The 72,089-nt window shown below is 48.9% G+C and overlaps 1 protein-coding gene across 1 annotated transcript; it reads right to left on the reverse strand.

Annotated features, from left to right (window-relative positions):
• Positions 1 to 8,349: 8,349 nt before the first annotated feature.
• Positions 8,350 to 17,469, reverse strand: hspb1 (heat shock protein, alpha-crystallin-related, 1). The gene is made up of 3 exons (XM_060847820.1): positions 16,994 to 17,469; positions 10,219 to 10,282; positions 8,350 to 8,816 (listed from the first exon to the last, which is right to left on the reverse strand). The coding sequence occupies exons 1-3, from the start codon at positions 17,391 to 17,393 to the stop codon at positions 8,627 to 8,629; spliced, it is 654 nt and encodes a 217-aa protein (XP_060703803.1). The 5' UTR covers positions 17,394 to 17,469; the 3' UTR covers positions 8,350 to 8,626.
• Positions 17,470 to 72,089: the final 54,620 nt, after the last annotated feature.

Below are 72,089 nucleotides of genomic sequence, written 5' to 3' on the forward strand. Positions count from 1 at the left end.
ACTCGCCACCATACTGGGGCGTAATCTCCAACCTCCTGGCTCAGAGGCAAGAGCGCTATGCTGACTCTTGAACCACAAGAACTCCTTGTGACATAGCATAAAGTTTCTGCAAAAGTTCACTTTATCTGGGCGTCACTGACATTTATTGTCCATTCCCAGTTGCCTTGGAGAAGATCATGGTGAACTTTGACCATCCTGTGAGGGATAGTGATCCAGGGGCTGTCTGATTTTTTTGACTCAGCGACAATGAATTAATAAATAAAATAACATGCATTATTGCGGGAATCGAGGCATTGCGAGGTTTTCTCTGGATGGTAATTGCTTCTTATTATTTTAACAATATTAAAACAAGGAAGATCATTTTATCTGAGGTGAGGAACAAGGAGAGATATCAGCTGAACACGTGGCTGCAGGGATGGTGCAGGAGGGAGGATTTCAGGTACATGGCTAATTGGGGGCTCATTCTGGGGAAGGTGGGACCTCTACAAACAGGACGGTCTTCACCAATATCCTGGGTGGGAAATTTGTTAGTCCTATTCAGATGGGTTTACACTAGCTCAGCAGGGGAGTAGAGTGGTGCTGGAAAAGCACAGCAGTTCAGGCAGCATCCAAGGAGCAGTGAAATCGACGTTTCGGGCAAAAGCCCTTCATCAGGAATATAGCCTCAGCAGGGGTATGGGAGCCTGCGGTGTAGTTCCAGTGCACAGGAGGATGAGCGTAGGAAGGACATGAACAGGATTTCACAGTCGCAGGAATGTGCTGGCAGACAGCAAGCTGGTTTGAAGTGTGTCTACTTCAACACCAGGAGTATCCGAAATAAGGTAGGGGAGCTTGCAGCATGGATAGGTACCTGGGACTTCGATGCTGTGGCCATTTCGGAGACATGGATAGTGCAGTGTCAGGAATGGATGTTGCAGGTTCCGGGGTTTAGATCTTTCATTAAGATCAGGGAAGGAGATAAAAGAGGGGGAGGTGTGCTTTGTTAGTCAAGGACAGTGTAACGGTGACTGGAAGAAATTTTGACCAAGATTCGTCTACTGAGGTGGTATGGACTGATGTCAGAAACCTCAGGAGAGGAGAGGTCACACTGCTGGGAGGTTTTTATAGGCCTTCACAAAGTTCCAGGGATGTGGAGGAGAGGATTGGCAAAACGATTCTGTGCAGGAGTGAAGGGAATTGCATGGTCATTATGGGGGACTTTAACTTCCCCAACATTGACTGGGAATGCTATAACTCTAGTATGTTGCATGGATCAGTTTTTGTCCAATGTATACAGGAGGGTTTCCTGACACAGTATGTCAAAGGGCCAACAAGAGGGGAGGCCACACTGGATCTGGTGCTTGATAATGAACCAGGCCAGGTGTTTGATTTAGTGGTAGGTGTGCACTTTGGAGAGAGTGACCATAATTTGGTTATGTTTAGTTTAGCGATGGAAAGGGATAGGTACATGCATAAGTCTTGATGGGGGAAGGGCAATTATAATGCGATTAGGCAAGATTTAGGAGGCATAGAATGGGATAGCAAAATGCAGGGGATGGGGACAATTGAAAGGTGGAGCTGGTTTAAGAAACAGATATTGCGTGTCCTTGATAGGTATGTCCCTGTCAGGCAGGGAGGATGTGATAAAGTAACAGAACCATGGTTTACGAAAAAAATTGTATCACTTGTTTAGTGGAAAAGAGAGACTTCTGTTATGTTGAGACAAGATGGTTCAAATGAGGTGATGGAGCGTTACAGATTAGCTAGGAAGGATTTAAAAAGAGAGTTAAGAAGAGCAAGGAGGGGACATGAACAGTCTTTAGCAAATAGAATAAAGGAGAACCCTAAAGCTTTCTATAGGTATGTAAGGAATAATAGGATGACTAGGGTAGGAATAATGCCAGTCAAAGACAGAAGTGGGAAGTTGTGTGTGGATCCTGTGGAGATCGGAGAGGTGCTAAACAAATATTTCTCATCTGTTTTCACTCAGGAAAAGGAGAATATTGTAGAGGAGAAGACTGAGATACGGGCTGTTAAACTAGGACAGATTGAGGTTAGGAAGGAGAAGGTATTATCAATTCTAGAGAGTGTGAAAGTAGATACGTCTCCTGGGCTGGATGAGATTTATCCGAGGATTCTCTGGAAAGCTAGGGAGGAGATGGTGGAGCCTTTGGCCTTGATCTTTGAGTCATCATTGTCTACTGGTTTAGTACCAGAGGACTGGAGGATTGCAAATGTTGTGCCCTTGTTCAAGAAGGGCAGTAGAGATGACCTAGATAATTGTAGACCAGTGAGCTTTACATCTGTTGTACAAAAAGTTTTGGAAAGGATTATAAGAGATAGGATTTATAATCAACTAGCAAGTAACAATTTGATTGGAGATAGTCAACATGGATTCATCAACTGAGTTTTTTGAGAAGCATGTAGGTGAGGGTAGGGCAGTTGACGTGGTATACATGGACTTCAGTAAAGACTTTGATAAGGTTCCACATGGTAGGCTGTTGGAGAAAATGCAGAGGCATGGGATTGAGGGTGATCTTGCAGTTTGGATTGGAAACTGGCTTTCTGAAAGAAGGCAGTGAGTGGTGGTTGATGAAAAATATACAGCCTGGAGTCCTGTTACTAGTGGTGTGCCACAAGGATCTGTTTTGGGACCACTGCTGTTAGTCATTTTTATGCAGGCATAGGTGGTTGGGTTAGTAAGTTTGCAAATGACACTAAAGTCGGTGGAGTAGTGAACAGTGTGGAAGAATGTTGCAGGTTGCAGGGGGACTTGAATAAACTGCAGAATTGGGCAGAGAGGTGGCAAATGAAGTTCAATACAGATAAGTGTGAGGTGATTCACTTTGGGAAGGATAACAGGAAGGCAGAATATTGGATCAATGGAAAAATTCTTGGTAGCGTGGATGTGCAGAGGGATCTTGGTGTCCATGTACATAGACCCCTGAAAGTTGCCACCCAGGTTGATAGTGCTGTTATGAAGGCATACGGTGTGTTAGGTTTCTTAGGTAGAAGGATTGAGTTCTGGAGCTGCAACTGTACAAATGCTAGTGCGGCCTCACTTGGAATATTGTGTACAGTTTTGGCCACCCCATTACAGGAAGGATGTGGAAGCATTGGAAAAGGTGCAGAGGACATTTACCAGGATGTTGCCTGGTCTAAAGGGAAGCTCTTATGAGGAAAGGCTGAGGGACTTGGGTCTGTTCTCATTGCAGCGAAGAAGACTAAGAAGGGATTTAGAACATAGAACATAGAAAAGTACAACACAGAACAGGCCTTTTGGCCCATGATGTTGCGCCGAGGTTTAATCCTAATGTAAAATATAATAACTTAACCTACACGCCCCTCAACTCACTGCTCTTCATGTGCCTATCCAGCAGTCGCTAATGACTCTGCTTCCACCACCATTGCTGGCAACGCATTCCATGCATTCACAACTCTGTGCAAAGAACCTACTCGGACGTCTTCTCTATAACTTTCCCCTAATATCTTAAAACTAGGACCCCTCGTACCAGTCAATCCTGCCCTGGGGAAGAGTCTCTGGCTATTGACTCTATCTATTCCTCTCATTATCTTGTACATCTCGATCAGATCATAGATTTAATAGAAACATACAAGGTGATCAGAGGATTAGATAAGGTGGACAGTGAGAGTCCTCCTCCTAGGACGATGACGTCAGCTTGTATGATTGGGCAAATTGAGGGGTGATAGATTTAAGACAGATGTCAGAGGCAGGTGCCTCACAGCGCCAGGGACTTGGGTTCGATTCCAGCCTCGGGCGACTGTCTGTGTGGAGTTTGCACATTCTCCCCATGTCTGTGTGAGTTTCCTCCTGGTGCTCCAGTTTCCTGCCACAGTCCAAAGATGTGCAGGTCAGGTGAATTGGCCATAGTGTTTAGGGACGTATAGATTACGTACGTTAGTCAGGGGAAGCGTAGAGTAATGGGGAAAGGGTATGGTTGGGTTACTCTTTGAAGGGTCGGTATGGACCTGTTGGGCCAAATGGCCTATTTCCACATATGGATTGTATGTTCTATGATGAGGCCCCAGAACACTGGATTGTGCAAATCTACACCCTTCCCACCCTGACTTTGCACTCCCTCCCTGATCCTCATGATTGGCCTGGATCACATTTCGGAATGTAGTTGGATCTCTGGAATGCGTGAGAAACCCTGGTGATAAATTGTCTCACAGCCACTGATCATCTGATTGGATAATGGCTCTCGACTTAGGAAGGCAGCATGTGGGAAGGATGGTCGTGTGGCCAATGACTGGCTGGACCCTGGGCCAATAAATGTACCCCTGGTTGTTAAGGGTGGACTCCCCAGCCATACTGTGTCTTTCTCAACCCCACTCTGTACCTGTTCCCTCACAATGCAGTCTCCTCCCCCACAATGCACTCCCCCACACAACTGTGTTTCCCCGACCCATTCTCTACCCTCCCCCCAGCCTCTTCTACTGTAAATTCCCTGCACCCACTGTGACATAAGGAACTTTCTTTTGTTGCCGTCCAATATTTTATCTTGTAGTAGAAAACAAGTAACTTATTCCCATCCAAGGTCACGTCTTGTCAACAGAAAGCCATCAGCTCTGAGCTGTCTGGAAAAGGCTTGACAGATTATTAATGGTCAGCCCACACATTGACTTTCTCAGTGTGGGTAACCAGCCTGATGGGCAATGAGTGCACCTTCTCACACTCGTGTCAAAGTTCTCACGCTGACATTCCTCAGTTGTACTTTGAGAGATCTTCATGACTGAACCGGTCAGGTCCAGAAAACAGTTTTGGGCACCTCACATGGCCGGGGGACGTCAAACGCCAGGCTGAGATTCAGGAGAAGTTCTCAGCCATAGATTCCCGATTCCATGGCATCTAGCCAACAATAATAGGTTTAAGAGAACTGTAGATTCTTACTGAGGGAGAGAGGTTAAATGTCAAAGGGATCTGATTGCTTTTTCATCATGTACCAGATGCCATTAGCACTGACTTCCCTGAAGTACATTGACCCTGATCCTGCAGTTAGTCAAACATAAAATTCTCACGCTGATGCTTAAATTCCTGATAAACTTGTGTACCCAGCCCACCCTGATTGCTATTACTGCTGGCATCTTGTGGATTATGCCACCTCTGCCCATATATTGTTCAGGGTTGTTTGAGGTAGTTCACTGCCACCAATCCTCCTTTGTGTATACTTTAGTCAGAGCCAGTCTAATAATCAGTTATGGAGGATATATCATTGTACAACAGGCACTAACTTTACTTATATTGTTTATTGCATTATATTGATACATACAACTGCATTGCTAGTCAAGCATCATTACTAGAACTCTCAGGCGCTGTTCAAAATACATCTGCAAGGGCTCATGTGGAACTTTCTGTCTATGCCCAAAGACTGTAATGACAGCCCCAGGAGTGAATGTAACTTCACTAGTAACTCTTACAGAACCGCTACCTTATAGATCATCTCGAATTGACCTATTTAGAGATGTTATTACACAGCTCTGGAGCAGATGGAGCAGAAACCCTGTTATCTTGGTCACCAAGAGTTCAGCAGCAAGCAGAGGTTAAAGGGCAATCAATTGTAGGCTTGTTCTAAATTGAGCTAAGTTAGTTTCATCTCTGCTTCTTTGTCTCTTTTTGAGAAGATGACACGCTGGTTTGGTAATATAAGTTGAAAGGTGGTGGGACATTCTTGGCGGACCACTTAGTCTACTCTTGCTCTCTATTTCCAAGTGATTAGGTACTGCCTGCTGTGCAGTCCGTCTAGTCATCAGATGTCCCTGATCCCAGTTAAGAACATGACCCACAACACTTGTGGCTTTAACCAATGACTGTGAGTGCCAAGAGGCTGCTGAGATCAAAATCTTGTGTGTTGGTATCTGTCCCTTGCAACAGGAAGTAGGACGTACATCAATCTCATGGAAGGTTCAAGGATCTTATCAAAAGAGAATAGATTTTGAATATGAGAGAGATGTATAGGTTTGTTTCAAATGGACCACTTCATTTAAAGGAACTATCGTCTCCAGGAGATTTGCTTTGTTGCTAAGAGATCTGGAGGGTAACACTTTCAGGCATTTTCTCAGACATTGGCTTTTCTTTTTCTCTCGGTGTTGTCATGGTTACCACGCAAGATGAATTATGTACAGAATTTCCACCTTTCGTTTTGTTGGCGCATCTTCTTTCAAATCCAGCTGTTGCCATCTCCTTCCTCATCAACCTTTAGATCGGATCAAACAGCTCGGGATAGTTCCTGAGCAATAAATGTAGAAGCATGTAGGAGTTGCAAAACCCGGAATGGAACTAGCATGCAAGTGATGGTGGAACAGCAGTGGGAGCGAGAATAATGGTGGGACTGTTGGTAGGAATGTGAGTAAATGTAGGGTTCAAAGCAGAGTGATGGTAGGAATGGGAATGGAGGTAGGTGAGAGTGATGGTGGCAATGGGAATGGAGGTAGGATTAGGAGTGATGGTGGGAATGAGAATGGGAGTAGGATTAGAATTGATGATGGGAATGAAGGTAGGATTGGAAATGATAGTAGGAATGAGAATAAAGGTAGGATTAGGAGTGATGATGGGAATGGGAATTCGGGTAGGATTAGCAGTAATGATGGGAACGGGAATTGGGGTAGGATTAGGAATGATGATGGAAATGGAGGCAAGATTAGGAGTGATAGTAGGAATGAGAATGAAGGTAGGAATAGGATTGATGATGGGAATGGGAATTGGGGTAGGATTAAGAGTGATGATGGGAATGGAGTGATGGTGGGAATGGGAATGAAGGTAGAATTGGAAGTGATGATGGGAATTGAGGTAGATTGTAAGTAATGATGGGAATGGAAGTGGAGATGGATTAGGAGTGATAGTGGAAATGGAGATGGGATTGGGAGTGAAGATGGGAATGGGAAGAGAGGTAGGATTAGGAGTGATGGTGGGAATAGCGGTAGGATTAGGAGTGATGGTGGGAATGGGATTGGAGGTAGGTTTAGGAGTGATGGTGGGAATGGGAATAGAAGTAGGATTGGGTGTGGTGTGATAGTGGGAATAGGAATATGTGTAGGATTGGAAGTGATAGTAGGAATAAGAATGTAGGTAGGAGTGGGAGTGATGGTAACAATGGGAATGGGGGTAAGATTGGGAGTTATGTGGGGAATAGGAATGTACGTAGAAGTGGGGGTGATGGTAAGAATGGGAATGGAGGTAGGATTTGGGAATGATGATAGAAATAGAAATATGGGTAGGATTGGGCGTGCAGATGGGAATGGGAATCAGGGTAGTAGTGGGAGTGATGGTGGAATTGCATTGGCTGTGCAAGTGATAGTGGAATTCCAAATGATTGGTGAGACGGGAATGATAGGACTGTGAAGTACAGTCACAATGGAACTAAAAGTGGATTTGAAAGTTATGGGGCAGATGTTGCCTGGGTGATGGAGGAGATGTCAGTAATGATGTAAATGGTTCAGAGGATAAGTTAAGTTTCATTTGGCAATAATGCAAATGATATTGATGGAAGAAAGATAATGAGAATAATGTTGATCATTGGAATGTTCAATGAGAATTTTCATGCAAGGAACGGGATTGCTGATGATGAGCATGTTATTGATGGGAATACTTGTGGTGTTGGGAATGTTGAAGATGGGAATGTTGAGTAGGGACTGTTAATACTGGGAATGTTTTCAACTGAAACATTGGTGATAATAGAAATATTGATAATGAGAATGTTGATGGGACAGTTTTGGTGATGTCGGCAATGTGGGTGATGATCATGTTGATGATGGGAATACAAATGTTGATTAAATCCTGATGGTGAATGGGAGTATTGGTGATGCTGGTCTTACATTTCAGGGGAGTAATTTGCGATTCAGTGCAAGAACAGAATTCAGCTTAGAAAAAGTGACTCCAAAACTGGTGACCTTACAGAAACCTATAATGTCACAGGAGATTTAGGTAGGGTTAATGGTTGTTGTCTTTTCCCTAGAATAGGGTATTCCAAGACTAGGGGGCACATTTTTAAGTGATAGGAGAGAGATTTAAAAAAGACATGGGGGCAGTTTTTCTTTTAACAGAGTGTGGTTCACATTTGGAATGAACTTCCTGAGGAAATGGTGGATTTAGGCACAATTCCAACATTTAAAAGACATTTTAATAACTACATGAATAGGAAAGGTTTGGAGGGATACGGAGCAGGAGCAGGCAAGTGGGACGAGTTTAGTTTGGGATTACGTTTGGCATGGACTGGTTGTTTGTTTCTGTGATGTCCGACCCTATGAATCAAGTGGATGGTCGCTCGGTCTCTGAATGATTGCATCAGCCTTTAGCTTCTTGGCGTCTTATTCTGATAGAGGGTCACACTGAAACATTAACCACACTGGATGTTGCGCTCATGGGATAAAAAGCATTTATTCATTCCAATCATTTGTTTTTCTTTCATAAAGTTCCATGTTGATTAAACAAGCACTTTTACGAAAATCTGGAAAAGTCTCTGCAAACGTACTGAAAATATTTAACAGCCTCAAGACACATTGTGGAAATTAATTCATAATTAATTCATGATAGAAGGATAAATTCTTTAACTACCAAGCCAGGCTGCCTTGGTATTATTCTGGCCTGCCTATGCTATGCTAGATACAATTTTCTTTTTTGTAGTTCAAATCACTTCTTTGTTGCTTCAGTTGCTTTCTTGGAATCCTGCACTCCTATTTGGGCTTTAGACTCATAGGTGACTGGGATGGTGATCTCAGAGGACTGCAGGGCTGGCTTCTTCATTGGGGTTTCCACTGTTAGTATGCCACTGGGCGACAATGTTGAAGTAACTATAGCTGGGTCCGTATCTGGCGGCAAGCTGTGAGAAAGGGAGAGGGAAATGAGATTTCACAGGCAAAACAACATCTGCATTACCCGAAACTCCAATCAACAAGCGGAACTCGATTTGAAGCTGTGATTTGGAGTTGGACTGGGGTGGACAAAGTTAAAAAATCAAACAACACCAGGTTATCGTCCAACCAGTTTATTTGAAAGCTAGTGCTTCCGGAGTGCTGCTCCTTCATCAGGTGGTTGTGGAGTATAACTCCACCTCCAAATCATGCCTTTTATTAAAGCATGGTATAATAAGTCATATTTATCTGCAATCCAGTCACTTGTTTACGTTTTAGGGTTGATGCGATTCCAAAACTTTTTTAATGTAGAAGTTGCTAACGATGACACCAACTTACTCAGAGCAATTTAGCTTGGGCACAGTTCAGGATTAGGACATCATGTTAAATACACACTGCAGTAAATCCCACTGGATATGAACTGTTCACTTGAATGCAGAGCAGCAACTAGACAGCCTGATTTCCAGCAGGGTCCCTCAAGGTGAAATCTCAGTTGGATTGCTGAATTTCTTCCTCTTGACCCTCTTGATTCCTTGGTGAGGCTTGTGCTCCTATTCTGTGAGCCCTCCTGATCCTGAGTTTGGGACCTGGTTATAAGTCTCAAACATGGCACACAGGACAGTGTGCAGCCAATAGGCTGGGAGCAGTTTTGGAAGTTTCTGACCATTCACGAAAGCACAGAGGACATATTCCTGGTATGGAATATTGCTCAAAAGGAGTGCCACTTCTCGGTTTTCTCTCATTTCCAAATAACAACATGAATGACAGCAACATCAGGGAGAGCTGGGATCAGTAGCACTAATCTCTCTGCTCAACTCTCTAATCTGCAGCTCATGAAGTCAGACCTGGGATAAATTCCAGGGAATTGGATATCCACTGAATACACACTTGCTGGGCTATATGGAGAATCATTGAATCCCTACAGTGCGGAAACAGGCCATTTGGCCCAACAAGTCCACGTCGACCCTCCCAGACCCATTCCCCTTCCCTGTTACCCTACATTTATCCCTGACTAATGCACCAAACCTACACATCCCTGAACACTCTGGGCAATTTAGCATGATCGATTCACCTAACTTGACATCTTTTGGATTGTGGAAGGAAATCAGAGCACCCAGAGTAAACCTATGCAGACACGGGGAGAATGTGCAAACTCCACACAGTTGCCTGAGGGTGGAATCGAACCTGGGTCCCTGGCACTGTGAGGCAACATTGCTGGAAAGACGAACCAATTGAAAACTCTGCATACGCATAATGGACTGAATGGTCTTCTGTGTCAGTTCAGATCCTTGATTCTACAATGCAACTCAAAATGAAAGAATGAGAGCATTTTGTTAAACTGCAAAACAAAGTCTGAAAGAATTTACTCACAGATATTTCCGAGTAAAGCATCTTGAAATGAAACCGTGTTCATCCTGTCGCTCTTCGTGCTTTCCTTCAGGACAGAATAATTGAAGATTTCAATAAAGGCTGTTAAATTATAAACTGTGGCCTTATTTTCACCAAGTAGGAGAAACGACCACAATTCACAGTTAAATAGGAGATGCTTTTTGTTGGCTTTTTTTATGTAAAGCAGTTACATAACTGAGCAACTTGTTCCTTAGCAAGCCGCTGAAAATCAGATTTCTCTCACGGAACAATGCAATCAACCAATTTAAAATTTATCCATCACTTCTTGAAATGGCAATAAAATATTTCAACTTCTGGGAACATGTGGCCTCATTTATTTTTTTTAGACGTCAGATTCCGTAGCAATGGTATGGTTGGCTTTGTATTCAGGGAGTTGTTGCAGATGTGCTTTAGGTGTGGTGTTTGTCACATTAGGGTATGAGCAGTGTGGGCGCCTAGTATGACTATTTTTCAGTTGTTTTGTTTGCACAGTTGACCGCAGTGTTGAGTCCAGCTACTGAGGCTCCACCCCAGGAATACATATTCCCAACATGAGCTCACTGGTGCCCTGCTGTGACAAATAGGAGGGTTTTTGTTACAGTGTCTGCAACTGTAATTAAGGTACAGTCTGCTCTTGTATCTGTTAGGATGAGATATTCCAAGCACATTTAGGGTGGGGATGTTTCCTTCCCAGCTGTGAGCAGGGTAGAGATATTCCATTTACCTCTAACTCCACCTCTGTCTCCAGAAAGGCTAATAACATTTAAAAGCTTTTTTACATAAAATGATTTCTGTATTCACTTTAAACTGATTCAAATGTCTGAGAATGCAGAATAAAATTATTAAGACCGCCCACCGATTAAAATTTACCTCCTTTAAAACAAGCTTCTAAAAAAAGTACAACATCTATTTGCATACCAATTTTCACATTGTCTCAAATTAGTCAACAAATTACTTTGGCAGTGTTGTAGGAAATATAGCATTCAATTTGCACACAGGAATTCCTTCAAACAGCTTTATGGTAATGAGCTGGTGAGCTGATTGACTCATGTTGTTTGAAGGATAAATATTGGCCAGGTGCCTCTGCTCTACTTTGAAGTTGGGTCATGGGATCTTTTAATGTCCATCTGAGTCTGGGTGCCAGGGTGAAGCTGAATCCAATATCTCATTGGTGAGACAACAGCAGAAACAGGGCTGGACTCCCTCAGTATGTGGTTTGCTGGTGGGGAATATGTAAACAGGCATCAGGGCGTTGTGTGAGATGGTCCTCCAGCTGTGTTTGTTTGCAGGCTAGGACAGCAGGGAGGTTTCCCTCACCCAAACCTGCTGATTGCGACACACAGCCCTGGGAAGGGAAAGGGCTCATTGAAAGATGTATCCCTTGTCCTTGTAGCCAAACCCATATCTGCCCAGCCCCCCACTCTTCCGCCATCACTCACCACGACTGATTTTTCTCCAAAGATGCTGCACAGGCCTGCCAAATTTCCCTAGCAATTTCAGTTTTTGTGTGTGAATAACCTGACACTTGTCCCCATTATATCCCAACTTGTTACCCGTTCATTTACTCTGTCTGTATCTCATTGAAGCCTCATTGTTGCCTTCCACTTATATTCCTGCCCAATTTTGTATTGCCAGCAAATTTAGATTCATTAATCTCAGCCTCTTCATCGAGTAACCAATTTAGATTGAAAATAGCTAAGGCTCCAACAGTGAATAATATTCCACGAGTCTAAATTAGAGTGGTGTTGGAAAAGCACAGAAGGTCAGGCAGCATCCGAAGAGCAGGAAAATCGATGTTTCGGTCCATGAGTCCTAGCTTGACAGCTTGAAAATGTCTCATTTATGTCTGATGTGGCGGAGCCAGTGTTGGACTGGGGTGGACCAAGTTAAAAATCACACAACACCAGGTTATAGTCCAACAGGTTTATTTGGAAGCACTAGCTTTCAGAGCACTGCTCCTTCATCAGGTGGTTATGGAGTATAGGATCATAAGATACAGAATTTATAACATACGATTACAGCTGAAATGATATACAGTGTTGAACAAACCTGGATTATTAAGTCTTTCACTTTTTACAATGGGTTGCAAGTTTCAGTCCATTAATCTGTAAATCCCAAAAGTCACCTTCTCGAGACTACTTAAGGTTTCATAGCAAAAAGTGACAGCTCAGCTCAGACAATGCATTAAAGGTGTGAAGTCAGAGTCTGTCTGTACCCCAACCTTGAGGGAGACTGGTTCTATTTCCAAAGTGGAATTTACTAAATATTACATAGACTGCCTGCAGATTGTGCATTTTTTGAGCAAAATAGAATGTATCTGCAAATGTAATTCTGCAAATACAAACGCCTCCCATAAACTTGTGTGCTTGCATAAGAGAGAGAGAGAGTTTAAGTGCGTTCATGTGAGTGTGTAGGGGCGAGTGCACGTGAGAGTATGTGTATGCTTGATAGAGTGTGTGTGGGGGTATGATGGAGTATAAGCCTGTGAGAGGGTGTGTGTGTGGGTGTGAGTGTGGGGGGTGTATGTGTGTTTACATATGTGAGAGAGTGTATGTATGAGAGAGGCTCTGTGTGAATGTGTGAGTATGTAAGATTGTGTGTGTATGTGTGCTTGTGTGTGTGAGAGAGTGTATAGTGCAGTGGGGTCACCTGTAGCGTGACATGAACCCAAAGTCCCGGTTGAAGCCATCTCCATGGCTATCAGCTTCTGCTCGGCCACTTTGCATTGTTGCCTATTCCGAAGTCCGCCTTGAAGGACAGTCACCTGAAGATCTGAGGCCGAATGCCCCGGACTGCTGAAGTGTTCCCCAACTGGGAGGGAACATTCGTTTCTGTTGGTTGTTGGGCAGTGTGCATTCATCCATTGTCTGCTTGGTCTCACTAATGTACAATGATCAACAGACAAGAGTTGATCTCTGACCTGAGATGTCAGCTTTTATTATAAAATCTCGAGAAGGTGACTTAAAAGATTTACATAATAATGAACCGAAACCTGCATTCCATTCTAAAAGATGAAAGACTTAACAATCCAGGTTTGTTCAACATATCATTTCAGTTGTAATCTTTTACTATAAATTCTGTGTCTTATGATCCTATACTCCACAACCACCTGATGAAGGAGCAGCGCTCCGAAAGCTAGTGCTTCCAAATAAACCTATAATAACCTGGTGTTGTGCAAATTTCAGTTTCATTTATCTCTGTTTCCTGTCTGTTAAGCAATCCTTTGTCCTGGTTATTAGTCCCACAAATCCAATTAGAGACAGAAGGTCTGTTTCCAACGCTGACTTTCCACTTCTGCCTTGGAGATTCCTCCTGTCCAAGGAAACTTCAAATCCAGCAGTGCAAAAGGTCTTTGTTTACATGGCACCTTTTGCAGCACTTAGTGCCTTGTACTGAAGGTACAATGGTCAGCAGGCACTTTGAAACCTACTGTGACAGGCAAGCATGTACTTGTAGGGGATAAGGCAGTGCAGGGCATTGGGGGCGGGGGCGTGAAAGAGTCCCAAGTGGGTGAGGGGCAGTGTTTCAGATTTAAGCAGGGAGAGTGTCAGGTGGATGAGAAGTTAGTGTTTCATGTGGAGGGTGGTGATGCTGGTGGGGGTGGGAGTGTGGTCAGTGTGCCAGGTGGGTAAGGGGAAAGAGATCCAGATGGGTGAGGGGAAAAGAGTCCCAGCTAGGTGAGGAGGTGGTGTGCCAGCTGGGTAAAGAGGGAGAGTTCCAGATGGGTGAGGGGCTACTGTGTCAGGTGAGTGAGTGGGAGAAAGTCCCAGATTGGTTAGAGTCAGGTGGGTATAGTACCAGGGGAGGATGAAATGGGTAAAATGCCAAAGATGTGAGCTAAAAAAGGAGCCAGGTAGAGAGGGTTCCAGGGTGGTAAATAATGAGTACTTAAGGGAGATTGTGATTTCAGTTCAGGTTGGGGCCGGGCTGGGGAACAGATTGGGAGATTGCGTTGAGTGAGGTTGGGAGGGGAGGCATTGACTTGAAACTTTGGGAGTAGGTGGAGAAGCGCTTGTGTTGGGAAGGGGCATTTGCATCTGGTCTCTCTAGGTATGTTGTGGCACTAGGTATGGGTGGCATCTGGGTAAAAACAATGACTGCAGATGCTGGAAACCAGAGTTTAGATTAGAGTGGTGCTGGAAAAGCACAGCAGTTCAGGCAGCATCCTAGGAGCAGTAAAATCGACGTTTCAGGCAAAAGCCCTTCATCAGGAATACAGGGCACACCGGAAGGCGTGTCATACAGTTGGGTCTGATGTGGGTGTCAGAGTTGTGTTAGGGAGCCTTGTTGGATCAGTTTATTTTAGACTAGATTAGATTACTTACAGTGTGGAAACAGGCCCTTCAGCCCAACAAGACCATCCAGAGAGCAACACACCCAGACCCATTCCACTATATTTACCCATTCACCTAACACTACAGGCAATTCAGCATGGCCAATTCACCTAACCTGCACATTTTTGGACTGTGGGAGGAAACCGAAGCACCCAGAGGAAACCCACGCAGACACGGGGAGAATGTGCAAACTCCACACAGACAGTCACCTGAGGCTGGAATTGAACCTGGGTCTCTGGTGCTGTGAGGCAGCAGTGCTAACCACCGTGCTGCCTGTGAAATTGGTGATAGGGTGGGTGTTGGGTCAGGAACTGAAGAGAGAATGTTGGGTTCTGGTGGGTATCATCAGGAAGTTCAGTTTAATATTACCCAGAACACGTTTTACTCCTCTAACCTTCCAGCCAACAGAGTTGGAACCCTTTGAATTCTCAAAGATAAGGGACTTTTTCAGAATTGTCTTGATACAGGGAATTTAATTCCAAGTTCCAGTGCAATTCCCTTGGAGTCGGCTACCTCAGGAATTCTGCATTGTTCTGAATTCCAACTCCCATTTCTACTTCAGAAAGGACGATCTGACCATTGGAATATCTATTGCTCCCAACTCCGTAAGCCCTTCACCTATGTATTAGCACCATATGCATGGCACCTCATTGAATACTCACATCCCAGTACACCACATCTACTGATTCCCCCTTACCAGTTAGATGGGCAAAATATCCAATTAATTGTCAAACATGCTTCCCCTTGTGTAAAACTATGTTTATTTTGTGTCTGAGCAATGATTTTTCCAAGTGCATTGTTAAATTTCCGTTAATAACAGATTCCAACACTTTCAAAAGTCAGGCAGACTGGCCTATTGTCCCCGGTTTATTCCCTTTCGGAATGGGAACTAGGTACAAGCAATAAAAGCTGGCTCAGCCAGTGATGGCCTACATCCCATGAGTCAATAAAAAAAGTCTATTTCCATGAGTGTTCCTTTCCTGGAAGTTGTCACCAGACTGACTCCAGAGGCAATGTGAGCGATGCCCTTCTGAACCGGGCATGGCAGACATCGAAAGGATGTAAAAGGTTGAAGATCAACTTGCTTGGCATTGTGAGTGCACCTTCCTCGGCCATCAAGCGACTCCTCCATCTCTCAACTCATTGTCACCAATCTTCCTTCCCCAGCTCCCCTCCCGTAAAACCTTTACGTTCACCCTAAAGTGCGGCCAACAGATTTGGACAAAAGACAGAAGAGCAGAGTAGACTATTTGGCCCCATCGAGCGTGCTCTGCCATTCAATACAATCACAATCCACATTCCCACCCACTCCCCTCATCCCGGGATTCCCTGAGAGAAGCCTTGAATCAATTGAACCCCCCCAGGAACACAGAACCAAAGATTCACAAGGAGCCGTGTGAGGAGGGAGACAGCGAAGACTACAGTTCAAAGTTTGGGAGAAGATTTGAAGCTCGGGTGCTCGTTGTTGTGGTTCTGTTTACCGAGCTGGGAATTTGTGTTGCAAACATTTCGTCCCCTGTCTAGGTGACATCCTCAGTGCTTGGGAGCCTCCTGTGAAGCACTTCTGTGATCTTTCCTCCGGCATTTGTCGTGGTTTGAATCTGCTGCTTCCGGTTATCAATCCCAGCAGTCCACTGCAGTGGCCAGTATATAGGGTCTAGGTCGACGTGTTTGTTGATAGAATCTGTGGACCCAATATACCGGCCACTGCAGCGGACAGCTGGAACTGACAACTGGAAGTGACAGAGACAAACCACTATAAATGCCGGAGGAAACACCACAGAAGCGCCTCACAGGAGGCTCCCAAGCACTGAGGATGTCACCTAGACAGGGGACGAAATGTTTGCAACACAAACTCCCAGCTCGGCGAACAGAACCGCAACAGACTACAGTTGCTGGAGGTCGGAGTTGAGAGCGTGTTGCTGGAAAAGCACAGCAGGTCAGGCATGAAGTAATTTCTGGGAGGGAGACAGTGAGGACTGCAGATGCTGGAGATCAGAGTTGAGTGTGTGTTGCTGGAAAAGCACAGAAAGTAATTTCTCCCCCAACTCTGGTTAATCAGGTTTGCTGACGGCCTGGACCCCATTCCTTTCACATCTCTGATGATCTCTAGAGCAAGCAGGCTGAACAATACACAATTTGAAAAATAATTAAATCTGGGCATTACACTTCCTTCAGTCTAACAGGGAAAGGACAGAGGGGTGGGTTCAAAACTCTTGGGGAATAGGCCACTGAGGTTCCAAGACGACAATTGAAGATTTGGAGATGCCAGTGTTGGACTGGGGTGTACAAAGTTAAAAATCACACAACACCAGGTTGTTGTCCAACAGCTAAGTGTGTTTCTAATTAAACCTGCTGGACTATAACCTGGTGTTGTGTGATTTGTAACTTTTCACAAATGAAGAGGTTTGGAGGGGACTCACCGGTGATTTCCACGTAGCCATCCTTGGTCTTGACGGTGATTTCTTCAGGGGCGAAGTGGTTCACATCCAGGTTGACCTTCCACTTGTCTGAGGTGACCTTGATCTCGGACACCCCGGTGCTCTGCTGCCGGCTCAGGCCGCTGTCCTGCCCGCTGGTCGCCGCCACCGCCCCCGCTGTTTCCCCGCTCGGAGCCGGGGCCGGAGCCGGGGCCAGCGCTGCGGTCAGAGGGGGCCGAATGTAGCCCGGCCACATGCCGTGCCAGTCGCTGAGTGACCAGTCGTGCGGGAAGGCTGGCATCCCGAAGAACTGGTCAAAGATCCGGCCGGGGTAGTGCCAGTCCCGGAACGGTTCCCAGCTGGGGCTCCGCATGAAGCTGAAGGGGATGCGGCGCTCGGACATCAGGGCAGCGAGGGCTGGGGGAGGGCGAGAGAGAGAGAGAGGGGCCAAAGTGTGGCCGAGCCCAGCACGGCGCTGCCTTTATATCCTGGGCTATATTTACATCAGATTCCAGCCGTGTCTGATTGTAGGGGCTGCCCTCATTGGTGAGGAATGCGATCCCTACAGCATTCCCGAGTGGTCTCTCTAATTGTCTGGAGCAGAGTTTGGAAATAGAGCTGGTTGTTGTTCACAATATTCCCCATGCACCCCCCCCCCCCCCCTCACTGCGCACACAGGCTCGGACAACTGCCACTGACTCCACTGCAGAGGGCCAGCGCACAGATAGGATGGGCCAAACGGCCTGTGCTGGGTGGGAAGTTAGTGTTTGTGCTTCACCTCTCTCTCTCTGGGTGAGAGTAAAAGCTGGGAGAAAGTGAGGAGTGCAGAGGCTGGGAGGTTCAGAGTGGGGAGTGTGATGCTGGAAAAACACAGCCGGTCAGGCGGCCAGGGTTTATGCCTGAAACATCGATTTTCCTGCTCCTTGGAATGCTGCCTGACCTGCTGTGTGTTTTTTTCCAGCACCACACTCTGGACTGCAGGAACACCTGGTCCATTCCCAAACCGTGCTGTACACGGACTGCAGCGCCCAATGTTGGCTTCTCCAGGATTTCAAAGGAAACGAATTAAAAGAAAACTTATTTCCTGCAGGAGAAAATGCGTAAAATACAGATTACATTTCCAACTCATATTACACACGTAACACATACTACACCCCTACCTCACAGAACAGAGAATCCCTAGTATGGGTGCAAGCCATTCGGCCCATCGAGTCCACACCGACCGTCCAATGAGTATCCCACACCCAGAGCCACCGCTCCCCCAATCACTGTAACCCTGCATTTCCCATGGCTCACCCACTAACCCACCCACACAGCTTTGAACACTGTGGGCAATTGAAATCCACCTAGACTGCACAGGTTTGGACTGTGAGAGGAAATGGGAGCATCCGAAGGAAACCCACGCAGACTCCCACACAGAATGCACAAACTCTCCAGCCACTCAAAGCGGGAATTGAACCCGGTGCCGCCCGTAGAACATGTGTAAGACACAGCACAGCTAACTCAATGCACATGTAACGCACTACACATCAAACCCATACTGCGTATGTATTTTGCATTGCATAATGTCACACTACACAACCATCTTACACGGTATCCCGATCTTGCAGTGACCAAATATCTTGCTTCGTGTGTGCGTGGCCCACCCTGTTCACGGTCAGTGAAATGGAGTGCCTGTTCCCTATGTAAAAATGGCTGCCTTGATCTATTTGCACCCATAATGTCATATCAACTTTGCATTCAGTTTTAGACTAGATACAAGATCTAGGAAAACACAGCAGTAGTTATAATTTGCATCTCAGCGCGTCTGATGACTGGTCAGTGCCTGGTCTCTATACAGGAGCAATGTGACATTAAACTTGTAACCCAGAGGCGGTTTAATCTGAAGCGCTGATTGCAAAGCAATTGACAGACTGATTATAATTGTTGTTGTGGTTCCCAGATCTCACAACAGGTTGAAAAGTTAATGTTAGAAATTGTTGTGGACTGGTTCCTTGTTCTCTGACCCCCGCTCAGTTTTTCATTATTTATCAGATGCACCTCTTTTCCCTCTGCTAGTCGTGGTCTGCAATGCTCCACCTAGTGATGACTTTGGCAAAATAATGCAGGCTTTTGTCAAAACCACTGTTTATAAATTTACACCTCCAATTTATACCTGCAATCATGTACACGCCCAGCTTCCGATCCGGTCTCCAAATCCCATCCTTTCGTCTTGTACCCTCATCACTTTGGACATGTCATCACGTCTGCCACCTACCTTATTACAAACCGTAGTGGCATTTCCCCACTTCCATTAGGGCTGTCTCTCTGTCTGATTAACTATTGGTCACCTGTAACACCTTCAGTCTGGTTAGAGAGCAGCAACTCCAATGTAACATAAGAGTTGATGGAATGATCAGCCTGCTGTTCAGTATCCATCCCCTCAGACTATCAGTGGTTGGAGCTCTGTAGATGTATCTGTCTCTGATTCTGCTGAAACTCACACCCCAGGCAGGCCGGACTCTCTCTGCGGCCTGCAGCACCATCCTACCAACACACATGGAGAGAGTACACCTGAATTATGGTTACGCATCTACTCAGGAAGAAGATCCAGTCCGAATGATGGGAATGAGCTGCCAAGGCAGTTGGAAAATTCACTTACACGATCTGAGTCTGGAATGGTATTTTTCATGGAATGAAGGGACGTTACCCATCTCTCAACCGAATAGTTTGCCTCTTCATTTCAGGGGGCGTTAAATTTTGATTTGATTTGGTTGATTTATTGTTACGTGCATTTTGTAACAAAATACAGTGAAAAGTATTGCACAGTGTTGCCACTCTCCGGCGCCATCTTCAAACACAGAAAAATAAACCAGAACTGAGAATATAAAGGCAGAAGAATGAAGAAATAAAGAACATGTGTTCATCTTTACAGCCCTCACCCTTGTCGAGTGCTCCTTCGTGGGTCATGGTGACCAGGCATGAGTCCCCTTCGTTGTTTTGCTGCCATGGGGACACAAATTGCCACTCTTCAGCACTATCTTGCCTCCATTGAAGCCCTTGCCACTATGAGTCCTCACTGGACAGCACCAATGCAGATGCCACTGATGCTGCCAAGTACTGCACTGGTGCAAACCCAACTCTGTCACCACCGTGAGGCTGCGTCGGGCCTACCTCGCCAATGCAGCTACTGCTGATGCCGTACTGGGCCTAAACCCACCTCCGCCGCTGCCACCTGAATCTGTACTGGATGCAGACGCTGTTGGGAACCCAAACTCACCTCCGGCACCACCGCCACGAGTCCACACTGCTGGGCCCACTTGCTGCTGCTCACTATGCCATTGTTGCAACTGAGCTCTTCAGCAAGCGGTATAGACAATAAAATAGAGAAACATAGACAGAAAAAGAGAAAAAAGAGTGCAATAAAGAAAGGAAATGAAAAGGAATGCAGATGCAGCGGACGAGCCCCTGGATGAGATGCACTATTCCACCAGCATCTTCCCAGAAGACACATTGATGTGGGTCCGGAGTCACATGGAGGCCAGACCCAGTAAGGCTGACAGATTTCCTTCCCTAAAGAAGGTTAGGGAACCTGATGGATTTTTACAACAATCAGGATAGTTCCGCTGTCATTGTCACAGAGACTAGATTATACGTGCTGCTTTCAACACTGGAAATCGAATTCCAGCTGCCATGAAGACATTTGAATTCAAGTCCAAAGAGCATTAATGAACCAAGGTCTAAAGATTATTAGTGCAGTGGAGTTGTAATACTCTGGAATGTTGTGTGGGTGAATTTTGCATTTTTCCCAGTCTGTGATTCCTCTGAGAGACTTCCTATTACTTGATAAGAAATTCATTTATTTGCTTATGTATAAGTACTAATGTGTGGTAGCCTAGTCACTGAGACAGGCTTGTTGGTATGTGGACGTATTTGTTCCCAGCCCAGGTAAGTAAAGTGAGGGTGGTTAGCAACAGGAAAGGCATCCACCAAATCCCGACGGTCCTTATGAAGCATGATCTGACTTTCTGGAAAGCCCATGTGCGATGACGGTAGTTGAGAGCAAAAGGAAGCCTGTGTAGCCAGAATTAAGGATTTAGTATAGGTAAGATTTCCTCTCCTGGTGAACACTCTTGAGGAAGGAATGAATAGAGATATTTAAGGGAAAGGAAGGTTGAAGTAGAAATGGTTCTAATTCTCCAAAACTAGAAGTATACATTTAGATGTTAACATATACATCCAGTCATGAAATCAGGAGATATGACCTTGGCCAGGTGACAATGTGGAACCCAGAGTAACTACCCTGATCATGGTAGATCTGATTGATACCAAGGGATATTGAATTAGGGGAGCAACGCTGAGCTTCTGTAGAAAAAGAGGATGTCACAAGGTCAATTTATTGAATACTTTGATTACTCTAAAGCCAGGCTACATCTGGTCCAGAGTCAAGTAGAGCCATCACTGTGGACAGTGGAGAGGCTCCTTCACCTGGACTGTCTCAAAAGTAAACAATAAATAAGGCAGTCATGAGGACTTCGCAAAAGTGAATTGAAGTGGTTGGAGGTAGGATAGGTAACAGAAATGATGGGTGTGATTGTACCAGGCTATGAATGGTGTGTACTCTGGAGAGACAAGTGGGTGAATCAGGTGTGACTCTTTGTAATGTCCATCTCAGTGTCAGGATCTTCTCTCAGCAGCTTATGTACTTTAAGAGAAAAGGAGAAAGCGAGGGCTGCAGGTTCTGGAGATCAGAGTCGAGAGTGTGGCACTGGAAAAGCACAGCAGGTCAGGCAGCATCCGAGGAGCAGGATAATCGATTGTTCGGGCATCAGCCCATTCCTGATGGAGACTGATGCCCGAAACATCGATTCTCCAGCTCCTTGAATGCTTCCTGACCAGCTGTGCTTTTCTAGTGCCATACATTTTGGATCTTATCGACTTTACTGAAGTAGTATGGCAGCAGTTTCGCTGGGGAGCAGTGAGTTCTCAATTGATGTTCATTATTGCTTGTGAAATGTTTTGTTAATACATCAAGTCATCACGGGAGGTGATCTTACCAAGTTCACCATACCAGCTAGCCATTGGGAAACCTCAACTGGAAAGTTAGTGGGTTCTTGGTGGGTTCAATTTGCCACTGGCTCTCATTTTGCACATGGGGAAACCAATACAAACACCCTCTGGTCATTGGCCCTACATCCATAGACATTGGCATCCAACGTGTGTCAGCCTAAAGAACCCTCATGCTACATCTTTGATCCATTCACAGGACACTTCAGTGCTACCCTTCAGGCTGCTCTGGTTACTCTCATTGTAAAGCTGTGGTAAGGACATTGTGTGCTCAGAGACACAAACCTAGCTCAGGGGCAGTGTCTTTAGACTTTGTGATCAGTGTCAACTCACTCACCCTGGGAGTTAAAGAAGGTTCCTTTGCTATCGTATAGCAGGGCACCCACTCTCTAGGTGGGTTCTGCTGAAGCCACAGCTAAATAATAAGAGACTGGATGGTTAATAAAGGAAATTGTAAATAGGAAAACTGTAAATTTGATTAATTCAATCTGTTCTTTGTAATGTTAAGAATGCAATGTATATATCTATGAATGACATGACAGATTGTACAGGTACCAAAGATTTATTTCTATGAAGAAAGTATATTTTGAAATTTAAAAAAACTCACTCACCCTGCTTGGATCTGCTGTCCATGCACAGACTCATGTGCACATGTGACCAGTTTGAAATGGCCTCGGGGGCCAAGGTAAACCGAGGCCATGCTCTTCGGTAGTTTCCATCTGCCCAACTTTGCTGATACGCGCCTCCCAAGACTTGGCGCACACCCCAGCCCTCCCAAACCAAATACCCAGCACCTTCAGGTCCTGATGGTGAAGGGGATCAAGGATTGGTCAGCCCAGTTCCCGAAGAGCATGGCCTCACTCTTTCCTCGGTTTGCCTTGGCCCCCAAGGCCCGTTCGAACTGGTCACATATGCACATGAGTCTGTGCATGGACAGCAGATCCAAACGGTGAGTGAGCTGACACTGATCACAAAGTGTAAAGACACTGCCCCTGAGCTGGGTGTGTGTCTCTGACCACACAATGTCCTTACCACAGCTTTACAATGAGAGTACCTAGAGCAGCCTGAGGGGTAGCACAGAAGTGTCCTGTGAATGGATCAAAGATGTATTATGAGGGTTCTTTAGGCTGACACACGTTGGATGCCAATGTCTATGGATGTGGGGCCAATGACCAGAGGGTGTTGGTATTGGTTTCCCCATATGCAAAATGAGAGCCAGCGGCAAATTGAACCCATTGTGGGAAAAAACGTGGTCATCAGGTGTGAGGTACTGTCATTGCTGTTATACGTGACACAGGTCTGGCCTATTCCCAGAACCTGTGCCGCTGCAGTCACCCGGGCCATCTTCCAGTTTATATGGAGATCAAAGATGGACCGGGTCCGAAGGGACTTGATGTATAAAGATCTGGGCACCGGGGAAAAAATACACCCAATGCCATCCTCACCCTGATGGCCACCATTGTGTGTGGCTGCATCAAGCTGTGCGTGGATCCCCGGTGCGCAAACACCAAGTGTCACTACGTACTGAGGTTCTACCTGTCCCCGGTGTTGCGAAGGATGGGCCTGGCCTCGCTGCCGCGGAACGCTCCGAGTAGTTGGACCGTTCTGTATCACCTGTCCTTCGTGGAGAAGTTTATGAAGAAAAACAATATCAGGAAGTGGTCAGCACGTAGTGTTCTCGAGACCTTCAGGAAAAGGAGAGGGCGGATCCTACCGAGCGGTTCCCTGAGCAGATTGTCAAAGCCATTTGACAGAATGCCTCATCACCAGAACTGTCCAACAAGCACCATGACATGGCTTGGCTGGTGGTGAGAAGGGCTCTGCCTGTGAGATCCTTTATGCACGCCCGGACTCTCAGCCATGCCGCACGCTGCCCTCGAAGCAGCTGCGGGGGTGGGGGAGGGGAAGAGACTGTCACACACTTCCTTTTGGAATGTGCCTTTGCAGAAGAAGTCTGGAGAGGAATGCAATGGTGTATGTCGTGGTTCACCCCGAGGAGCGCCGTGACGCGGGACTCCGTGCTCTACGGCCTGTTCCCCGGGACGCACACCGAGATGAACACCAACTGCGCCTGGAGGATCATCAACTCGGTGAAGGACGCTCTCTGGGCGGTCCGAAACCTGTTGATCTTCCAGCTGAAGGAGTTGACCCCGACTGAGTGTTACAGACTGGCACATTCCAAGGACCAGGACTACGTGTTGAGGGACGTGCTGAAGCTTGGGGCAGCTGCCGCCAAGGCGCGGTGGGGAAAGACCACCGTGTAACATCTGCCTGCCGAAGCACAGGGGTCCACGCAGTCATTTGGGCTCTGCTGACGCCTCAGCTAAATATATGGATACTGCTCCTCGGATGCTGCCTGAACTGCTGTGCTCTTCCAGCACCACTAATCCAGAATCTGGTTTCCACCATCTGCAGTCATTGTTTTTACCTAGTTAATTTTAACCCTACTGCGAATCCTCTTACAAGGATGCCTGCCTTGAAGAAGTTTTCCTCCTCTCTCTACAAGAACCTCAGGGAGTCTCTCTCCTACTGCAACTCCCAGGTCATTTCCTCTGCCCTGAAGCTCTTCAACCACGTCCTGAAACAAACTCGCTACCACAACCACATTTGCTTCCTCAGTGCCTGCCTCCGTAACCAACTCATCCCACACGGATTCCGGACCACCTTTAAACCAGCAGAGTTTGGATCCGAACAGGACAAACAGTACAGACTACAGATTCAAAAACACCAGCAACAGTTCTCCTTCAAGATCCTCCGCTCCATTCTCGCAGGAATGCGCCGGCACCTAACCTCTCTACAGTCAGCCCTGCCTCAGCTGAGGGCCACACTCTCTCAGAATTGCAAAGGACCCACTCTGTAATACATCCTCAGGAGAATTCATACACTCAACAAACAGTATTTCAACTCCATCTCAAACATCAAAAACTGTAAGTACAACAAACTTTTATCTACCCACCTCCATAACCAGCACTCCTCAAACATTCCAGGAAATTCCCCCTTCCTCTGGAACTACTTGGATGCCATTAGCCATGCAGCTGGTGCAGCTGCCACCCCCACGCTGATTGATGATGTCACTTCTGCACTCATCATGGCCACTCCCACAACCACTTCCTCCCCTCACAATTCCTCATGCATCACATGTGACATCACTTCCGCCCCTCACATCATCGCTGATGTCACACGCTCAGTGACTTCCGCCACCCCTACTGCCATGTTTGCCACTGCTTCTGCCCCCACCAGCGCCACTCACCTGCATTCTGCTTACATGCCCCTCCACATATCCCACTGTCACTATTCCCGCCCCCCAGAATCCTGAGGGGAACACTGCCCCTGCTCATGACTCCACCCCCATTCCCCCCACCATCACACCCACTCCAGTTACTGCCTCCGCCCCCACTCTCAGCTCCACAGCCACACCAGATCCCAGCTCCCAGCCCTGCCGAGTTTTCACCATCCCTCCAGACCTCCCCCTCACTGAGGACAAACGATCAGTCCTCAGCAAAGGACTCACCTTCATCCCCCTCCGTCCATGCATCACTTAATTTAATACACGCCGTGACGTCGAACACTTCTTCTGCCGCCTCCGCCTCCGAGCTTACTTTCAAATCAGGATTCCCGCCCACCTTCCAAGGACCCCTTCGCCCACCTCCAACACACTGCATCCACCTGGACACCCCGCGCTGGTCTATTACCTGCCCTCGACCTCTTCATTTCCAACTGCAGCCGGGACATTAACCACCTCAATCTGTCAACCCTCCTCCCCCACTCTAACCTCTCATCCTCACAACGTGCAGCCCTCCAATCCCTCTGCTCCAATCCCAACCTCACCATCAAGCCAGCAGATAAAGGGGGTGCAGTGATAGTCTGGCGCACTGACCTCTACACCGCTGAAGCCAAACGCCAACTTGAGGACACCTCTTCCTACCGCCCCCCTCGACCATGACCCCACCCCCCATCACCAAACCATCATCTCCCAGACCATACAGAACCACATCACCTCAGGAGATCTCCCACACGCAGCTTCCAACCTCATAGTCTGGGAACCCCGCGCTGCCCGGTTCTACCTCCTTCCCAAGATCCACAAGCCTGACCACCCTGGCCGACCCATTGTCTCAGCATGCTCCTGCCCCACTGAACTCATCTCTACCTACCTCGACACTGTCCAATCTCCCTAGTCCAGGAACTCCCCACATACGTTCGAGACACCACCCAGACCCTCCACCTCCTCCAAGACTTCCGTTTCCCCGGCCCCCAACACCTCATCTTCACCATGGATATCCAATCCCTTTACACTTCCATCCCCCATGACCAGCGCCTCCAAACCCTCCATTTTTTCCTCTCCCGATGTCCCCAACAGTACCCTTCCACTGACACTCTCATTCGTTTGGCCAAACTGGTCCTCACCTTTAACAATTTCTCCTTTGAATCCTCCCACCTCCTCCAGACCAAAGGGGTAGCCATGGGCACACATATGGGCCCCAGCTATGCCTGTCTCTTTGTTGGCTACGTCGAACAGTTGATCTTCCGTAGTTACACTAGCACCACTCCCCACCTCTTTCTCTGCTACATTGATGACTGCATTGGCACCACCTCATGCTCCCGCGAGGAAGTTGAGCAATTTGTCAACTTCACCAATACATTCCACCCTGACCTTAAATTTACCTGGACCATCTCTGACACCTCCCTCCCCTTTATGGACCTCTCCATCTCCATTAACGGCAATCAATTTGACACTGACATTTTTTACAAACCCACCAACTCTCACAGCCTCTTTCCATCCTACCTCTTGTAAAAATGCCATCCCGTATTCCCAATTCCTCTGCCTCTGCCGTATCTGCTCCCAGGAGGACCAGTTCCACCACAGAACACACCAGATAGCCTCCTTCTTTAGAGACCGCAATTTCCATTCCCACATGGTTAAAGATGCCCTCCAACGCATCTCGTCCACATCCCACACCTCCACCCTCAGACCCCACCCCTCCAACCATAACAAGGACAGAAAGTCCCTGGTGCTCACCTTCCACGCTACCAACCTTCGCATAAACCAAATCATCCACCAACATCTCCGCCACCTCCAAAAAGACCCCACCACCAGGGATATATTTCCCTCCCCACCCTTTTCTGCCTTCCACAAAGACCGTTCCCTCCGTGACTACCTGGTCAGGTCCACGGCCCCCTACAACCCACCCTCCCATCCTGGCACCTTCCCCTGCCACCACAGGAACTGCAAAACCTGCCCCCACACCTCCTTCCTCACTTCTATCCAAGGCCCTAAAGGAGCCTTCCACATCCATCAGAGTTTTTCCTGCACATCCACTAATATCATTTATTGTATCCGTTGTTCCCGATGCGGTCTCCTCTACATTGGGGAGACTGGGCACCTCCTAGAAGAGCACTTTAGGGAACATCTCCGGGACACCACCAATCAACCACACCGCCCTGTGGCCCAATATTTCAACTCCCCCTCCCACTCTGCCGAGGACATGGAGATCCTGGGCCTCCTTCACCGCTGTCCCCTCACCACCAGACGCCTGGAAGAAGAACGCCTCATCTTCCGCCTCGGAACACTTCAACCCCAGGGCATCATTGTGGACTTCAACAGTTTCCTCATTTCCCCTTCCCCCACCTCATCCTAGTTCCAAACTTCCAACTCAGCACTGTCCCCATGACTTGTTCTACCTGCATACCTTCTTTTCCACCTATCCACTCCACCCCGCCCCCCCGACCTATCACCTTCATCCCCACCCCCACTCACCCATTGTACTCTATGCTACTTTCTCCCCACCCCCACCCCCCTCTAGCTTATCTCTCCACGCTTCAGGCTCTCTGCCTTTATTCCTGATGAAGGGCTTTTGCCCGAAATGTCAATTTTGCTGCTCGTTGGATGCTGCCTGAACTGCTGTGCTCTTCCAGCACCACTGATCCAGAATCTGGTTTCCAGCATCTGCAGTCATTGTTTTTACCTAAATATATGGATACATGATTGATAAATGTACAAACCTGTATATATGAATGATAAATTTTGAGCTCTGTATGCAAATGTTTACGTATGTATGGCATGACCAACTGTACAGACCATCAAATTATTTTATGAATAAAGTACATTTTTGAAATTAAAAAAAACTCACTCACTCACTCACCCTGATTTTGCCTGGATGCTTGCAGCACCCCTGCCCTGGCATTACCTTACCTTGGCTTTTTATGCATTGACCCCTCAGTCTGGGATACCAGGCTCGTATTACGACTGTCTTGCTATGCCAGTTAATGCAGACACAAAGCTACAGAGTTGGCTACAGGCCTCTATACAGCCAAAGGGGATCCCAACAAGGGCAGCCACAAATTCCAGTCCAGATGCCTTATTTGGGGCAGTTTGAATCAGGATCCTCTCCTCGTGGATCTGAATGACAGGCAGTATACTGTCTGTCTGTCTCTTTCTGTCCTATTGCAGGATAATTGCTTCCTGGAATGAGAGAGGCAGATACTATTAAAGGTGCAAGTGGTTGGTACAACTAGCAGTGAGGTCTCCCAAGTGTGGGAATAGACCCAACAGAGGGCATGAAGGTGAGAGGGTGTTAGGACTGAGAGTGAGTCAGGAAGATATTGCAGACACCTGTCAGAATGAGGGCTGAGCTATATCTTCCAGGGAACTGTTTGAAAAGGACCTCAAAGTGGGACACAGAAGATCCTGTCTCTAAAATCTGATTGAAGATTTGTAGCTCGGGTATCCGTTGTTGTGGTTCTGTTCGCCGAGCTGGAAGTTTTTGCTGCAAACGTTTCGTTCCCTGGCTAGGGAACATCATCAGTGCTGTTGGAGCCTCGTGTGAAGCGCTGCTTTGATGTTTCTTCCGGTATTTATATTGGTTTGTTCTTGCCGCTTCCGGGTGTCAGTTTCAGCTGCAGTGATTTGTATGTGGGGTCCAGGTCGATGTGTCTGTTGATGGACGTTCTTGCCGTATTCGCCAAAAACGGATACCCACGCAACTTTATCACCAGATGCCTAAGAGATAGACCGAGGAACGAGGACATGCCACAGCCAAAAGGACTAGCCACTCTACCATACGTCAGGAGCGTCTCAGAACTGACAGCCAGACTACTGCGACCCTTAGGACTCATAACAGCACACAAGCCAACATCCACGCTCAGACAACAACTCACTAGAACAAAGGACCCAATACCCAGCATGAGCCAAACTAACGTAGTTTACAAAATACCATGCAAGGACTGCACAAAACACTATATAGGACAAACAGGAAGACAGCTAACAATCCGCATCCATGAACATCAGCTAGCCACAAAACAACACGACCAGCTATCTCTAGTAGCCACACACTCAGACAACCAGCAACATGAATTTGACTGGGAAAACACCACTATCATAGGACAAGCCAGACAGAGAACAGCCAGAGAATTCCTAGAAGCATGGCATTCATCCCCAAACTCCATCAACAGACACATTGACCTGGACACCATATACAAACCACTACAGCTGAAACTGACACCTGGAAACGGCAAGAACAAACCAATATAAATACCGGAAGAAACATCAAAGCAGCGCTTCACACGAGGCTCCAACAGCACTGATGATGTTCCCTAGCCAGGGAACGAAACGTTTGCAGCAAAAACTTCCAGCTCGGTGAACAGAACCACAACAACGATCCTGTCTCTCTTGAAAAGTGACAGTTGGACCAAGGGAAAAATATCCTTAAAGCAAAACCAGCTTTAAAGAAAGGTGACTTTCTCCCTCGTGAAATATTGAAAGAAATGGATGACATTTCAGGGATCAGGACTCCTCACTCTTTGCCATCTGAACGGCTAGACAATAAATTTATTTCATTAACAGGAAACTGAAGGAACTGTGAGCAGTCAACTCATTCCACCCTTCCAGTGGGGCCTCTTGATCCACAAGGACGGTTGTCCCCTCTGTCTTGCAAACCTATAATCTTCTGCAGTGCTGTGTGTACATGCTGGGATTAAGGGAGGGTGTAGTTTAGGTTGGCGTAGCATCTTAGTTAACCGCCTGTTGTTCCACTTGTTTAAATAATAAGTTAATCCTTAATAAATAAGTTATTTTTGCATTTATTGAAGCAACTTGGTGAAGCTCTTTTGTTCTAGCTAACAATAATAAAGAGAAGCATGAACTGTTTTGATGACAGTGAAGGAACGGCGATATATTTCCAAGTCAGGATGGTGAGTGGCTTGGAGGGGAATATGCAAGGCGTGGTGTACAATGTATCTGCTGCCCCGGTCCTTCTAGATGGAGGTGGTTGCAGGTTTGGAAGGTGCAGACTTAGGAATCTTGATGAATTTCTGCAGTACATTTGTAGATGGTGGTTGAGGGACCTCTTCCACTCACTGCTTCAGTTAGATTGGTTTTCTGTGTGCCCTGTTCAAGTTATTTCATGACAGCATTATTGCTTGAATTTATTTCTGAGAGGATTGTCTTATAAGCAGCTCCTTGTCGCGTGTGCTGATGTTTCAACAGGTTTATGCAGGTCTACTATCTTGTCCAGCAATGCTTTGAGCTCAAGCTGATGTTCCCACAGCTGCTTCTGCTGAGACTGATCTGTTTAAACCTGTCATTTACTCCATATCTTCCTGCCAACTGGCAACCTCTTCACTGGATTGATGATGCTGAGCTTTTTAGTTCATTCTGTTTCCTTTCTTTCTCTTTCAGTTCTTTATTTATCTTTGTGAGCTGAGCGAAGGTAACTCCTACAGATTTTATTGTCTCAGAGATGGTATTCTCATTTTTCAATTTATCCTGAGTGAGTTATTCAGCCTTTTCCTTTTAATTTTTTTTTTCTTTCCACAGCAAGAGGTGAAATTTTAACTGCTCGATTTCAGAAGGAAGATGCTGTATTTGTTATGCTTTCGTGTTCAGTTCTCAAGTGCTTCTTGAGTAGCCTGCTTCAGGGTCAGTTGTGTTACTGATTGTGTGCTTGTAACTAGTGCAATGTCACAGCTTGCTTTTAGGAACATTGGCACACAGGCAGTCATTTAGCTTGTTGACCTTATCCTGCCATTCTAGATCATGGATGATCACCAACTCAACGCCATCTTCCTACATCTTCCTGTCGTGGGTGGTATGGTGGCACAGTGGTTAGCACTGCTGCCTCACAGCGCCAGAGACCTGGGTTCAATTCCTGCCTCAGGCAACTGACTGTGTGGAGTTTGCACGTGTGGACTGCGTGGATTTCCTCTGGGTGCTCTGGTTTCCTCCCACAGTCCAAAGATGTGCAGGTCAGGTGAATTGGCCGTAGTGTTAGGTAAGGGGTAAACGGAGGGGTATGGGTGGGTTGCGCTTTGGTGCGTCAGGGTGGACTTGTTGGGCCGAAGGGCCTTTTTCCACACTGTAAGTAATCTAATCTAATATAGATTACTATTTCTGTCTATTAGTCTCCAGTAACCCACTGATTTCTGTCTTGAACCTGCTCACTCACTAATTTTCCACAGAGTTTTCACTCTCTCAAGTGAAGAATTTCTCCTCATCTCGGCTTTCGCCTTCTCTTGAATCTGGTCACTCTCAATGCCTTAGCTTGGCCTCGTGTGTAGTGAGTTAGCTCAGTCTGGGTACCTCAGCTTGAGCCTCAGTGTAAACTATAATAGTGCCCCCATCAGACACTACCTCATGGTTGTGCCCACAATGTGATTATAGAGCTGGTCACTATTCTCCACACCGGGCCCTAAGATCTGCAAAAGAGCCCTGTGTAAAATTGAGTCTGCACAAATCCTCCCCTCCCACCCTATCTCTGCATTTCCCATGCAGAATCCAATTAACCTACACATTCCTGAACACTATGGACAACTTAGCATGGCTAAACCACCTAACCTGCCTATCTTAGGACTGTGGGAGGAAACCAGAGCATCTGGCGGAAACCCATGTGCAGACAGTCATCCAAAGATGGAATTGAACCAGTGTCCCTGGTGCTGTAAGGCAGCAGTGCTAACCACTGAGCCAATGCACCAGTGTATTGTGCATTCCCATTGTGCATTCCCATTAGCCTTCTATAGCCATCATCTGAGCTGTCAGCAACAAAATACAAGCCTGTACTCTGAATGTTCCAGTGACATGATTTCTTTGTTGTTGCTGTCTTCCTACACTCCCTGGTCAGGAGCTGATGTTTAGGTATTTGAAAGGAGAAAGAAGGAGTATAAAGGAGAGCAAGGCAAGGAAAGAAAACAAATAATGTACGTTTGCACCAGTGCTGCAGCTCCGTAAATCAGAACTGATTGTGAGATAATGGAAATTGCGAAAGAGGTTTAAAGGGGAGCAGCCCCTCCTGAGGGCCTCAATGAAGACAAAGATGATCTGTTTGAGGATATGGAGGTGTGCCTGTCCCCGAGATGGGTGATGCTGCCTGAGTTCTCTTCCTGCAAGAGAGAAGGGATTGTGGCTGTGCTGCCGAATGTGTTGTGGCTGTTAAGTAGCTGGCAATATGTGCACGCTGTGAGATAAGGGTTGCTGCTGTACTGAATCTGTGAGTGTGAGACGGAGCTGGGAATGTAAGGTATGAGCTCTGCATTTGCTGAGAGGTGGGCAATGAAGGTGTGATGCAGAGACTGGTGGGCTTTTGAGTTTAAAAATATAAAAACTGACCTTGGCCACTAGTGTGAGGTCGTTAAACATGTTGTAGCACGCTATACAGGTCTTCAGGGATGAGACTGCTGGTGGTAACCACTGTGTGTATACACGTTCTCCCACTGCTTTCTGAGTGTTCGGCTGAAGGGTTTCCTGTGGACAATGAGCATCTCACCATCTCTGCATTTCCTTAACCAAAGCCCCCAGTGCAGCAGCAGAGGGCTTAGAGTCCGCCATCTCCTGTGTCGTGCCTCCTATTGTTGAGTATTGTCCAGGTCTGAATTATTTCTGAGATGAATTCCAGAATCAGTTCCAGCTACAGTGCACCTTCCTTTTAAGAGCTCAAACTAGTGGCCTCTGGTGTGTCTGGGCCTTTCGCTGAGTCATGCAGTTATTCAGCAGTCCCCTTAGCGTGCGGCAGGCTGGGACATGTTTATTGATCAGCAACTTGGAGTTATCAGACTGTATGCTTCCCAGGCGATAGTGTGTGTTAATCTAGCATTTAAGCTTCCTGACAACCGACAAAGTTCCAGGCTACACTCTTGAATAGGAAACACACTTTTTGGGACGCCAGTGGTTATCAGTATGTTTCCACCATCTTGCCATATTGACTGTCATTGATATCTGACTGGGACACAGGATCCCAGCTTGGGGAATGCTCACCAAGTCTCCTCAGCTGGTCAGTAGTGAAATCTCCTGGGCATGCCCATATTCCTGGGCTGGGCGAGTGAGGTGGAACTACCAATGTTCACTTACTGTGCAGCAGCTGTGAGAGGCACAGCGGCTCAGTGGTCAGCACTACTGCCTCACAGTGCCAAAGACCTGGGTTCGATTCCACCCTTGGGTGACTGTGCTGAGTTTGCACATTCTCCCCAAATCTGCATGTGTTTGCTCCGGTCTCCTTCTACAGTCTAAAGATCTGCAGGTTGGGTGCGTTGACCATGGGAATGTGCAGATAAGCTTTGGTAAGAGCAGGATTATGGGGATAGGTGGGGTGCTGTTTGGAAGGTCAGTGTAGACATGGTGGTCTGAATGGCTTCTTTCCACACCATAGGGATTGCATGAGGTGTACTGCAGGAACTTGCCTCTTTTCACAGCACGTTCTGAAGCCACAGCCATTACCAGCTGGGATGACATGGGCAGCAGATACAGGGAAATATCTGCAAGTTTCCCTTCGAGTCTCTCACCAGCCTGACTCGGGAATATATTGCTGTGTCAAAATCCTGGAACAGCACCATGGGAGTCCTGTTCAAGGAAGTAGCTCACCTTTCAAATGCTCATGACACCCACATTGTCAAAAACGAATGTTTCAAAGCACTGCAAGATTGGCGCTCACATGTGCTTGCTCCCTCCATGGGCCCCGGATCCAGGGAGGCACATGAGTGTAGCTCTGTAGCTTGGGCACATCTGCAAGAGCTTCAGCTGGAAGGCAAGCTGCCGATATCATCCCACAGCACGGCCACTCGTAAATCCCTAAGTGCTTAAATGGAGATTCCTCATCAAAACATAATTGGGAAGATGTATGTCATTGTTCAGGATTTGAAAATGTGTGCTTGGAGTGTGTTCCAGCGTGCAGCTCAATTGATTGCTGGAGTCTAACTGTTCCGAATCACTCAGTATTGCCATCATGTAGCAGTTTAGATCCATGCACCACAGTGCGTCTGCTGCTTCAGACTGACTGGTGCCTCTGTGAATTATAGAGCTATGATGCTTGCTGTTGGCTTATTTTCGGCTGTGCAGGCTTTACAAAGTGAGTCAAAACCTTCAACAGCAGACTAAGTGCATGAGTAATGGGCCTTTTTAGTCCTTTTCTGTCTCGTAGGGAACCAAGTCAAAATGTGCTTTTGTGCATTTTAACAGGGAGGGCACATTAAGGTAAATGAAAGTTGCATAAGGCAGCAAAGAGAATGGAAGATAAAACATAAACCATGACCCTTCAGGGCCATCTTGCAGGGGTTTCGTCCTCATTGATTTTTTTCAGATAAAGAATTGCCCAGTTCCCCTTGTTTCACTGACGGTTTGAGCCATTGAAAGACCGATATTCTGTAGGTTAAATATATCTAAAACATTTTTGACAAGTACTTGACGTTATGAGAATAGAAAATACTGGAAATACTCAGCAGGTCTGGCAGCATATGTGGAGAGGGAAACAAGAGTTAATATTACATCTCATGATGACCCATCCAAAAGGAAACTGTTGCTCTCCTCCCACCCTCTCAGGGAGATGGAAAAATATCTCCAAGCTGCTATTTCAGAACAGAGCAGAGACCAACTCCCTGGTTTTCTTGCCTTTATTTTTCCTTCAACTCCCACCACTTTTCTCTTTTTCAGACATACACCAAAACAGAAATTGCTGAAAAACTCAGCAGGCCTGGCAGCGCCTGTGGAGAGAAATCAACTCTGATTTCTTTGGGTCTTTTTTCATCATGAGATGTGGATATCACAGGCAAGGCTGACAACTGGTGCCCAGCCACAGTTGGCCTTGAACTGAGTGGCTCATCCGACCATTTCAGAGGGCAGTGGAGAGTCAGCCATATTGCTGGGGTCAGAGGTCACAGGTAGGGCAGATGAGGTGAAAATGGAAGACTTCCTTCCCTAATAAATATGAGTGAACCAGATGGCTTTCTACAGCAATTGATGATGGTTTTGTATATATTATTGCAGCAACTAGCTTTCAATTCTAAGATTTATTAACTAAAATCTGATTTTACCAATTGCTCATGGTGGGACTTGCTCACAGGTTTGGATGAATACCTCACACTGTGTTACTAATGGAGTTTTTGAGAGCTAAGTGTTTATATCGAACATAGAATTCTAGCAGATGCTTCACAGGCAAGGGGAGGAATAGATGCTGATTTTTTTTTCCGTGAGGTGAATGTCAGTTTGGACTAAGAAGTGGGACCTGAGCAAGCTCACAAAGACAGGGAGACACGGGAATCACCTGCCATTATGTTTTTCTCTGGTCATTCTAAATTTCCATGAATTGTCCCAGTGTCCAGACAGGTCCCTCAAATTTGTTCAAAAATCTCCCAGTTTTCAGCTTGTTCCCCTTCGGATAACCTTTAAACAGAGTCAATGAGAACGAGGCAAAATATTAAGGTGACAGAAACATAAACTGAGAAGGTTTGGGAGGGCTAGGGGAGATGCCTTAGAGGGTACCCTAGGAGAGATCAACAGCTGATTTCAGGGAGACATCACTTGGTCCATTAGCTGCTACAATCTCAGTGACCGAAGAGGTTGTGGGGTACAGCTCCAGGGAAAACCAGTCAAAGACAGTACAGTTTGGAGTGGGACACATGGGGAACTCAATACCACCAGGCGCTGGTACCGTGTATCCCAGATTTCACTTTTGAAGTCTGATGACTTGGGGGGATTAAAAAATGAACAATGTTGAGAGATTCAAGGACCAGTTAAATAGACAACTTAATACCTCTTGTGAATTGACGGTCAATCCTGCTACTCAGTAATAAACATAGAATGATAGACAGAATCACAAAACCCCTACCGTGTGGAAGTAGGCCATTTGACCCATCGGGTGCACACCAACCCTCTGAAGAAACAGTTGGAAGCGCAGTTATTGAAAAAGCTATGTGTCCTAACAACATTCCAATAATCTAGAAATCTAGCAGCTTAGATGAAGTGATGATGTGGATGAGTACACAGGGGCTAGGTGATGGATGGGCTGTATGCAGAGACCAAAGGCAAACTCTTCTGAATAAGTTGGAATCTATGGAGTGTGGAAACGAGAAGGTCACTGAGGGAAAAGTGAGAGCTGGTGAGCCCTCCACACAGTAGAGTATTGACTATAGTGAGACAGTGTTGGCAGAGACAGTAGAAATGGGCAGTATTGCAGAAGTGAAAGAGCACAGACCTTGGTTGGGGGTTGAGGAGGGTGGTGAGGAAAAAATGTTCAGCTTCTGATTAAATTGCACCCCAAACTCCTGAACTGCTGATGTTGAGGTAGTCGGACCGAGAGGCAGATGGCTCCTTGTTGGGTGAAACAAACAATGTATGCATTGGATAGGCATATGCAGGATAGTGGGCTAGTGTAGGTTAGGTGGGCTTGGATCTGCGCAACATCAAGGGCCGAAGGGCCTGTACTGCGCTGTATTTTTCTATGTTCTATGTTCTATGTTCTATGACCATCCATTGGGTCATCAGCACGGTGGCTCAGTGGTTAGCAGTGCTGCCTCACAACACCAGGGACCTAGGTTCAGTCCCCCCTTGGGTGATTGTCTGTGTGGAGTTTGCACATTCTCCCTGTGTCTGTGTGGGTTTCCTCTGGGTGCTCTGATTTTTCTCCCACAGTCCTAAGATGTGCAGGTTAGGTGAATTGACCATGCTAAATTGCCTGTCGTGCCTGGGAAGGGGCAATTTAGGTGGATTAGCCATGAGAAATGCAGGATAGGAGTGGGTTGGGATAGGGCACTATTCAGAGAGTCAGTGTAGACTCAGTAGGCTGAGTGGCCTGCTTTCACACTGTCGGGATTCTATTGTTTCTTCATTTTTGAGACCTAGGAGGGTTTGACACAACTAAGCCTTGGATATCAACTAAAACAGTTAGAAAATTCCGAAATAAACTGAGGATGTTGGGAATAGGGCTTAATTCACTCTAGTTGAAGCACCGATGTGGGCACTGTGTAACTTTCCCCAGGCTGAAATGTAAATAGTTCTCTCAGTTGGAATCTATTACAATAAAGGTTAGGCTGAGCATGTCTGCCACAAGCTGATTCCGTTTATCTGACCTGTATGCTTCACGTGGATGGTAAGTCAATGTGTGGGAAAGGACATCCTTCTCAGTACTAATTATGTTTGGTTGGTGTCCCTCAGCAATTTAATCAAAGGGATAATTATTCTAAATTGGTTGCAGCTTTTTGTTTTGTGAGTGGCCAGAACAAACTGCTTGTAGGGTCTAAACTGGAGCCTCTCACCTCAAGAGCCGAGACAATAAAAGCCTTTGTGGAAAACAATTTCAACATTCAATTCTCAGAAACTATTTTACAGCTGATTGACTCACTTGGTCATGTCAAAGGGCATTCAGAGTCACAACTGTGGATTGTAATCACGAGGAGAAAAGACAATGCAGGAGGTATCAGCTTTTGTTCAGTGCTGGACCTTCTATCTCCTGATAAGGTGGTTGTGGGTTTATGGAGTATTTGAGAGATTTGAAGTCAAAGCAAAGTACACTATTGTGAATGTCAGAAATCAGGGAACAAAAGGCAAAAATGATAGAGATATTCAGCAGGTCAGGCAATATTTGTGGACAGAAAAACAGGGTCGAAGTTCAAGCTGATGACCTTTCACCAGACTATTACTTATGTTAAAAATCACACAACACCAGGTTCCAGTCCAACAGGTTTAATTAAAAGCTAGTGCCTCCAATTAAACCTTTTGGACGATAACCTGGTGTTGTGTGATTTTTAACTTTGTACACCCCAGTCCAACACCGGCATCTCCATATCATGAGTGATTATGTTGTTCTCCCAGCAACAGTTGAGCATTACCAGAACTTGCTGTATTTCTACTGAATGAGGCAGGATCTTGTAGATAGCAGTGGAGAATGCACGCCTGCTAATACCAGCTGCCCCTTGCTGTTTGACATTCCTGGAGAGGTTAATCAAGAGACCCCAGGAATGGTCTGAGGACTTGGGTTTGAATCCTGCTATGGTAGATGGTCGAATTTGAAATCAATAAATATCTGGAATTAAGAGTCTAATGGTAACCATGAGCCCATTGTTGATTGCTTGAAACCCTGGTTTGGTTCACTAACATCCTTAAGGGAAGGAAACTGGCATCCATATGACTCCAGACTCATGGCAATGTGCTTGACATAGAACTGCCTTATGGGCAAAAAATGCTGGCCCAGCCAGTGTTGTCCTCATCTCATGAATTGGTGAGCAGAAATGGCTCAAGACAAGACTGCCTCTGTCTGGGCCAGAGATTACACTTCAGAGAAATGACAGGCAATCAGGTGGCTGGCGGCTCTGTGCCTGCAACACTACCAGCTACAAATGGTGGCCACTTTGTGTTTTTTATTCATTCATTCATGAGGTGTCTTTCTCTGGCTAGCCAGTATTTATTGTCTATCCCTAGTTGTCTTTGAGTGAGCTGCCTGCTTGAACTGCTGCAGTCCACCTGCTGGGGGTTGACCCACAATGCCCTTAGGGTGGGAATTCCAGGATTTTGACCCAGCAACAGTGAAGGAGCAGCAATATATTTCCACATCAGGATGGTGAGGGGCTTGGAGGTGAACTTGTTGGTGGTGCACATCCCATGTATCTGCTGCCCTTGTCTTTCTAATGGAAGTGGTCATGGATTTAGCAGGTACCGCCTGAGGATCTTTAGTGAATTTCTACAGTGCATCTTGTAGATGGTACACACTGCTGCTACTGAGCGCTGGTGGTGGAGGGTGTGGATGTTTGTGGATGTGGTGCCAATCAAATGGGTTGCTTTGCCCTGGATGGTGTCAAGCTTCTTGAGTGTTGTTGGAGCTGCACTCATCCAGGCAAGTGGGGAGTATTCTATCACCCTCCTGACTTGTGCCTTGTAGATGGTGGATAGGCTTTGAGGAATCAGGAGGTGAGTTACTTGCCATAGTATTCCTAGTCTCTGATCTGATCTTGGAGACACTGTGTTTATGTGGTTAATCCAGTTGAGTTTCTGGTCAATGGTAACTCCCAGGATGTTGATCTTGGGGTGTTCAGTGATGATGCTCAAATTGGCAGGATCCCACAATGGTCTGTGTTAGGGCCTCAATTATTCATGTTATCTGTTAATGACTGGGGTAACACCACAGAAAGTCACGAATCAACATTTGCTGATGACACAAAGTGAGGCTGCATTGTAGATAGTGTAAACAATGGCTTAAATTACAGGGCTGTTCATGGACCAAGTGAATGGGCAATACCATGAATGGAGTTCAATGTAAACAATGAAGTTATCCATTTTGGACTGAAATAAGGAAGCAGCCTCACTGCCCCACTCCCCCTCCCACTCCGTCAAGGACATGCAAGTCCTGGGTCTCCTCTATTGGCAAACCCTCACCACCCGGCGCCTGGAGGAAGAACACCTCATATTCCGCCATGGGACCCTGCAACCACACGGGATCAATGTGGATTTCACCTGTTTCCCCATTTTCCCTTGGCCCACTTTATCCCAGATCCAACCTTCCAAATTGGCACCGCCCTCATGACCTCACCATCTTCCTTCTCATCTCTCCCCTGCACCCTCCCCTCCAACCTATCACCATTACCCCCACCTCTGTCTACCTATTGCACACTCAGCTACCTTCCCCACAACACCAACCCCCCCCCCTCCCAATTATATCTCCACCCCCTCGACTCAAAAGCCTCATTCCTGATGATGGGCTGTTGCCCGAAACGTTGATTCTCCTGCTCCTCAGATGCTGCCTGACCTGCTGTGCTTTTCCAGCACCACATTCTCAACTCTGATCTCCAGCATCTGCAGTCCTTTCTAGAAGGCATGAGATTAAATACAGTGGATATCCAAAAAAAAGTGGGAGTTCAGTTACGTAGATGATGTATCTCAGTAGTAGGCTCGTCAATTTTAAGGCCATTTAAATGGTCATTGGATAGGCATTTGGACGAAAATGCAATAGTGTAGGTTAGATGGGCTTCAGATTGGTTTCACAGGTCAGCAGAACATTGAGGGCTGAAGGGACTGTACTGCGCCGTAATGTTCTGTGTTCTATCTTTAAAATGTCATGGACAAGTGCAGAAAATGACCAAGATTGCTGTCTTTTATATCTAGAGGACTGGAGTAGAAGGATGTCGAAGTTATGTTGCAATTCTACAAAACCCTGGTTAGACCCCACTTGGAGAACTGAGAGCGGATCTAGGCACCTCACCTCAGGAAGGATACATTGGCCATACAGGGAGCACTATGTCGGTTCACAAATATGATATCTGAATTTCAGGGGTTAAATAAAGGGGAGAGGTAGTACAAATTATGCCTGTTTTCTCTAAAATTTAGATTAAGGGGTGATCCGATAGAAGTCTTCAACAAGAAAAGCCAGGGTAGATAAAGATAAACTATTTCCACTGGTTGGGGATTCTGGAAGTAGGGGCATAATCTGAGAATTAGGGCCACACCGTTCAGGAGAGATGTTGGGAAGGACTTCTACATACAAAGGGTGGCCAATGTTTGGAACTCTCTTCCACAAATGGCAGCAGACCCTGGATCGGTTGTTAATTTTAAACCTGAGATGGATATTTTTTGTTAAGCAAAAGTAATAAGGGATATAGGCCAAAGGCAGGTGTATGGAGTTAGGCTGCAGATCAGCAAGGATCTCATTGAATGGTGGTACAGGCTTGAGGGGCTGAATGGCCTACTCCTGATTAAATGTTCCTTCATTCCTATATAAGGGATGATGGGTAGATTCTCTCTTGTTGGAGATGGTCATTGTCTGCCACTAGTGTGGTACAAATATTCCTTGTCACCTCCCTGCCCAAACCTGGTTACTGCCCGAGTTTCACTGTATTTGGACATGCCATCTTCAGTCTGCAGGAACTCAACAGGGAATCCATGAAGAAGAGGAGCCGTGAGAGGTCACCCATAGGCCAAAGGTGTCAGCTGCTCCCTGCTGGAAGGGCCCGAGTGAAGACCTCAGGGTTTGGGGGTCCCCATGTCTGAAAGGCTGGGGCTGAGGGTTAAAGGGCATTTTCTCCTGAGTAGATCCTCACTTGTATGGTACCAGATCAAACCGCTGCCAGGCCTCTGGCTGGCACAGACGGCCTGCTGCCAGATGGGGAGGTGGGGGTTGGGGGGGTAAGATGAAGTACTTCAGCAGGCACTTTGATGTGTTTATCACCCTCCTGTAAAATGGGGAGACAGGCCAGGGGAAAGGGGTATACAGTGAGCAGCACTTTATGAGGCTCTCCTTCACTGTTAAACTCTCAGTGGCTGACAGCTGTGGCGTTACTTGCTCTCTCAGATCACTGCATTTACGTAATGACAATGCTGTTGCCTCAGTGTCCAGGCCTACATTCACCTCTCAACCAAAACGGTTACAATTGGTGATCCGGTCTCATTGCCTGCTTGTGGGATCTTGCTGTGCACACGTTGGCATCCGTCTTTTCCTGTGTCGCAATAGTGAGTGCACTTCCTTCTCTGTGAAGTAGTGGTATTCATGGGCAGCACGGTGGCACAGTGGTTAGCACTGCTGCCTCACAGTGCCAGACACCTGGGTTCAATTCCCACTTCTGGCAGCTGTCTGTGTGGAGTTTGCACATTCTCCCCATGTCTGTGTGGGTGTGTTCTGGTTTCCTCCCACGGTTAGGTGAATTGGCTATGCTAAATTACCTGTAGTGTTAGGGTTGTGGGTTGGTGTGGACTAGTTGGACTGAAGGGCCTGTTTCCTCACTGTAAGTAATGTAATATTATATCCTGAGATTATAAATTTATCAATACAAACGCTTTCTTTTATGTTCTTTTACACCATGGTTCGAAAGTGCTCAGTTCTGATCTTTTGAAGAAACAAGTATGTAGACCAATGGGATTGTGATGCACTGACTCACTCGTGAATTTTGAAGCCCTTCTCCCTAATGGTATAGACGTTGCCTTCAATTCCTGTCATGTAACTTAATGCCAGTGTGCAACACTCCTGCTCTGATATGGTAATATTTTTGTAGTATGAACCACACAGTCAGAGAAACCACATTTGGATTTGTCACAATCTTAAAAATATATAATCTCAAACTGAAAGTCAACATGGTGACACCTTAAGAGATCACTAGAACATTCGGAAATGTTTTAAACAAGCTTGCTGACAGCAGTGTTTTCCTTATTTACATTGAATAATGACAAATTTCTCAGTCGAGAGGCATCTCAACAAGTCTCTCCTATTCCTTTGGTTTCACATGGAGCTCATCTCATTTTACTTCATCTCAGCCAACCAACATATTTCTCAGTTCCTTTCCTTACTTGTGTTTACCTATCTTTCCTTAATTGCATGAATGCTAACTCCCTGTAGTAGAACGTTCCATGTTCTAAGCAGCTCCAAGTAGAACCGTTCCTCCTGACCTTGTGACTAGGTTTATTACTGGTGAGATTTTACGTATAATCATCTCTCAGAGGTCCCCTCAGCTAGAAAATCAGGGAGTCATAGAGCTGTACAGCGTGGAAACAGACCCTTCGGTCCAACTCGTCCATGCTAACCAGATATCCTAAATTAATCTAGTCCCATTTGCTAGCATTTGGCCCCTTTCTTTCTAAACCCTCTTATTCACATACCCATCCAGATGCCTTTTAAATGTTGTAATTGTACCAGCCTCCACCACTTCCTCTGACAGCTCATTCCATACACGTACCACCCTCTGTGTGAAAAAAGTTACCCCTTAGGTCCCTTTTATATCTTTCCCCTCTCACCCTAAACCTATGGCCTATAGTTTTGGATGTCCCTGCCCTGGGGAAAGGATTTTGTCTATTTACCCTATCCATGTCCCTCATGATTTTATAAACCTCTGTAAGGTCACCCCTCAGCCTCCAACACTCCAGGGAAAACAGCCCCAGTCTGTTCAGCCACTCCCTGTAGCTCAAATCCTCCCATCCCAGCAACATCTTTTAAATCTTTTCTGAACACTTTGAAGTTTCACAAGATCTTTCCTATAGCAGGCAAACCAGAATTAATGTAATATTCCAAAAGTGATCGAACTCATTTCCTGTATATAACCTCCCAACTCTGAGGGATGGGCAATAAATACTGGCCTTGCAGCCCTCATCCTGTGAAAGTAATATATTTTTAAAAACTGTAAATATGTTTTCCCTTGTGGGGGAGATGGAACAAGAGGGCACCATTTAAAATGTTTATATTTATGATGGAGAATAGAAGGAATGATTTTCTCTCAAAGGGTTGTGAGTCTAAGGAATTCTTTCACCAGACAGCAGTGGAGGCTGGGTCATAGAGTCATATATATATATATGTACAGTACGGAAACAGACCCTTCGGCCCAACTCGTCCATGCCAACCTGATATCCTAAATTAACCTTGTCCCATTTGCCAGCATTTGGCCCATATCTCTCTAAACCCTTCCTATTTACGTTTCCATTCAGATGCCTTTTAAATACTGTAATTGTACCAGCTTCCATCTCTTCCTCTGGCAGTTCATTCCAGACAGGCAGCACCCTCTGTGTGAAAATGTTGTCCCTTAGGTTCTTTTTAATTGCTTCCCCTTTCACCTTAAACCTATGCCTTCTAGTTTTGGACACCCCAACCCTGGGGAAAAGACCTTACCTATTCACCCTATCCATGTCCCTCATGATTTCATTGAATAGTATTTTGACTAACGAGGGAGTCGAAGGGTAATGGAGATAAGCGAGCTGTGATTTTACAAAATGACAAAGCAGATTCAAGGGACCATATGGCCTACTCCTGTTCCTAATTTGTATGTTCCTACGTGTGTGAATATGAGTGTAACTGTGTGTATATAAATGTGAATATGGCGTTGGTACAATGTGTGAATATGTGTGAATATCACGTAATTAACTCAGGGATGTGGACCTCATTTGGGTTCTTGCTGCAGTTATTTTTTTGTTTTAGACACAGTTTTTCCCTTTGGCAGTCTGACTGAAATCTGCACTAACCCAGTTGTGAGGGGGAATAATTAGGTTCTGGAAAGCATTTCGTGCCCTTGAATTTGAGTAGAGTGATTGAGCCGAGCTGGCCTGCACACTGGATCATGTTTACATAAACTGCCAATAATAGCTGGTCAGGGAGCATTAAAAGCTCTCGGAAGGATCTAGATCTTCTGTGTGTCCTTATCAAAGCGCTGTTACCAGAACATTCTACACATTTTGATAGCTGTGGTGCCTGGGAGCTGTTGCACTTGGCATGTCTCCCTCTGGTGGTCACAGTAAAATATGCCTGGTACCCTTAAAGGAGTTAACCTTTTCAGACTGCTCTTAAAGGAGTGAGACAGAGAGTTTGGGACTGCCCTCAAATTAAGCTGCACCAGGCTAAAGATGATAGATGCTGAAAGCAAGTAGGCAGGTCATGATGTGGGATTAAATCATGCCAACACCTAAACAGTACGGTCCCTAACAATCAACACAAGTATACTGTGTAGTCAGCAGTGACTGCACAAAATCGTGAGAATTCCTACATTGCGGAAAGAGGTCACTCGGCCCATCGAGTCTGCATCAACCCTTTGAAGAGCATCCCATCCAAACCCACACTTACCATGGCTAAACCACCTAGCCTGCACATCCAACTAACCCAAACATCTTTGAACTGTGGGAGGAAACTATTGTGCCCGAAACGTCGAATTTCCTATTCCTTGGATGCTGCCTGACCTGCTGTGCTTTAACCAGCAACACATTTTCAACGAGGAAACTATAGCACCCACCAGCAATCCACACAGACAATCACCCAAGGCTGAAATTGAACCTAGATCCCTGGCGCTGTGAAGCAGCAGTGCTAATCACTGAGCCACCACATAAGGTTTCACAGGTAAAGACACATTCCGTGTCTTGAAACAGAGGTACAGTGCAGTCAGAGCAGTTTTGTCGTTACAGCAACTTGTCGTCATATGCAGTAGCAAGAGTTATTATACAATTGATTGTAACCTGAGAAAGACATAAGAATGGGAAAGGGCTGGCTCCGTGACACTGGGATGTCATTGCTGGGGGCCTGGGTCAGGCCGTTGTACCCTCAGCGTGTTCTGCTTTCCTTGCAGAGGTCAGGAGAATCCTCCAAGCAAACCCTCACAAGGCAGGACAATTAGGAAGCTGGGAAGGGGCAGACTCATGTGTCAAACCCCAGGGACCAGGATGCAATGCTGTAAAAGAATCACAGAAAACCTACAGTGTAGAAGGAGGCCATTTGGCCCATCGTGTCCACACCGAACCTTCCAAAGGGTATTCCACACTGAGCCACACTGCTCCCCAGCCCCCACCCACCACCCTATCCCTGTAACCCTGCGTTTCCCATGGCTAATCCACCTAACCTGCACATCTTTGGGCTGTGGGAGGGAAACTGGAGCACCTGGAGGTGGAACATGTCCAGTCTGAGCCTCAGTGGAGGAGAGAGCACTCGCATCATTCCAGCAGATAGTGAGTACTCAGGTCATTGCCGATGACTGGACTGAAACAATAGGTCATGTAACAATCCTCATAACCCTCTTCTAGCCTCTGCCCACTGAGCCACTTTCTGCTTATGGATGGTGCATGCATCCCAACCCTGTACCTTTTATCTTTTCAGACCAACCATCCCCAATAGCTATCACCTTCAGACTCAGGTGAAAGATTAAGAAAACGCTGGTGGTGATAAAAGGCCATCACTCTCCCTGACTCTCATAGCTCAGGTACCGACATAACCTGAGAGGGCAGTTTGGAGCTGGGATCTACAGAGAGTGAGATACTAGACAGGAGAGCTGTGCAGTTCAGCACCAGGAGAGGGCAGTGCTGGTGGAATGCAAGGGCAATACAGAAGGATCAGAGGAGAGGTGGAAAGTCAGAGAAGCAAAGAGGAATTATGAGATAATACTGGCAGCCAACATAAAGGGGTGTCCCAAAGTTAGCTGTGGGCAGACAAATAGCAAAAGAGTGGTAGTAGGGCCAGTTATAGACCATGAAGAGGATTTACTCATGAAGACAAGACTAATGTGTTAAATAAATACTTTCCTTAATCCCAGAGCAAAAGATTCCACCCTCTCCATGGTGACAGAGGAGGACACTCAGTCACCAAAAGGTTTCAAAATGGAAAAGGAAGAAATGTTAGGTGGATTGTAGATACTGAATTGTATAGAGTTGGGGGTCTGTTGTTGAACAGAGAACTTGGAGTGCAGGGTCATATTTTTAGGCTGGCATAGTGGCTCATTGCTGCCTCATAATGCCAGGGACATGAGTTTGATTCCAGCCTCGGGTGACTGTCTGTGTGGAGTTTGCACATTCTCCCCATGTCAGTGTGGGTTTCCTCCGGGTGCTCCGGTTTCCTCCCACTTGTCTCACTGTGAGGATCATGTCCACTGGGCCTCTTGATGGATGGACTCAGCAATGCGATTCCTGTCGGAGCGCTGCAGTCCCTGGGAGAGGGCAATGGAGGAGAATCACTGCAGTGACCTTCCCCGTGGTGGCCCTTCCCTCTGGCCTTCATCCTATCCCTGAAGCTGGCCATCCTTTCCCATTGCTCCCCTGCTGTGTTGAACCAACCAACTCTCTCAGATGGAGAGCGATGACTGTGGCCCTCTGTGAGCCATGGCCTCCCTGTTGATGATCTCTTTAACCCACATCAGTGGGACCTAGGGTGGGGGTGAGCAATCCTCCAGTTTCATGTTCAATGCACATTCAGTTGTGCGAAGTTAAGAGGGGGCAAGTTTGGAAATGTTCACAATTGACAATCTCTCTATCCATTACAGGATCCTAACCCAGTGTTACTGACTGTGATGATGCTGTCACTTTAAGTGGTCATAGTTTTTTTTGAAGAGAGGTTGTAAGGCAGAAGTGAAGAACTAGCTACTGAAGATGACTGAAGTAAACAATTTGGGAGGCCTTGGATTTTATTTTAACAGCCTGAATAAGTGTGACCAACTCTCACAGATCAGGATCTCGGGATTCGGTTTAATTTTCAGGAGCATCAAAAGCTATTGGTGACTTAACACAGTTGGAAGCTTCAGTGAATGTCTCTTGGCTGCTAGACTCTGAATTTTCTCTTGACTATTTTCCCTCCTGAATGGGAGAACCGCATGTGAGAATCTGTGTCTGAATATTCCTTTTTGCCAAGGGGTGTGTTTATGGGATGTTACTGTGCTGGAACAGTTAATTAGCCATAGTTACTGTATGTATTATTATGTTTGGTTTTCAATAAAGATAAGTTATTCTACATTCCTCTTTGTTTGGCTGTGTTTAAATAAATTGTGTCTTGCTTAATGTCGAGTGGTTTGACCAGTCACACCGCATCTGGAACACAGCACTTCACATTTGCCTTTAACACAAGAACAAGTCAGGGTCTTGGCTACCTTCTTGGAATATTTTGAGGTGGGGTCTGGTCTGGTCCATGACACCGACACACCAAAGGTGTGCAGCAAAGTTTGGAGTCAAAACTACGGGCACCTTGAATCCAAAATTTGTGGCAAACCTTTATGAATGTGACACATTAAACTGAAACCAGAAATCTTAATTACTTTATGGAAAACCATAAATCTAGCACTTATCCCTCAGCCAACATCATTAAAAATAGGCTATCTGTTCAATCACATTGGCGATTGCGAAGGTTTGTTGAATGATTAGATTCCCCACAATGTGGAAACAGGCCCTTCAGCCCAACAAGTCCACACCAACCCTCTGAAGAGTGACCCACACAGACCCATTCCCCCACCCTATATTTACCACTGACTAATGCATCTAACCTGCACATCTTTCTGATTGTGGGAGGAAACCCAAGCAGACACAGGGAGAATGTGAAAACTCCACACGTACACAGTCACCTGAGGCAGGAATCGAACCCAGGACCCTAGAGCTGTGAGGCAACAATGCTAACCACTGTGCCACCCATTTGTTCTGGGTAAATTGGCTGCTGCTTTTTTTACATTACAACGTCTCTCATCATAGCATTTTAATTTACATGCTAATGAGGTTCTTGCCGTGTTTGTGAAGAAATATATGAAACATACAATATATATTATCGTAAGCTGATAGAGTAAGCTGTGGATTCTTCTGCTGTTGAACAAGGGTGTAGTTGTTATAAGAACCCGACAAATGGCATGTGGAACGGATTGAGAAACATTTGGAGCCGTAATGGAGACCAAGGGGTTTCCAGTTGTTGCTGTGTACACAACCAAACAAAACCTGAACTAAAAATAGAAGCTTCTAGAAAGGCAGAGCAGAGGGAGCTGCATCCAAAAGTAATCATAACGCCTTTCAGTTGAGTTGCTGAATGGGTCTGAAGCAGTTGCTATTTCTTTCAGTGAGACTGCACAAAACAATGGCAGAACGTGGAGCTTTGTCCTCACTTAGCACAACAAAACATGGTGGCATTCCCATCCCCCGTCAAGTCCACTTCCAAACCCTAGCCTTAGCAGCAGATTGAGGACAAATAACACACTTAAATCATTTCAAAAAAGGGAAGAAACTCTGGCTTGTTCTATTCCTCAGCTGTCACTCTATACAGTCAAAGAGTCAGCATCATTTTACCTTCTGCTATACCTCATCAGGCCCACCCAGGTTAGTTTCTGGAACTTTCCTTCCTGAGGTTGAAGCCAGAATGGTGTGTCACTTGGATGGCAAAATGGGTGTATGTTGATGGTATTCCCACTCTCCCAATGCCCTTGCCCTTCTAGATGGAAGGGATTGAGAGATTGGCAAGTTATATGCTAATGTAGTGCCAATACATGCCAACCCATGGCTCCTCCCAAACACCCGTCTGTGCTGTTGCCCTCACCAGGCCAACTCACCTTCATAAGAAAAACTCATGATAGTAGGAGCAGGGGGAGGCCTTTCCACCCCTTAGGCTAGCACTGCTATCTTAGATCATGGCTGATTATCTGGCTCAATGGTGAGGGGAACTGGATGGGATGCTCTTCGGAGGGTCCGTATGGACTCGATGGGCCGAATGGCCTCTTTCTGCACTGTAGGGATACGATGATCCTGTGAAATGCTCTGTATCGATGACCTGCCTCAGCCCAGTGGTAGCTCTCTGGTGTGAGTCAGGCCCAATCTCACCATGTCCCATTCTAATAATAACTTGACACTTGGTGGTTATCTGCTGAGGTGGGGGGGTGGGGGGGGGGGGGGGGTGGGTGGTGGTGGAGGGGGGAAGTTGGCATTCCTGCTTCTGTGCCACCTTTAAAAGCTCACGGTACACAAGCATCAGCAATCCTCACTGCCAACGTCATGGCACATCTGCTCACAGCACACAGCCAACACGACCCACCCTCCCTCGCGTATACAACCACTCTTCTCCATCTTAATCACTGTTCAATCACCAGGCCACACCGTTCTCTTGACCTTAGCCACCTCATATTGGAACACCCTCTCCATGCCCTGTTCCCAGTGCCCACAGGGAGAAATTGCCGTCTCTCATTGCCCACTAAGGGAATGTCACCAAATGGTAAGCAACCAGACAGCTTGGGTTTACAGACAGTAAAAAAGACAAAACCAAAAGGACAAAGAACAAAGAAAATCTACAGCCCAAGAACAGACCCTTCGGCCATCCAAGCTTGAGCTGACCCAAAACCAAATCCAAAAGAGGCTGAATTTGTCCCGACAATGATTTTGGGAATAATGATGGACAGTATCGGTCCTTGTCCTGGGGGGTTGGTGGGAGCACGACTGAGCGATCCCACACGGCTCACCCACCGCCCCCTGGAAGGAGCTGCTCCCCAGTCTCTGGGAGAGGATGGTCTCCTTCTCCAGTGTCCTGCACAGTTCTGTCACCGCCTCCCAGGACAGACGGAGCCTGTGTCAGCACGGGCATCTCCCTCAGCTCCAGGAAAAGCAGGGGGGACCGGAAAACCGGGGGATTGGGGGTGTGTGGTCCTCCTGCAGACCTCGCCCCAGCTGAGGGGCCCCATGGCCATCAGCTCCCCCTCCCTGAGCTGGGAGCTGCTGCTGCTCCTGGGCCTGGGGCTGGGCCTGAGTCAGAATCATCAAATTGCCGAATCCCCACAGTGTGGAAGCAAGCCATTCGGCCCATCCACTCCACACTGGGTCCTCCTGCATCGATCTGCCTCTCCACCGCCTTCATTAGACAGCAACAGCGACCTATATCCCACTGGGGACTAGGCCCTGGACTCTCTGTGGGCAGGAGCTAAACTGGGAACCGAAGGAGTTTCTGAGAGGGCCAAACAGGTATTGCTGGCAGATCCTGGCAGATGAGGCTAAGCAGTCTCCAATACACAGTGAGGCATAGTGACAGTGAGACAGTGAGATACTGGGAGACAGGGTCAGATACAGTGGTACACGGTGAGATACAGGGAGATACAGGAGCACACAGGGAGACGCAGGAAGCTACAAGGGGAGACAGTGAGATAAAACAGGACACAGTTGAAGCACAGTCAGATTCTGTGAACTAGAGGGAGACAGTGAGATTAACGGATATATAGTGAGGCAAAATGAGCTACGGTGAGTTACATGGAGAGGCTGGAAGGCACAGAGAGTGACAGTGAGATGCAGTGAGCTAAGGGGGAGACACCAGGAGACATAGTGAGACACAATGATGTATAGGGAGATACAGAAAGACAGAGAGATACAAGGAGATACAGTGAGATGCAGGGAGATAAAGAGAGGTACGCCAAGATACTGGACCACACAGGCAGTCTGAAGGAGACATACTGAGATACAATGAGATACGGGAAGGCATGTTGGATGCAGTTCTTGCAGCTGCTATTTTCCAGCCACACTCAGGCCCAGCCTGTGCAGCTACATGATGAAGGGGCCACTCCACCTGAGAGCCCAGCCGATGGCGTTGAGAAAGGGGCGGCCGCAGCTCACTGACTACTTTCCTACCTCAGGCACACATCATATCCGCAGCATTTCCCTGTCGCCGGTACAGAGAATCACTCCCCATAGATAACAGAGGGAGGGACGTGGCAGTCTGTGCCTCACTCCAAACCCACAAAAGATGCACAAATTATGGTTCACATTCACCAAATATTAGCCTTTTGGAGTGGCCTTAATAGGAACGCCAACAACTTTGCGGTGCAAAGATTCCATTTTTTGACAAAACGACCAGCACCCGACTGTGCACCACCTTCACACTGTCCAGCACCTTCACATTGTGCAACACTTCACACTGTGCAGCACCTCACACTGTGCAACACTTCACACTGTGCAGCACCTTCACACTGTGCAGCACCTTCACACTGTGCAGTACCTCACACTGTGCAGCACCTTCAAACTGTGCAGTACCTCAGACTGTGCAGCACCTTCACAGAGTGCAGCACCTTCACACTGTGCAGCATCTTCACACTGTGCAACACTTCACACTATGCAGCACCTTCACACTGTGCAGCACCTTCACACTGTGCAACACTTCACACTGTGCAGCACCTTCACACTGTGCAACACTTCACACTGTGCAGCACCTCACACTGTGCAGCACCTTCACACTGTGCAGCACCTTCACACTGTGCAACACTTCACACTGTGCAGCACCTTCACACTGTGCAACACTTCACACTGTGCAGCACCTCACACTGTGCAGCATCTCACACTGTGCAGCACCTCACAGTGTGCAGCACCTTCACACTGTACAGCACGTACGCACTATGCAGCACCTCACACTGTGCAGCACCTTACACTGAGCAGCACCTTCACACTGTGCAGTACCTCAGACTGTGCAGCACCTTCACAGTGTGCAGCACCTACACACTGTGCAGCACCTACACAGTGTGCAGCACCTTCACACTGTGCAGCACCTTCACACTGTGCAGTACCTCACACTGTGCAGCACCTTCAAACTGTGCAGTACCTCAGACTGTGCAGCACCTTCACAGAGTGCAGCACCTTCACACTGTGCAGCACCTTCACACTGTGCAGCACCTTCACACTGTGCAGCACCTCACACTGCGCAGCACCTCACACTGTGCAGTACCTAACACTGTGCAGCACCATCACACTGTGCATCACCTCACACTGTGCAGCACCTCCACACTATGCAGCACCTCACACTGTGCAGCACCTCCACACTATGCAGCACCTTACAATGTGCAGCACCTCACACTATGCAGCACCTCACATTGTGCAGCACCTCACACTGTGCAGCATTTCTCACTGTGCAGCACCTCACACGGTGCAGCACCTTCACACTATGCAGCACCTCACACTGTGCAGCACCTCTCACTGTGCAGCATCTCACACTGTGCAGCACCTCACTCTGTGCAGCACCTCACACTGTGCAGCACCTTCACACCATGCAGCACCTTCACACTGTGCAGCACCTCACACTGTGCAGCACCTCACACTGTGTAGCACCTTCACACTGTGTAGCACCTCACACTGTGCAGCATCTCACACTGTGCAGCACCTCACAGTGTGCAGCACCTTCACACTGTACAGCACGTACGCACTATGCAGCACCTCACACTGTGCAGCACCTTACACTGAGCAGCACCTTCACACTGTGCAGTACCTCAGACTGTGCAGCACCTTCACAGTGTGCAGCACCTTCACACTGTGCAGCACCTACACACTGTGCAGCAACTCACACTGTGCAGCACCTTACACTGTGCAGCACCTACACAGTGTGCAGCACCTTCACAGAGTGCAGCACCTTCACACTGTGCAGTACCTCACACTGTGCAGCACCTTCAAACTGTGCAGTACCTCAGACTGTGCAGCACCTTCACAGAGTGCAGCACCTACACACTGTGCAGCACCTTCACACTGTGCAGCACCTACACACTGTGCAGCACCTCACACTGTGCAGTACCTCACACTGTGCAGCACCTTCACAGTGTGCAGCACCTTCACACTGTGCAGCACCTATACACTGTGCAGTACCTCACACTGTGCAGTACCTCACACTGTGCAGTACCTCACATTGTGCAGCACCTTCACAGTGTGCAGCACCTCACACTGCGCAGCACCTCACACTGTGCATCACCTCACACTGTGCAGCACCTCCACACTATGCAGCACCTCACACTGTGCAGCACCTCCACACTATGCAGCACCTTACAATGTGCAGCACCTCACACTATGCAGCACCTCACATTGTGCAGCACCTCACACTGTGCAGCATCTCTCACTGTGCAGCACCTCACACGGTGCAGCACCTTCACACTATGCAGCACCTCACACTGTGCAGCACCTCTCACTGTGCAGCACCTCACACTGTGCAGCATCTCACACTGTGCAGCACCTCACTCTGTGCAGCACCTCACACTGTGCAGCACCTTCACACCATGCAGCACCTTCACACTGTGCAGCACCTCACACTGTGCAGCACCTCACACTGTGTAGCACCTTCACACTGTGTAGCACCTTCACATTGTGCAGCACCTTCACAGTGTGCAGCACCTCACACTGTGCAGCACCTTCACACTGTGCAGCACCTTCACACTGTGCAGAACCTCACACTGTGCAGCACCTCACACTGTGCAGCATCACACATTGTGCAGCACCTTCACACTGTGCAGCACCTCACACTGTGTAGCACCTTCACACTGTGCAGCACCTTCACACTGTGCAGAACCTCACACTGTGCAGCACCTCACACTGTGCAGCATCACACATTGTGCAGTACCTCACAGTGTACAGCACCTCAGACTCTGCATCACCTTCACACTGTGCAGCACCTCACACTGTGCAGCACCTCACACTGTGCAGCACCTCCCACTGGACAGCAGCTCACACTATGCAGTACCTCACACTGTACAGCATCTCACACTGTGCAGCACCTCACTCTGTGCAGCACCTCACACTGTGCAGCACCTTCACACCATGCAGCACCTTCACACTGTGCAGCACCTCACACTGTGCAGCACCTCACACTGTGTAGCACCTTCACACTGTGTAGCACCTCACACTGTGCAGCATCTCACACTGTGCAGCACCTCACAGTGTGCAGCACCTTCACACTGTACAGCACGTACGCACTATGCAGCACCTCACACTGTGCAGCACCTTACACTGAGCAGCACCTTCACACTGTGCAGTACCTCAGACTGTGCAGCACCTTCACAGTGTGCAGCACCTTCACACTGTGCAGCACCTACACACTGTGCAGCAACTCACACTGTGCAGCACCTTACACTGTGCAGCACCTACACAGTGTGCAGCACCTTCACAGAGTGCAGCACCTTCACACTGTGCAGTACCTCACACTGTGCAGCACCTTCAAACTGTGCAGTACCTCAGACTGTGCAGCACCTTCACAGAGTGCAGCACCTTCACACTGTGCAGCACCTTCACACTGTGCAGCACCTACACACTGTGCAGCACCTCACACTGTGCAGTACCTCACACTGTGCAGCACCTTCACAGTGTGCAGCACCTTCACACTGTGCAGCACCTATACACTGTGCAGTACCTCACACTGTGCAGTACCTCACACTGTGCAGTACCTCACATTGTGCAGCACCTTCACAGTGTGCAGCACCTCACACTGCGCAGCACCTCACACTGTGCATCACCTCACACTGTGCAGCACCTCCACACTATGCAGCACCTCACACTGTGCAGCACCTCCACACTATGCAGCACCTTACAATGTGCAGCACCTCACACTATGCAGCACCTCACATTGTGCAGCACCTCACACTGTGCAGCATCTCTCACTGTGCAGCACCTCACACGGTGCAGCACCTTCACACTATGCAGCACCTCACACTGTGCAGCACCTCTCACTGTGCAGCACCTCACACTGTGCAGCATCTCACACTGTGCAGCACCTCACTCTGTGCAGCACCTCACACTGTGCAGCACCTTCACACCATGCAGCACCTTCACACTGTGCAGCACCTCACACTGTGCAGCACCTCACACTGTGTAGCACCTTCACACTGTGTAGCACCTTCACATTGTGCAGCACCTTCACAGTGTGCAGCACCTCACACTGTGCAGCACCTTCACACTGTGCAGCACCTTCACACTGTGCAGAACCTCACACTGTGCAGCACCTCACACTGTGCAGCATCACACATTGTGCAGCACCTTCACACTGTGCAGCACCTCACACTGTGTAGCACCTTCACACTGTGCAGCACCTTCACACTGTGCAGAACCTCACACTGTGCAGCACCTCACACTGTGCAGCATCACACATTGTGCAGTACCTCACAGTGTACAGCACCTCAGACTCTGCATCACCTTCACACTGTGCAGCACATCACACTGTGCAGCACCTCACACTGTGCAGCACCTCCCACTGGACAGCAGCTCACACTGTGCAGTACCTCACACTGTACAGCACCTCACACTGTGCAGCACCTCCACACTATGCAGCACCTCACACTGTGCAGCACCTCCACACTATGCAGCACCTTACAATGTGCAGCACCTCACACTATGCAGCACCTCACATTGTGCAGCACCTCACACTGTGCAGCATTTCTCACTGTGCAGCACCTCACACGGTGCAGCACCTTCACACTATGCAGCACCTCACACTGTGCAGCACCTCTCACTGTGCAGCATCTCACACTGTGCAGCACCTCACTCTGTGCAGCACCTCACACTGTGCAGCACCTTCACACCATGCAGCACCTTCACACTGTGCAGCACCTCACACTGTGCAGCACCTCACACTGTGTAGCACCTTCACACTGTGTAGCACCTCACACTGTGCAGCATCTCACACTGTGCAGCACCTCACAGTGTGCAGCACCTTCACACTGTACAGCACGTACGCACTATGCAGCACCTCACACTGTGCAGCACCTTACACTGAGCAGCACCTTCACACTGTGCAGTACCTCAGACTGTGCAGCACCTTCACAGTGTGCAGCACCTTCACACTGTGCAGCACCTACACACTGTGCAGCAACTCACACTGTGCAGCACCTTACACTGTGCAGCACCTACACAGTGTGCAGCACCTTCACAGAGTGCAGCACCTTCACACTGTGCAGTACCTCACACTGTGCAGCACCTTCAAACTGTGCAGTACCTCAGACTGTGCAGCACCTTCACAGAGTGCAGCACCTTCACACTGTGCAGCACCTTCACACTGTGCAGCACCTACACACTGTGCAGCACCTCACACTGTGCAGTACCTCACACTGTGCAGCACCTTCACAGTGTGCAGCACCTTCACACTGTGCAGCACCTATACACTGTGCAGCACCTCACACTGTGCAGTACCTCACACTGTGCAGTACCTCACATTGTGCAGCACCTTCACAGTGTGCAGCACCTCACACTGCGCAGCACCTCACACTGTGCATCACCTCACACTGTGCAGCACCTCCACACTATGCAGCACCTCACACTGTGCAGCACCTCCACACTATGCAGCACCTTACAATGTGCAGCACCTCACACTATGCAGCACCTCACATTGTGCAGCACCTCACACTGTGCAGCATCTCTCACTGTGCAGCACCTCACACGGTGCAGCACCTTCACACTATGCAGCACCTCACACTGTGCAGCACCTCTCACTGTGCAGCACCTCACACTGTGCAGCATCTCACACTGTGCAGCACCTCACTCTGTGCAGCACCTCACACTGTGCAGCACCTTCACACCATGCAGCACCTTCACACTGTGCAGCACCTCACACTGTGCAGCACCTCACACTGTGTAGCACCTTCACACTGTGTAGCACCTTCACATTGTGCAGCACCTTCACAGTGTGCAGCACCTCACACTGTGCAGCACCTTCACACTGTGCAGCACCTTCACACTGTGCAGAACCTCACACTGTGCAGCACCTCACACTGTGCAGCATCACACATTGTGCAGCACCTTCACACTGTGCAGCACCTCACACTGTGTAGCACCTTCACACTGTGCAGCACCTTCACACTGTGCAGAACCTCACACTGTGCAGCACCTCACACTGTGCAGCATCACACATTGTGCAGTACCTCACAGTGTACAGCACCTCAGACTCTGCATCACCTTCACACTGTGCAGCACATCACACTGTGCAGCACCTCACACTGTGCAGCACCTCCCACTGGACAGCAGCTCACACTGTGCAGTACCTCACACTGTACAGCACCTCACACTGTGCAGCACCTTCACAGTATGCAGCACCATCACACTGTGCAGCACCTAACACTGTGCAGCACCTTCACACTGTGCAGCACCTTCACACTGTGCAGCACCTCACACTATGCAGCACCTCATACTGTGCATCACCTCACACTGTGCAGCACCTCACACTATGCAGCACCACACACTGTGCAGCAGCTCACACTGTGCAGTACCTCACACTGTGCAGCACCTCACACTATGCAGCACCTCATACTGTGCATCACCTCACACTGTGCAGCACCTCACACTATGCAGCACCACACACTGTGCCGCACCTCACACTGTGCAGCACCTCCACACTATGCAGCACCTTCACACTGTGCAGCATCCTCACATTGTGCAGCGCCTCACACTGTGCAGCACCTCACTTTGTGCATCACCGAACATTGTGCAGCACCCCACACCCTGCAGCATGTTCACACAGTGCAGCACACCACACTCTACAGTACTATCCACTCACTGTACAGAACTTCACAGTGTGCAGCACCTCACACTGTACAGCACCTCACACTGTGCAGCACCTCAGACTGTGCAGCACCTTCACACCATGCAGCACCTTCACACTGTGCAGCACCTCACACTGTGCAGCACCTCACACTGTGTAGCACCTTCACACTGTGTAGCACCTTCACATTGTGCAGCACCTTCACAGTGTGCAGCACCTCACACTGTGCAGCACCTTCACACTGTGCAGCACCTTCACACTGTGCAGAACCTCACACTGTGCAGCACCTCACACTGTGCAGCATCACACATTGTGCAGCACCTTCACACTGTGCAGCACCTCACACTGTGTAGCACCTTCACACTGTGCAGCACCTTCACACTGTGCAGAACCTCACACTGTGCAGCACCTCACACTGTGCAGCATCACACATTGTGCAGTACCTCACAGTGTACAGCACCTCAGACTCTGCATCACCTTCACACTGTGCAGCACATCACACTGTGCAGCACCTCACACTGTGCAGCACCTCACACTGTACAGCACCTCACACTGTGCAGCACCTTCACAGTATGCAGCACCTTCACACTGTGCAGCACCTAACACTGTGCAGCACCTTCACACTGTGCAGCACCTTCACACTGTGCAGCACCTCACACTATGCAGCACCTCATACTGTGCATCACCTCACACTGTGCAGCACCTCACACTATGCAGCACCACACACTGTGCAGCAGCTCACACTGTGCAGTACCTCACACTGTGCAGCACCTCACACTGTGCAGCACCTCACACTATGCAGCACCACACACTGTGCCGCACCTCACACTGTGCAGCACCTCCACACTATGCAGCACCTCACACTGTGCAGCACCTCCACACTATGCAGCACCTTACAATGTGCAGCACCTCACACTATGCAGCACCTCACATTGTGCAGCACCTCACACTGTGCAGCATCACACATTGTGCAGCACCTTCACACTGTGCAGCACCTCACACTGTGTAGCACCTTCACACTGTGCAGCACCTTCACACTGTGCAGAACCTCACACTGTGCAGCACCTCACACTGTGCAGCATCACACATTGTGCAGTACCTCACAGTGTACAGCACCTCAGACTCTGCATCACCTTCACACTGTGCAGCACATCACACTGTGCAGCACCTCACACTGTGCAGCACCTCACAGTGTGCAGCACCTTCACACTGTACAGCAAGTACGCACTATGCAGCACCTCACACTGTGCAGCACCTTACACTGTGCAGCACCTTCACACTGTGCAGTTCCTCAGACTGTGCAGCACCTTCACAGTGTGCCGCACCTTCACACTGTGCAGCACCTACACACTGTGCAGCAACTCACACTGTGCAGCACCTTACACTGTGCAGCACCTACACAGTGTGCAGCACGTTCACACTGTGCAGCACCTTCACACTGTGCAGTACCTCACACTGTGCAGCACCTTCAAACTGTGCAGTACCTCAGACTGTGCAGCACCTTCACAGAGAGCAGCACCTACACACTGTGCAGCACCTCACACTGTGCAGTACCTCACACTGTGCAGCACCTTCACAGTGTGCAGCACCTACACACTGTGCAGCACCTACACACTGTGCAGTACCTCACACTGTGCAGCACCTTCACAGAGTGCAGCACCTTCACACTGTGCAGCACCTTCACACTGTGCAGCACCTTCACACTGTGCAACACTTCACACTGTGCAGCACATTCACACTGTGCAACACCTCACACTGTGCAGCACCTCCACACTATGCAGCACCTCACACTGTGCAGCACCTCCACACTATGCAGCACCTTACAATGTGCAGCACCTCACACTATGCAGCACCTCACATTGTGCAGCACCTCACACTGTGCAGCATCACACATTGTGCAGCACCTTCACACTGTGCAGCACCTCACACTGTGTAGCACCTTCACACTGTGCAGCACCTTCACACTGTGCAGAACCTCACACTGTGCAGCACCTCACACTGTGCAGCATCACACATTGTGCAGTACCTCACAGTGTACAGCACCTCAGACTCTGCATCACCTTCACACTGTGCAGCACATCACACTGTGCAGCACCTCACACTGTGCAGCACCTCACAGTGTGCAGCACCTTCACACTGTACAGCAAGTACGCACTATGCAGCACCTCACACTGTGCAGCACCTTACACTGTGCAGCACCTTCACACTGTGCAGTTCCTCAGACTGTGCAGCATCTTCACAGTGTGCCGCACCTTCACACTGTGCAGCACCTACACACTGTGCAGCAACTCACACTGTGCAGCACCTTACACTGTGCAGCACCTACACAGTGTGCAGCACCTTCACACTGTGCAGCACCTTCACACTGTGCAGTACCTCACACTGTGCAGCACCTTCAAACTGTGCAGTACCTCAGACTGTGCAGCACCTTCACAGAGTGCAGCACCTTCACACTGTGCAGCACCTTCACACTGTGCAGCACCTACACACTGTGCAGCACCTCACACTGTGCAGTACCTCACACTGTGCAGCACCTTCACAGTGTGCAGCACCTCACACTGTGCAGCACCTACACACTGTGCAGTACCTCACACTGTGCAGCAACCATCACAGAGTGCAGCACCTTCACACTGTGCAGCACCTTCACACTGTGCAGCACCTTCTCATTGTGCAACACTTCACACTGTGCAGCACATTCACACTGTGCAACACTTCACACTGTGCAGCACCTTCACACTGTGCAACACTTCACACTGTGCAGCACCATCACACTGTGCATCACCTCACACTGTGCAGCACCTCCACACTATGCAGCACCTCACACTGTGCAGCACCTCCACACTATGCAGCACCTTACAATGTGCAGCACCTCACACTATGCAGCACCTCACATTGTGCAGCACCTCACACTGTGCAGCATCTCTCACTGTGCAGCACCTCACACGGTGCAGCACCTTCACACTATGCAGCACCTCACACTGTGCAGCACCTCTCACTGTGCAGCACCTCACACTGTGCAGCATCTCACACTGTGCAGCACCTCACTCTGTGCAGCACCTCACACTGTGCAGCACCTTCACACCATGCAGCACCTTCACACTGTGCAGCACCTCACACTGTGCAGCACCTCACACTGTGCAGCACCTCACACTGTGTAGCACCTTCACACTGTGCAGCACCTTCACACTGTGCAGAACCTCACACTGTGCAGCACCTCACACTGTGCAGCATCACACATTGTGCAGTACCTCACAGTGTACAGCACCTCAGACTCTGCATCACCTTCACACTGTGCAGCACATCACACTGTGCAGCACCTCACACTGTGCAGCACCTCACAGTGTGCAGCACCTTCACACTGTACAGCAAGTACGCACTATGCAGCACCTCACACTGTGCAGCACCTTACACTGTGCAGCACCTACACAGTGTGCAGCACCTTCACACTGTGCAGCACCTTCACACTGTGCAGTACCTCACACTGTGCAGCACCTTCAAACTGTGCAGTACCTCAGACTGTGCAGCACCTTCACAGAGTGCAGCACCTTCACACTGTGCAGCACCTTCACACTGTGCAGCACCTACACACTGTGCAGCACCTCACACTGTGCAGTACCTCACACTGTGCAGCACCTTCACAGTGTGCAGCACCTACACACTGTGCAGCACCTATACACTGTGCAGTACCTCACACTGTGCAGTACCTCACATTGTGCAGCACCTTCACAGTGTGCAGCACCTCACACTGCGCAGCACCTCACACTGTGCAGTACCTAACACTGTGCAGCACCATCACACTGTGCACCACCATCACACTGTGCAGCACCTCACACTGTGCAGTACCTCACGCTGTGCAGCACCTAACACTGTGCAGCACCTTCACACTGTGCAGCACCTCACACTGTGCAGTACCTCACACTGTGCAGCACCTCACACTATGCAGCACCTTCACACTGTGCAGCACCTCACACTGTGCAGCACCTCACAGTGTGCAGCACCTTCACACTGTACAGCACGTACACACTATGCAGCATCTCACACTGTGCAGCACCTTACACTGTGCAGCACCTTCACATTGTGCAGTACCTCAGACTGTGCAGCACCCTCACACTGTGCAGCACCTCACACTATGCAGCACCACACACTGTGCAGCACCTCACACTGTGCAGCACCTCCACACTATGCAGCACCTCACACTGTGCAGCACCTCCACACTATGCAGCACCTTACAATGTGCAGCACCTCACACTATGCAGCACCTCACATTGTGCAGCACCTCACACTGTGCAGCATCTCTCACTGTGCAGCACCTCACACGGTGCAGCACCTTCACACTATGCAACACTTCACACTGTGCAGCACCTTCACACTGTGCAACACTTCACACTGTGCAGCACCTTCACACTGTACAACACTTCACACTGCGCAGCACCTCACACTGTGCAGTACCTAACACTGTGCAGCACCATCACACTGTGCATCACCTCACACTGTGCAGCACCTCCACACTATGCAGCACCTCACACTGTGCAGCACCTCCACACTATGCAGCACCTTACAATGTGCAGCACCTCACACTATGCAGCACCTCACATTGTGCAGCACCTCACACTGTGCAGCATCTCTCACTGTGCAGCACCTCACACGGTGCAGCACCTTCACACTATGCAGCACCTCACACTGTGCAGCACATCTCACTGTGCAGCACCTCACACTGTGCAGCATCTCACACTGTGCAGCACCTCACTCTGTGCAGCACCTCACACTGTGCAGCAACTTCACACCATGCAGCACCTTCACACTGTGCAGCACCTCACACTGTGCAGCACCTCACACTGTGTAGCACCTTCACACTGTGTAGCACCTTCACACTGTGCAGCACCTTCACACTGTGCAGAACCTCACACTGTGCAGCACCTCACACTGTGCAGCATCACACATTGTGCAGCACCTTCACACTGTGCAGCACCTCACACTGAGTAGCACCTTCACACTGTGCAGCACCTTCACACTGTGCAGAACCTCACACTGTGCAGCACCTCACACTGTGCAGCATCACACATTGTGCAGTACCTCACAGTGTACAGCACCTCAGACTCTGCATCACCTTCACACTGTGCAGCACATCACACTGTGCAGCACCTCACACTGTGCAGCACCTCACAGTGTGCAGCACCTTCACACTGTACAGCAAGTACGCACTATGCAGCACCTCACACTGTGCAGCACCTTACACTGTGCAGCACCTTCACACTGTGCAGTTCCTCAGACTGTGCAGCACCTTCACAGTGTGCCACACCTTCACACTGTGCAGCACCTACACACTGTGCAGCAACTCACACTGTGCAGCACCTTACACTGTGCAGCACCTACACAGTGTGCAGCACCTTCACACTGTGCAGCACCTTCACACTGTGCAGTACCTCACACTGTGCAGCACCTTCAAACTGTGCAGTACCTCAGACTGTGCAGCACCTTCACAGAGTGCAGCACCTTCACACTGTGCAGCACCTTCACACTGTGCAGCACCTACACACTGTGCAGCACCTCACACTGTGCAGTACCTCACACTGTGCAGCACCTTCACAGTGTGCAGCACCTACACACTGTGCAGCACCTATACACTGTGCAGTACCTCACACTGTGCAGCACCTTCACAGAGTGCAGCACCTTCACACTGTGCAGCACCTTCACACTGTGCAGCACCTTCACACTGTGCAACACTTCACACTGTGCAGCACATTCACACTGTGCAACACTTCACACTGTGCAGCACCTACACACTGTGCAACACTTCACACTGTGCAGCACCATCACACTGTGCATCACCTCACACTGTGCAGCACCTCCACACTATGCAGCACCTCACACTGTGCAGCACCTCCACACTATGCAGCACCTTACAATGTGCAGCACCTCACACTATGCAGCACCTCACATTGTGCAGCACCTCACACTGTGCAGCATCTCTCACTGTGCAGCACCTCACACGGTGCAGCACCTTCACACTATGCAGCACCTCACACTGTGCAGCACCTCTCACTGTGCAGCACCTCACACTGTGCAGCATCTCACACTGTGCAGCACCTCACTCTGTGCAGCACCTCACACTGTGCAGCACCTTCACACCATGCAGCACCTTCACACTGTGCAGCACCTCACACTGTGCAGCACCTCACACTGTGTAGCACCTTCACACTGTGTAGCACCTTCACATTGTGCAGCACCTTCACAGTGTGCAGCACCTCACACTGTGCAGCACCTTCACACTGTGCAGCACCTTCACACTGTGCAGAACCTCACACTGTGCAGCACCTCACACTGTGCAGCATCACACATTGTGCAGCACCTTCACACTGTGCAGCACCTCACACTGTGTAGCACCTTCACACTGTGCAGCACCTTCACACTGTGCAGAACCTCACACTGTGCAGCACCTCACACTGTGCAGCATCACACATTGTGCAGTACCTCACAGTGTACAGCACCTCAGACTCTGCATCACCTTCACACTGTGCATCACCTCACACTGTGCAGCACCTCACACTGTACAGCAAGTACGCAGTATGCAGCACCTCACTCTGTGCAGCACCTCACACTGTGCAGCACCTTCACACCATGCAGCACCTTCACACTGTGCAGCACCTCACACTGTGCAGCACCTCACACTGTGTAGCACCTTCACACTGTGTAGCACCTTCACATTGTGCAGCACCTTCACAGTGTGCAGCACCTCAAACTGTGCAGCACCTTCACACTGTGCAGAACCTCACACTGTGCAGCACCTCACACTGTGCAGCATCACACATTGTGCAGCACCTTCACACTGTGCAGCACCTCACAGTGTGCAGCACCTTCACACTGTGCAGCACCTTCACACTGTGCAGAACCTCACACTGTGCAGCACCTCACACTGTGCAGCATCACACATTGTGCAGCACCTCACAGTGTACAGCACCTCAGACTCTGCATCAACTTCACACTGTGCAGCACCTCATACTGTGCATCACCTCACACTGTGCAGCACCTCACACTGTGCAGTACCTCACACTGTGCAGCACCTCACACTATGCAGCACCTCACACTGTGCATCACCTCACACTGTGCAGCACCTCACACTATGCAGCACCACACACTGTGCAGCACCTCACACTGTGCAGCACCTCCACACTATGCAGCACCATCACACTGCGCAGCACCTTCACACTGTGCATCACTTCACACTGTGCAGCACCTTCACACTGTGCAGCACCTTCACTCTGTGCAGCACCTTCACACTGTGCAGCACCTTCACACTGTGCAGCACCTCACACTGTGCAGCACCTCACAGTGTGCAGCACCTTCACACTGTACAGCACGTACGCACTATGCAGCACCTCACACTGTGCAGCACCTTACACTGTGCAGCACCTTCACACTGTGCAGTACCTCAGACTGTGCAGCACCTTCACAGTGTGCCGCACCTTCACACTGTGCTGCACCTACACACTGTGCAGCAACTCACACTGTGCAGCACCTTGCACTGTGCAGCACCTTCACAGTGTGCAGCACCTTCACACTGTGCAGCACCTTCACACTGTGCAGTACCTCACACTGTGCAGCACCTTCAAACTGTGCAGTACCTCAGACTGTGCAGCACCTTCACAGAGTGCAGCACCTTACAATGTGCAGCACCTCACACTATGCAGCACCTCACATTGTGCAGCTCCTCACACTGTGCAGCATCTCTCACTGTGCAGCCCCTCACACGGTGCAGCACCTTCACACTATGCAGCACCTCACACTGTGCAGCACCTCTCACTGTGCAGCACCACACACTGTGCAGCACCTCACACTGTGCAGCACCTTCACACCATGCAGCACCTTCACACTGTGCAGCACCTCACATTGTGCAGCACCTCACACTGTGTAGCACCTTCACACTGTGTAGCACGTTCACACTGTGTAGCACCTTCACACCATGCAGCACCTTCACAGTGTGCAGCACCTCACACTGTGCAGCACCTTCACACTGTGCAGCACCTTCACACTGTGCAGCATCACACATTGTGCAGCACCTTCACACTGTGCAGCACCTCACACTGTGTAGCACCTTCACACTGTGCAGCACCTTCACACTGTGCAGCACATCACACTGTGCAGCACCTCACACTGTGCAGCACCTCACAGTGTGCAGCACCTTCACACTGTACAGCAAGTACGCACTATGCAGCACCTCACACTGTGCAGCACCTCACAGTATGCCGCACCTTCACACTGTGCAGCACCTACACACTGTGCAGCAACTCACACTGTGCAGCACCTTACACTGTGCAGCACCTACACAGTGTGCAGCACCTTCACACTGTGCAGCACCTTCACACTGTGCAGTACCTCACACTGTGCAGCACCTTCAAACTGTGCAGTACCTCAGACTGTGCAGCACCTTCACAGAGTGCAGCACCTTCACACTGTGCAGCACCTTCACACTGTGCAGCACCTACACACTGTGCAGCACCTCACACTGTGCAGTACCTCACACTGTGCAGCACCTTCACAGTGTGCAGCACCTACACACTGTGCAGCACCTATACACTGTGCAGTACCTCACACTGTGCAGTACCTCACATTGTGCAGCACCACACATTGTGCAGCACCTTCACAGTGTGCAGCACCTCACACTGCGCAGCACCTCATCCTGTGCAGTACCTAACACTGTGCACACCATCACACTGTGCACCACCATCACACTGTGCAGCACCTCACACTGTGCAGTACCTCACGCTGTGCAGCACCTAACACTGTGCAGCACCTTCACACTGTGCAGCACCTCACACTGTGCAGTACCTCACACTGTGCAGCACCTCACACTATGCAGCACCTCATACTGTGCATCACCTCACACTATGCAGCACCACACACTGTGCAGCACCACACACTGTGCAGCACCTCACACTGTGCAGCACCTCCACACTACTGTGCAGCACCTTCACACTGTGCAGCACCTTCACACTGTGCAGCACCTTCACACTGTGCAGCACCTCACACTGTGCAGCATCTCACACTGTGCAGCACCTCACAGTGTGCAGCACCTTCACACTGTACAGCACGTACGCACTATGCAGCACCTCACACTGTGCAGCACCTTACACTGTGCAGCACCTTCACATTGTGCAGTACCTCAGACTGTGCAGCACCTTCACAGTGTGCCGCACATTCACACTGTGCAGCACCTACACACTGTGCAGCAACTCACACTGTGCAGCACTTTACACTGTGCAGCACCTTCACAGTGTGCAGCACCTTCACACTGTGCAGCACCTTCACACTGTGCAGTACCTCACACTGTGCAGCACCTTCAAACTGTGCAGTACCTCAGACTGTGCAGCACCTTCACAGAGAGCAGCACCTTCACACTGTGCAGCACCTTCACACTGTGCAGCACCTACACACTGTGCAGCACCTCACACTGTGCAGTACCTCACACTGTGCAGTACCTCACATTGTGCAGCACCTTCACAGTGTAAAGCACCTCACACTGCGCAGCACCTCACACTGTGCAGTACTTAACACTGTGCAGCACCATCACACTGTGCACCACCATCACACTGTGCAGCACCTCAGACTGTGCAGTACCTCACACTGTGCAGCACCTAACACTGTGCAGCACCTTCACACTGTGCAGCACCTCACACTGTGCAGTACCTCACACTGTGCAGCACCTCACACGATGCAGCACCTCATACTGTGCATCACCTCACACTGTGCAGCACCTCACACTATGCAGCACCACACACTGTGCAGCACCTCACACTGTGCAGCACCTCCACACTATGCAGCACCTCACACTGTGCAGCACCTCCACACTATGCAGCACCTTACAATGTGCAGCACCTCACACTATGCAGCACCTCACATTGTGCAGCACCTCACACTGTGCAGCATCTCTCACTGTGCAGCACCTCACACGGTGCAGCACCTTCACACTATGCAACACCTCACACTGTGCAGCACCTCTCACTGTGCAGCACCTCACACTGTGCAGCATCTCACACTGTGCAGCACCTCACTCTGTGCAGCACCTCACACTGTGCAGCACCTTCACACCGTGCAGCACCTTCACACTGTGCAGCACCTCACACTGTGCAGCACCTCACACTGTGTAGCACCTTCACACTGTGTAGCACCTTCACACTGTGTAGCACCTTCACATTGTGCAGCACCTTCACAGTGTGCAGCACCTCACACTGTGCAGCACCTTCACACTGTGCAGCACCTGCACACTGTGCAGAACCTCACACTGTGCAGCACCTCACACTGTGCAGCATCACACATTGTGCAGCACCTTCACACTGTGCAGCACCTCACACTGTGTAGCACCTTCACACTGTGCAGCACCTCACACTGTGCAGAACCTCACACTGTGCAGCAACTTCACACCATGCAGCACCTTCACACTGTGCAGCACCACACACTGTGCAGCACCTCACACTGTGTAGCACCTTCACACTGTGTAGCACCTTCACACTGTGCAGCACCTTCACACTGTGCAGAACCTCACACTGTGCAGCACCTCACACTGTGCAGCATCACACATTGTGCAGCACCTTCACACTGTGCAGCACCTCACACTGAGTAGCACCTTCACACTGTGCAGCACCTTCACACTGTGCAGCACCTTCACACTGTGCATCACCTCACACTGTGCAGCACCTCCACACTATGCAGCACCTCACACTGTGCAGCACCTCCACACTATGCAGCACCTTACAATGTGCAGCACCTCACACTATGCAGCACCTCACATTGTGCAGCACCTCACACGGTGCAGCACCTTCACACTATGCAGCACCTCACACTGTGCAGCACCTCTCACTGTGCAGCACCTCACACTGTGCAGCATCTCACACTGTGCAGCACCTCACTCTGTGCAGCACCTCACACTGTGCAGCACCTTCACACCATGCAGCACCTTCACACTGTGCAGCACCTCACACTGTGCAGCACCTCACACTGTGTAGCACCTTCACACTGTGTAGCACCTTCACATTGTGCAGCACCTTCACAGTGTGCAGCACCTCACACTGTGCAGCACCTTCACACTGTGCAGCACCTTCACACTGTGCAGAACCTCACACTGTGCAGCACCTCACACTGTGCAGCATCACACATTGTGCAGCACCTTCACACTGTGCAGCACCTCACACTGTGTAGCACCTTCACACTGTGCAGCACCTTCACACTGTGCAGAACCTCACACTGTGCAGCACCTCACACTGTGCAGCATCACACATTGTGCAGTACCTCACAGTGTACAGCACCTCAGACTCTGCATCACCTTCACACTGTGCATCACCTCACACTGTGCAGCACCTCACACTGTACAGCAAGTACGCAGTATGCAGCACCTCACTCTGTGCAGCACCTCACACTGTGCAGCACCTTCACACCATGCAGCACCTTCACACTGTGCAGCACCTCACACTGTGCAGCACCTCACACTGTGTAGCACCTTCACACTGTGTAGCACCTTCACATTGTGCAGCACCTTCACAGTGTGCAGCACCTCAAACTGTGCAGCACCTTCACACTGTGCAGAACCTCACACTGTGCAGCACCTCACACTGTGCAGCATCACACATTGTGCAGCACCTTCACACTGTGCAGCACCTCACAGTGTGCAGCACCTTCACACTGTGCAGCACCTTCACACTGTGCAGAACCTCACACTGTGCAGCACCTCACACTGTGCAGCATCACACATTGTGCAGCACCTCACAGTGTACAGCACCTCAGACTCTGCATCAACTTCACACTGTGCAGCACCTCATACTGTGCATCACCTCACACTGTGCAGCACCTCACACTGTGCAGTACCTCACACTGTGCAGCACCTCACACTATGCAGCACCTCACACTGTGCATCACCTCACACTGTGCAGCACCTCACACTATGCAGCACCACACACTGTGCAGCACCTCACACTGTGCAGCACCTCCACACTATGCAGCACCATCACACTGCGCAGCACCTTCACACTGTGCATCACTTCACACTGTGCAGCACCTTCACACTGTGCAGCACCTTCACTCTGTGCAGCACCTTCACACTGTGCAGCACCTTCACACTGTGCAGCACCTCACACTGTGCAGCACCTCACAGTGTGCAGCACCTTCACACTGTACAGCACGTACGCACTATGCAGCACCTCACACTGTGCAGCACCTTACACTGTGCAGCACCTTCACACTGTGCAGTACCTCAGACTGTGCAGCACCTTCACAGTGTGCCGCACCTTCACACTGTGCTGCACCTACACACTGTGCAGCAACTCACACTGTGCAGCACCTTGCACTGTGCAGCACCTTCACAGTGTGCAGCACCTTCACACTGTGCAGCACCTTCACACTGTGCAGTACCTCACACTGTGCAGCACCTTCAAACTGTGCAGTACCTCAGACTGTGCAGCACCTTCACAGAGTGCAGCACCTTACAATGTGCAGCACCTCACACTATGCAGCACCTCACATTGTGCAGCTCCTCACACTGTGCAGCATCTCTCACTGTGCAGCCCCTCACACGGTGCAGCACCTTCACACTATGCAGCACCTCACACTGTGCAGCACCTCTCACTGTGCAGCACCACACACTGTGCAGCACCTCACACTGTGCAGCACCTTCACACCATGCAGCACCTTCACACTGTGCAGCACCTCACATTGTGCAGCACCTCACACTGTGTAGCACCTTCACACTGTGTAGCACGTTCACACTGTGTAGCACCTTCACACCATGCAGCACCTTCACAGTGTGCAGCACCTCACACTGTGCAGCACCTTCACACTGTGCAGCACCTTCACACTGTGCAGCATCACACATTGTGCAGCACCTTCACACTGTGCAGCACCTCACACTGTGGAGCACCTTCACACTGTGCAGCACCTTCACACTGTGCAGCACATCACACTGTGCAGCACCTCACACTGTGCAGCACCTCACAGTGTGCAGCACCTTCACACTGTACAGCAAGTACGCACTATGCAGCACCTCACACTGTGCAGCACCTCACAGTATGCCGCACCTTCACACTGTGCAGCACCTACACACTGTGCAGCAACTCACACTGTGCAGCACCTTACACTGTGCAGCACCTACACAGTGTGCAGCACCTTCACACTGTGCAGCACCTTCACACTGTGCAGTACCTCACACTGTGCAGCACCTTCAAACTGTGCAGTACCTCAGACTGTGCAGCACCTTCACAGAGTGCAGCACCTTCACACTGTGCAGCACCTTCACACTGTGCAGCACCTACACACTGTGCAGCACCTCACACTGTGCAGTACCTCACACTGTGCAGCACCTTCACAGTGTGCAGCACCTACACACTGTGCAGCACCTATACACTGTGCAGTACCTCACACTGTGCAGTACCTCACATTGTGCAGCACCACACATTGTGCAGCACCTTCACAGTGTGCAGCACCTTACACTGCGCAGCACCTCATCCTGTGCAGTACCTAACACTGTGCACACCATCACACTGTGCACCACCATCACACTGTGCAGCACCTCACACTGTGCAGTACCTCACGCTGTGCAGCACCTAACACTGTGCAGCACCTTCACACTGTGCAGCACCTCACACTGTGCAGTACCTCACACTGTGCAGCACCTCACACTATGCAGCACCTCATACTGTGCATCACCTCACACTATGCAGCACCACACACTGTGCAGCACCACACACTGTGCAGCACCTCACACTGTGCAGCACCTCCACACTACTGTGCAGCACCTTCACACTGTGCAGCACCTTCACACTGTGCAGCACCTTCACACTGTGCAGCACCTCACACTGTGCAGCATCTCACACTGTGCAGCACCTCACAGTGTGCAGCACCTTCACACTGTACAGCACGTACGCACTATGCAGCACCTCACACTGTGCAGCACCTTACACTGTGCAGCACCTTCACATTGTGCAGTACCTCAGACTGTGCAGCACCTTCACAGTGTGCCGCACATTCACACTGTGCAGCACCTACACACTGTGCAGCAACTCACACTGTGCAGCACTTTACACTGTGCAGCACCTTCACAGTGTGCAGCACCTTCACACTGTGCAGCACCTTCACACTGTGCAGTACCTCACACTGTGCAGCACCTTCAAACTGTGCAGTACCTCAGACTGTGCAGCACCTTCACAGAGAGCAGCACCTTCACACTGTGCAGCACCTTCACACTGTGCAGCACCTACACACTGTGCAGCACCTCACACTGTGCAGTACCTCACACTGTGCAGTACCTCACATTGTGCAGCACCTTCACAGTGTAAAGCACCTCACACTGCGCAGCACCTCACACTGTGCAGTACTTAACACTGTGCAGC

Source organism: Hemiscyllium ocellatum, chromosome 31 (genome assembly GCF_020745735.1).
Source record: "Hemiscyllium ocellatum isolate sHemOce1 chromosome 31, sHemOce1.pat.X.cur, whole genome shotgun sequence".
Taxonomy (NCBI): domain Eukaryota; kingdom Metazoa; phylum Chordata; class Chondrichthyes; order Orectolobiformes; family Hemiscylliidae; genus Hemiscyllium; species Hemiscyllium ocellatum.

Coding starts and splice junctions, on each gene's coding strand:
- hspb1 (XM_060847820.1), bottom strand. CDS start 17,393: ATGTCCGAGCGCCGCATCCCCTTCAGCTTCATGCGGAGCCCCAGCTGG. Junction 10,283..16,993: donor TGGCTACGTGGAAATCACCG/GTGAGTCCCCTC, acceptor TCTGTCCTGAAG/GAAAGCACGAAGAGCGACAG. Junction 8,817..10,218: donor TGCTTTACTCGGAAATATCT/GTGAGTAAATTC, acceptor CCTTTCTCACAG/CTTGCCGCCAGATACGGACC.